General features: G+C 41.6%; 7 protein-coding genes across 12 annotated transcripts; 3 read left to right on the plus strand and 4 right to left on the minus strand.

The window, feature by feature from the left end:
• The first annotated feature begins 7,058 nt into the window (after positions 1-7,058).
• LOC121971121 (mediator of RNA polymerase II transcription subunit 11-like) lies at positions 7,059-10,007 on the plus strand. Its single transcript, XM_042522247.1, has 4 exons — positions 7,059-7,213; positions 7,358-7,474; positions 7,933-8,121; positions 9,709-10,007. Exons 1-3 carry the CDS (start codon positions 7,166-7,168, stop codon positions 8,101-8,103), a joined length of 336 nt encoding a protein of 111 aa, XP_042378181.1. The 5' UTR covers positions 7,059-7,165; the 3' UTR covers positions 8,104-8,121; positions 9,709-10,007.
• Positions 10,008-11,428: 1,421 nt separating this feature from the next.
• Positions 11,429-12,239, plus strand: LOC121971123 (30S ribosomal protein S21, chloroplastic-like). Its single transcript, XM_042522249.1, has 2 exons — positions 11,429-11,875; positions 11,994-12,239. Exons 1-2 carry the CDS (start codon positions 11,481-11,483, stop codon positions 12,103-12,105), a joined length of 507 nt encoding a protein of 168 aa, XP_042378183.1. The 5' UTR covers positions 11,429-11,480; the 3' UTR covers positions 12,106-12,239.
• Positions 12,240-12,382: 143 nt separating this feature from the next.
• Positions 12,383-13,911, minus strand: LOC121971122. Its single transcript, XM_042522248.1, has 5 exons — positions 13,534-13,911; positions 13,360-13,459; positions 13,053-13,152; positions 12,665-12,753; positions 12,383-12,591 (listed from the first exon to the last, which is right to left on the minus strand). Exons 1-5 carry the CDS (start codon positions 13,682-13,684, stop codon positions 12,402-12,404), a joined length of 630 nt encoding a protein of 209 aa, XP_042378182.1. The 5' UTR covers positions 13,685-13,911; the 3' UTR covers positions 12,383-12,401.
• Positions 13,912-23,444: 9,533 nt separating this feature from the next.
• LOC121971124 (transcription factor MYB44-like) lies at positions 23,445-24,766 on the minus strand. Its single transcript, XM_042522250.1, has one exon. The coding sequence runs from the start codon at positions 24,634-24,636 to the stop codon at positions 23,572-23,574; it is 1,065 nt and encodes a 354-aa protein (XP_042378184.1). The 5' UTR covers positions 24,637-24,766; the 3' UTR covers positions 23,445-23,571.
• A 2,279-nt stretch (positions 24,767-27,045) lies between these two features.
• Positions 27,046-29,334, plus strand: LOC121971126 (PRKR-interacting protein 1 homolog). Of its 4 annotated transcripts, none has more exons than XM_042522255.1 (3): positions 27,046-27,267; positions 27,352-27,658; positions 28,856-29,334. In XM_042522255.1, exons 2-3 carry the CDS (start codon positions 27,392-27,394, stop codon positions 29,141-29,143), a joined length of 555 nt encoding a protein of 184 aa, XP_042378189.1. In that variant the 5' UTR covers positions 27,046-27,267; positions 27,352-27,391; the 3' UTR covers positions 29,144-29,334. The 4 variants fall into 4 exon arrangements, with proteins under 4 accessions (XP_042378189.1, XP_042378187.1, XP_042378188.1 ...); XM_042522253.1 differs by having other exon boundaries at positions 27,047-27,293; XM_042522254.1 differs by having other exon boundaries at positions 27,047-27,293; positions 27,363-27,658.
• Positions 29,335-29,700: 366 nt separating this feature from the next.
• On the minus strand, positions 29,701-36,119 carry LOC121971128 (protein PHOSPHATE STARVATION RESPONSE 1-like). 3 transcript variants are annotated; one of them, XM_042522256.1, is made up of 9 exons: positions 35,889-36,119; positions 35,582-35,691; positions 34,573-34,660; positions 31,194-31,380; positions 30,704-30,789; positions 30,547-30,595; positions 30,388-30,442; positions 30,196-30,265; positions 29,701-29,990 (listed from the first exon to the last, which is right to left on the minus strand). In XM_042522256.1, exons 4-9 carry the CDS (start codon positions 31,372-31,374, stop codon positions 29,883-29,885), a joined length of 549 nt encoding a protein of 182 aa, XP_042378190.1. In that variant the 5' UTR covers positions 31,375-31,380; positions 34,573-34,660; positions 35,582-35,691; positions 35,889-36,119; the 3' UTR covers positions 29,701-29,882. The 3 variants fall into 3 exon arrangements, with proteins under 3 accessions (XP_042378190.1, XP_042378191.1, XP_042378192.1); XM_042522257.1 differs by lacking the exons at positions 34,573-34,660; positions 35,582-35,691; positions 35,889-36,119 and adding an exon at positions 32,008-32,119; XM_042522258.1 differs by lacking the exons at positions 31,194-31,380; positions 34,573-34,660; positions 35,582-35,691; positions 35,889-36,119 and adding an exon at positions 30,874-31,172.
• Positions 36,120-36,307: 188 nt separating this feature from the next.
• LOC121971125 (cyclase-like protein 3) lies at positions 36,308-40,755 on the minus strand. The gene is made up of 6 exons (XM_042522251.1): positions 40,279-40,755; positions 39,341-39,385; positions 38,473-38,545; positions 37,764-37,861; positions 36,992-37,062; positions 36,308-36,575 (listed from the first exon to the last, which is right to left on the minus strand). The coding sequence occupies exons 1-6, from the start codon at positions 40,682-40,684 to the stop codon at positions 36,450-36,452; spliced, it is 819 nt and encodes a 272-aa protein (XP_042378185.1). The 5' UTR covers positions 40,685-40,755; the 3' UTR covers positions 36,308-36,449.
• Positions 40,756-69,980: the final 29,225 nt, after the last annotated feature.

The raw sequence follows: 69,980 nt of genomic DNA on the forward strand, positions 1-69,980 counted from the left end.
CACCATGGGGTTCTCCAGTTCTATTTGTCAAGAAGAAAGACGGCACCATGAGGTTATGTATTGACTACAGGCAGCTGAATTCAGTGACCGTCAGAAATAAATATCCATTACCACGGATTGAGGATTTGTTTGATCAGCTCAGAGGTACTTCAGTGTATTCTAAGATTGATCTGCGATCCGGATATCATCAGTTGAGAGTCAGAGATTCTGATATCCAGAAGACAGCTTTCCGTACCAGATACGGTCATTATGAGTTTTTGGTAATGCCATTTGGGCTTACCAATGCTCCAGCGGTGTTTATGGACTTGATGAACCGCATATTTCTGGAGTATCTGGATCAGTTTGTTATCGTTTTCATTGATGACATTTTGCTCGCATTCCGAGGAGGAGCATGCACAGCATCTTCGTATAGTCTTGGAGATTCTTAGACGACATCAGCTGTACGCGAAGTTCAGCAAGTGTGCGTTCTGGTTATCCTCAGTTGGTTTTCTTGGACACGTGGTTTCTAGCAGAGGTATTTCAGTTGATCCTCAGAAGATCGAGGCTGTCACCGGTTGGGAGCAGCCGAAGTCAGTGCAGGAGATCCGCAGTTTTCTGGGATTGGCCGGATATTACCGACGTTTTGTCGAGGGCTTCTCGCGTATTGCTATGCCGCTGACACGCCTTACCAGGAAAGGCGTGAAGTTCATATGGTCAGAGGATTGCGAGACCAGCTTCCAGGAGCTGAAGCAGAGATTAGTGTCGGCTCCAGTTTTGGTTTTACCTTCTGGAGATGATGGATTTGTACTTTACACCGACGCGTCTCTACAGGGTTTGGGCGCTGTTCTGATGCAGCACGGCAGAGTAGTCTCTTATGCTTCTCGTCATCTGAAGAAGCATGAGAAGAACTATCCAGTTCATGACCTGGAGTTAGCTGCCATCATCTTTGCTTTGAAGCTTTGGCGTCATCATTTATACGGTATCACATTTGAGATTCTCACTGATCATAAGAGTCTCAAATATATTTTCACTCAGAAGGAGCTTAATCTTCGACAGAGGAGATGGATGGAGTTCCTGAAGGACTACGATTGTACCATTAGCTACCACCCGGGGAAAGCTAATGTGGTTGCAGATGCACTCAGCAGGAAGTCCAGAGGGACTTTGGCTTGCCACCGGATTTCAGTCACGGACTTGATTCAGGCTTTCTCAGAGTTAGATCTTGAGGAGCAGGGACCGACAGAGCAGGGTATTCTGGTTACCATGGTTGCTCAGTCGTCGATCAGGACGAGGATCCGAGAGGCACAGGCTAGTGATCAGCATTTGCAGTTTATTAGCAGTCAGATAGCTTCCGGGCAGCAGACCGAGTTTACACGAGACGAGGAGGGTATCATATACTTCCGAGACCGATTATGCGTACCTCAGTCTCATCCGGTCTTACAGGAGCTACTTCAGGAGGCACACCGTTCTCGATTTGCGATCCATCCAGGCGGGACCCGTATGTATCGAGACTTGAGACGTTCCTATTGGTGGAACGGTATGAAGAAAGACATCGCGGATTTCGTAGCTAGATGTCTTGTCTGTCAGCAGGTGAAGGCTGAACACCAGAGACCTGCAGGGTTACTTCAGCGGATTCCTATTCCTGAGTGGAAGTGGGATCACATTACCATGGACTTTGTGGTAGGGTTGCCGAGGACACGACGAGGTCATGACGCGATTTGGGTAATCGTTGATCGATTAACCAAATCAGCGCACTTCTTAGCGATTCGGAGGACTGATCCCCTGGATCGATTGGCAGATCTGTATTGCCGAGAGATTATCAGACTACATGGTGTTCCATTGAGTATTATTTCGGATAGAGATCCACGGTTCACGTCTCGTTTCTGGCAGAGTCTGCAGCAGGCCTTGGGCACACAGCTCCGTTTCAGTACAGCTTTCCATCCGCAGACAGATGGACAGTCAGAGCGGACCATTCAGACTTTAGAGGACCTGTTGAGGTCATGTGTTATGGATTTCGGAGGCAGTTGGGAGGACCATCTGCCGTTGGTAGAGTTTGCCTACAACAACAGCTTCCATTCGGCTATCCAGATGGCACCGTTTGAGGCGTTGTATGGTAGACCTTGTCGGACACCCGTCCTTTGGGATGAGGTTGGAGAGGCTCAGTTGTTGGGACCTCATAGAGTTCAGCAGGATGCAGAGTTGGTCCGTACTATCAGACGGAGGATGTCAGAGGCGCAGGATCGCCAGAAGAGTTATGCTGATCGGAGACGCAGACCACTAGAGTTCTCTGTTGGCGACCATGTATTTCTACGAGTTTCACCCACGAAAGGGGTGAAGAGATTTGGCCTCAGAGGTAAGTTAGCTCCGCGGTACATTGGTCCCTTCGAGATCTTGGAGAGGATCGGAGCAGTAGCTTACCGACTGGCACTACCACCGTCCCTGTCAGGCGTGCACGATGTATTTCATGTATCCATGCTGAGGAGATATGTGTCTGATATCCAGTTCCCTTTAACTGACGACAACTATGAGGAGGTTCCGGTACGGATTCTCGACCGGAAGGAGCGTCAGTTGCGGAACAAGACCATCCGGCTGGTTAAAGTCGGATGGCAGCATCATTCGGACGAGGAGGCTACTTGGGAGCTCGAGGACACTATCCGAGCTCGATATCCCCATCTTTTCACTTGAGGTATGTGAGTTTATTTACCGTTCAGCATTTATTATTATTATCTGTTACTAGTACTTGCTGATGGTAGATAACGAAATTTGGGGACCAAATTTTTATAAGTGGGGGAGAATGTAAAATACCGGAAATAGGCGAATATGATTAAGGGAATTTTTTGGAGTTTTTGGAAATTTTTCGGGAATTTTTCGGAGCTCGTACGGATAAGTTCAACGGGGATAAAATTTGGATTCTGGAAAAGCCTGTTTGGGCTTCCCTATTTAAATGAGGAAATGCATGATTTTCTTTTAAAATATTATTTTCTTTTTAGTTATTCCTTTTTTTTTTCTTCTCGCCGTTTCTTTCCCGTGCACCCGACGCCGAAACCACCGCGCGCCCGACTTCTTTCCTTGCCCTAACCGGCGCCGACGCCTCTCTTCTCCTATCCCTTCTTCTCTGCCGACGACGTCGCCGTGCCCTAGCACAAACCACCACCGTCCGGGCTGTGTACCTCATCCTCCCGAGACACTCCGGCCACAGGAGTAAGAGCCGGCCTCTCCACGCCGAGCTCTAAGTTTTTAGCGCCGACCACCGCCGGCTATCTCCTCACCTCTTCTCTGTCTCGGTGCCCTAGCCGCCGGCGACGCACCAAGCCACCCGATTATCTTCCTCTCTGCCCACTGACGCCGGCCGCTTATCCTCAGCAAAACAGCATCGCCACACCTTTGCCAGTGCCGAGCCGTCCAATTCTGTGCCTATTTTGGGTTCACAGTCGGCCCGATCACTGCCGACCTCGCGCATCACAGCAGAACAATCCCTCACTGGTCTCTTTTGATCCGCCCTCTTCCGTGCTTAGTTTGGATCCACCTGGTCGCCGGTGCCGATCACCAGCAGAGCCGGCACAAGGAATTGGGTAAGACATTTTGATTTTTTTTATAAGTTTGTTGAGGTTTGGATGCAAAGTGTGTACATTAAGTGAGGATTGACTCAATTACAGGATTGGGGCTGTTTAATCTGTGCAGCTTGAGTAGTGAATGATTAGTTGTTTGTTTCAGGTGATGGATCATGATTTGAGTTTTATGCTCAAGGGTTAATGTGTTGATTTTGATCCAGAGTGCAGATTTGGGAAATCAACAACTTCACCTTGTCAGTTTGCAACGACCGGCATCATACTCTTCGGCTGTGAGTCATTAGAAGTGGCTGTGAATTGAGGTAAGAAGTAGAGGGTTGTATTCGTGTTGTAGATTGAGTTGGAATTAAGAATAGATTGTTATGTGTTGATTAGGGTTCATTAATTGTGTTGGAAGGATTAGTTGGATCCAATTTAGAATGTCTTTAATTGGATTAGAATGTAGTTTGGCTAATTGTGGTATTATAGAAATAGCTAAACTAGACATTATGTTTGATATACAGGACCTTGACGCGAGACGAGTATCTCGATGTCGGATTTGGACTGATTGGACTTTTCCTATTGGAGGCGGGTACTTTTGACTCTTGTTGTCTTTGATATGCTTAGTAATGGAATTAACATGTTTCATTAATTATGTTTCTTATCTATATCGGTTAATCACTACCCAAATCTTACATGCTTGATTGATTGATTGGTTTTGCATCTCAGGTATATTTTTACCTGTTTATACATGCTTATAGGGGTAGTGATATGCCATGCTTGACCATGTTCAGGACCTAGGTTTTTATACCTTCTGTGTACCTTGATTTGATATGATTCTTTGACCTAGGGTGCACATTTCTATATATATGGATTAGGTCAGGATGTTTATATGGTTATTGCCATGCATCATTTGCATGATTGCATGCTGTGCGATAGTCCGCTCCATTATTGCTGAGCACATCGCCAGTTACATGGATCTGCACACACCACCACTCATGGGTTAGTGGTCGATTCAGGTTGAGTGTGTCGCAGCAGGGACTCTGTTAGGCACCGTTGGTCCGCTCATGGGTAGTGTGACACAACGAGTTATCCGACAGGGATTCCTCCCCGTCTTTGAGTACCGGGAGTTGAGAGCATTGCGCTCCCCCATCTATGATTTGGGGTAGGAGGATAGGTGTACTCCGACAGCATCCCGTCCACTCGGTCACTCATCAGGAGTAGTGACGACAGAGTGTACGGTTGTCACAGCCCTACCCACTCGGCCTCACTTTTGTATGAGATGATCGACTGGCGTCAGGGGTGACCAGGACGCATCATTGGCATCATATGCATGATGCATTTATTGCTTGTGTTTGTGGTTGCTGCATTTATATGCTGCATATTGTTTGGATGCCTATGTTTGACATGCATACAGGATTCCTATACCACTCAGACTTTATTTTAGTTTTGTTTTGGACTTACATATGGATATTGTATGGAATCTTTCCGTTGGATGAACTTTTCGTATGATTTGGATTTACTCTACTACATGCCTGCCTGAACGGCAGAAGAGGTAAGAAAAATCGGATTTGGGCTTTACGAGTGTAGTTGAGTAGGGTTGATTTCGAGTCAGAGTATTATTACTGCGTGGTTGTGTCAGCCAGAGGCTGAATATATATATAAACTGCGTGGTGATTGATTTTATTTATTGTTATGATTCCAGCCGCTTGTGGCTGAGTATTTAGTGCTTGTAGAAAATTTTGATTGTCCGCCGTACAGGGAAGATGCTGCCGAAATTTTCTCGGACAGGGACTCTTCTGGGGGCGTGACAATTAGCACGACCGTGTGAGCCATACGACCGTGTAAGCCATCCAGGGAGGAAGCATGGCACGAGCGTGTGAAGGCCACATGACCGTGTGACCCTGACCGAGAACAGACACCTCCAGGCCGTGTGAGATCCACACGGCCATGTCACGGGTTGTATGGTGGTCATGCCCTGCTCTATAAAAGAGGTTGTTCTCCCCTTTTCAAGGATCTTTTGGCTCATCTGTGGCTTGGGGCTCTTCCCCATTGCTTGGGGAAGGGTTCTCCCCTTTGGGGAGGCCCTAGATCTCCTTCATCTTCGCCAATCCTTCTACCTCCGGAGCAAGGTTTGCAAATAAGAAGACCGGCAGATCATAGATAAGCATTCCTCTCTTCTCTATTTCTTGATTTGGAGTGTGTAATGCTTAATTTCTTGTCTCTTATTTGTAAATCCTTTGCTATGGAGTATATCTCTAGATTTAGGATATAGGAGGTAGTTGTGATGTGTTGTGAATGTATGAACTATGTATTTGGACATTTTCCTATGTAATGAAGTGCTTATATCATCATCTATGTGTGTTGTGCCTTGTGTGCGTTTGATGAGATGTGTATGAGGTCAATCCATGTAGATGTAGGGTTTAGATCACGATGTAGAGGAAGAGTCCTTGAATGTAAGATCATGGGACCTTGTGACAGAAGGTATCCCTTATCTTCTACGACATTTCTTTGAAACAGGAATCAACTCTCTACTAGGAAAACTAATTAGAGTTTAGAGAATTCTCCCAAATTAATGTTATGAAGTGATCTGTGTAATCTAGGAACGTAGGACCGTAGATCCTTGTGACAAAAGGATGATCCCTATAATCGGACTTCCTAAATTACCTCTTCTACTTAATTGCATTAATATACCATTAGGAAGTGATTTGTGTAATCTAGGAACGTAGGACCGTGGGCCCTTGTGACAGAAGGATGTTCCCTATAATCGGACTTCCTAAATTACCTCTTCTACTTAATGGCGGCAGAACTTGGGTAAACTCTTCGGTGCGATCTTCGTGGGATAATACCGGACTTTAGTTAGAACTCCTACACAAGTATAAGCATGGAGTTAGGGAGATGAACAATGCATAGGGACATTAACTAATATTACAATGAAACCCAAATCTTAGTATCTATCATTCCCCCTTACTCACTTACACTCTTTACTCTTTCTCTCTTGTATCTTCTCTTTCTTTTAAGTGTTTGTTTACAACTTTAGATTGTCTAGATAATTCGCCGTGCGAAGTTAACTAGTGCTTAATCAACAACCCCTGTTGATACAATATCTTTTGTATTATTGACGACGTAATCATGCACTTGCGGTGACGTAACATCCCTCTCTAGGTTTCTAGGTTTACCACCCCCTCATGTATAGTTTGGGTCGGGACAAGTGGTTGGAGGCAGCGCGGAGGTCGCCCCCCACTCAGCCCCCGATAGCCTAAACACTTGCCCATCGTTAGCGCCTGATAGCCTTGGGACGATGATCTTAAGAAGAGATCATAATTAATTATGATCGGATCACAGCTACAATCCGATCTCAATTATAAGTGGTCAATCCCTGTCCCTAAATAATGATATTATAATGCTAAATTTATTAGACATTGTAACTAAAAATTGTGAGACGTTGTTGAGGGTAAATTTTGAAAACCTGGATCCTTGATAGTAAAATTCCGCTTGCTTATATTTGCCTATTATTGTATTCTTGTTACTTTTATTCGATAGGGTTGCGGTTGCCTTCGTCGTCGAGATCTCCATCTCCTGCAGTTCTGCTGCTCATCGGCGGTCGGCCAAACTATCGCTCTACTTCCGGCTCATCGGAGATGGATTCGCAACCAACTTCTCTGCAACGCCTCCACAACGTCGAGAAGGTTATTTTTTGAACCCTCCTTCCTCCTTCCATCCGTCTCTCCTCCATATTCGCATAATACTTTTCTTGCTGTTTTCACAGGGTACTTTTTTCTCTCCTCTGTTTTGATTCTATTTGTGCCCTTTTTCTTAATTTCCATTAACAGCGTTTAGTGCGCGTACTAGAGCTCGCCGGCGCCGTGATGGACGAGCTCGCTAGTTCGACCGGGCCCCGAGCAGAGTTCCTCGCCGGACACTGTCGAGAGTTCATGATGTCCATCAAGGTTTCTTATTTCCCCTTTGTTACTACCTTCTGTTGCCAGGAAATGGGTTTCGATTATCGTGGTAGGGTTTGGCAAACAACTTAAATTTATGAAGAGACTTCGATCTAGGGAACTGTTTAAGAATTCGGGAAATGTTTTATGATTTTAATTATTGGGAGTCTATTCCTGTGGTAATCTGTCGTCCTTGCTTTAATCGATGAGGTATACAATGTGCTTGTGCAAATGCCAAAGAAAGGCTATTTAGCTTAAGAAGCCGTGAACCTGGGCGAAATTTTCATGGCTGACGGTTGTAATCTATGCTCTTTTTAGTTGCTGGACTTGTGCAGAATTTTGGTCTTTAGGTCTTGGATGTTTGATGAAGGAGCTTTATGGCATTTGTTCTCTGTTGTAGAAATTGTTAAGTTCAACTTTTGTTCATTCTGCAAATACTTTAATAGACTGGATTACTCTTGTTACAGGAAATTCAGACAACACTGCGTGAAGAAATCAAGAGTGCTTGTGAATATCGTCCGTTTGAGAAATGTGACTATAGTGCCAGAATAGCTAACGAGATATGCGTCAAGAAACTGGAATACATCATTGACCAGTTGGATGGCTTGAAAGAAAGCATCGATAATTATGAAGATTGAACTGCACTCTTGATTGCGGTGAGCATGCTTACCACATTTACTGAAAATGACTAGTTTGATGGAAATTGCATGCAACTCTTGTCTGAAGACATTTTTCGTGATACTAGACGGCCAAAGCTTCCTTGTTTGTTAAAGTTTGTTTCTTACCTCTCTTGCTGTGTAGCCTAGATATGTAGACTTAGAAGTTCTTGAAGGTTGAAAGCATATTTGTTTTACCTTCTATGCTCAAAGTTAATGTAATTTGAAAATAATTTAATAATCTAAGAGGGCGTTGCATATTCTTCTACTTAGGCTGACCCTGATCCTCTAGAGTATGTTAAGCCTTAATTTTTGATTGTTTTCAGACAAACCTTTTTAATTCAAGAACTTGGCCAAGGATGTTATTCTAGATTACATCATGGTCCTTAGAAGAGGAAAACAAATTTACAAATCTCCACCATTTTAGCTATACAATGAGCACTTAGCAGTATTGTTTAATTTGTCCCATTAAAGCATTCTTAGCAGTCCATAATTTGGTTACCAAGGAAGAAGGCTTCTGAAGTATGGGGTCAGGAATCAGCAGCAATAAAGCCTAACCTTCTATTATCTTACAAAAATATGAGGCATTACTGTTGATTCTTGGAGGAAAAAGGAAGAAAAAAACACTGATAAGTTCAACAGATAAATCAAGTGAAGCCACATATTGGACAGTTCTCTTTGGTAAAATGATTATCATCGTTGAACTGGCCTCCTTTCCTAGAGCTTCTGTAGGCAAATCTGAGGCTGAAGTACATTCCTGCTTGGTGAACATCATGATTCTTGAGCTGAAACACAACTGAAAAGACTGAGCGTAATTATCCACCATGCAGACAAAGCAAGTTACCTGGTTGTTTCTAGCGCAGCTTTGCTATACTTAAAGTGGTATGAAGCCTCATTCCATATTAACTTCCAAACATCTTGACCTTTCAAGCTACTACAGATCCTGAGACACAAATATCTAGTCCTGGATTTGGATTTTGATAAAATTATTTTCTTGAAGCAAAACCTTACCACTTGTGTCTTACAAATACTGCTCGGGCTTTTATCGTATAAACTTCTACTGGTTAAGCATTCTCTATATTAAGTATCATCAATTGATAACTATCTAGTGAGATTCAACGACTAGAAAAATCAATAAGCCAGATGACTTTACAAAATACACATCACTGTCCAATAGACATATTTTGCTTTCTCAACTTCACCTGCTTAACTATGATCATTTTTATTGAATGCCTACCCCTTCCCATACTGTAATTGACTCTCTTTTTTTTCTTCCTCCTGTTTTTCATATCTACCCTTTTTTCTGCAACATATGTTATATTACGAGTGAACATTTACACACATCCCTTGCATAATTGTTCATATCGGATGATGCTGATTATTATAGTTCTTGAGAGGTATACAATGCACTAGAGGAGTTCATCTTCATAAGATAAAAAGAAAAAAAAAAGAGAGCCAACAGATGCATGGTTGATACTCGATAAATCTAATTAGTGTTTGGATTCAATGATTAGTAGAAGCTCTCTTTGCTCATTGATTTTATCAAAAGCAACCAGGCCTATTGCTAACATAAATTGCCTTGTTCAGGTGATGCAGGTGCTGCGGATATTTGCAGGATGAGACTAACCGGATTCTTTCATGTTGGGCGATCAACTGGATGATGATTTAGCATTGAAGACATGATCTGTGATACTAAATTTTGTGAATGTTTAACTTCCAAACTTCAGATATAGTCAACTGCCCCCATAAATTATTTTAGTTTGCCATGAAACCATGTTCCATAGCTGAGAGACGCTCTGGTTTTTGGGAGATCAAGCCATGACGTGCTACCATTGTCCGAGTATTGTTAAAACATATAATATTATCGTATGTTATGCATTGATAAATCTCCTTGAGTATATTATATTATAATGTTTGTACTTTGATAATTAGTTTTCTTAGTCCATTATATATTTCAATTTAGATTTTATAAAAAAGAAAAACCTCAAATTGAAATCATTGGGTATATATATATATATATATATATATATATATATATATATATATATATATATATATATATATAATATTTGATAATTCAGAAATTTTGATTTATAATCTGATTAATTTAAAATAACAGATTCAATTTTATGAAAATTTATATATATATATATATATATATATATATATATATTATTTGATAATTCAGAAATTTTGATTTATAATCTGATTAATTTAAAATAACAGATTCAATTTTATGAAAATTTTTTAATATTACGAGGATAAATTGAGAAGTGCATATGGATTTTAACGGATAGTTCAGAAGTTTTTTTTATGACAATAATTTTTGAGGGTGGGTTATAACATATGATGCATGTTAGATTGTCTTAATATTGTTGCTAGGGAGGTAAACGAGTTGAACCGAGTTGAACAGTATTAAACTTGAGTTTGATTCGTTTTAGAATTATTAAGCTCGCGAACAGTTCGAGCTCAGTTTGTTATTAGCTTGATTATTATAGTTAACGAGCTCGTTTTTGTACTCATATTAAGGCTTGTTGTAAGGCTCATTTTGTATACTTGTTAAGCGAACTCGAAAACTCATTTGAATAAATATTTAACAAACCTAACAACTATAATAATATAAACTCAACACATCATTGAATATCACAAACTACTGTATTAAACTTCCAAACTCAATACACCATTGAACATGTTCGCGAGCCCTTTAATCGAGCCGAGCTCGAGCCCAAATTTATAAGTTTATAAACAAACATATTCTTGAGCCCTTTAAACGAGCCGAGCTCGAGCCTGAGTTCACGAGCCTATAAATGAACATGTTCTCGAGCCCTTTAAACGAGCCGAGTTCGAGCCTGAGTTTGCGAGCCTATAAACAAGCATATTCGTGAGTTCACGAGCCGAATATCCTTTCAAGCTCGGTTCGAAAAAACTGCCAAGCTCGAGCTCGGCTCGATAAGCTAAACGAACGAACTCGAATGAATTTTTTAATGAATCGAATTCTGAATAACTTATGAACCGTTCAATTCATTTACATCCTTAATTATTATAATTTAACGATCGAAAGTATCTCCTTCCATAATAATATGGATTTTCAACATTGAAAGATTGTGTCCTCATTGAGTTTGGTCAAAATTATTTAAGATTTTATAGAGTTTTAACTATTGAAATTATTATCTTCTAATTCAATTTAAATACTAATTTAATAAATCCTATATATAAATTGTTGAAAATTATATTTAAAAAATTAAGTTAATGAATTAAGTATATAGCAAACTTGTGGACAAAAAGCTTCTGCAGCTACATGCTCCGCTCCTTTTTAAACGGATAAGCTTCTCCTTCATCCTCTTCTCTTCTCCCCCAAAATGGCCGCGACCGGCGTCAATCTCCTCCGCTTCCCCCTCTCCAAAACCCTTCCCGTTCCTTCTATTCGATTTCCACCTCCCTCTCGCCGCTCCTTTCCACTCTCCGCCCCCTCTTTCCGCCCCCTCGCGGCCGCCACCGAACTGTTCGACCGTGCCGAGCCGGCCGTCGTCGACCCCGGCCTCCGTCAGTCGGAGGTAATCGTCTTCAACTCGGGCTACCACGCACAGATCGTGGTGGACGAGGCGGAGTCGGAGGAAGCCCTGGTCAGGCGGTTCCGGAGGGAGGTGTCCAAGTCGGGTGTCATCCAGGAGTACAAGCGGAGGAGGTTCTTCGAGAACAAGCAGGAGGAGAAGAAGAGGAAGGTTCGGGAGGCCGGAAGAAGGAACCGCAGGAGGTGATTTGCTTCATCCCTAATCCTCTCTCTCTCTCTCTCTCTCTCTCTCTCTCTCTCTCTCTCTCTCGCTCTGTATATATATGTTTGTGTGTAAATAGCTATTCCATTTGGTTTTCAGACGATTTGGGCCAAGATTTTCATCACCATTCTCAGCGGAAGATGATTCTGCGCCTCAGAAGGTGAGAGACGACGACAACTGGGATTTGCCTGATGGTGTTATTCCTTACTGAAAGTTACTTGATCCGCCAGTAATATTCATCTCAACTTATTTCCCGGTACAATGTTCATGATCTAAATGATTCAATGCTCTCTTTGTATTCTGAAGAATGTTTTGAATTGATCATTGAGTGTTTTTACCTGTCAAGTTATTATCTGAAATTACCACACGGGCAATCCTGGCTAGCAGTACATTTCCATGACAGTCTCGTAAGAATTTCCTCGATAGCTAGAACAGCAAATACCAGGAAATAAGTGCAAATATCACTTTGAATTCCAATCTCTTCTGTATCGAAGAAACGTCATTATACTAATAACATATTGCCCAAGAAATCTTTTTGCGATGTCTCACAATTGCATTACGAGGGCTCCCCCACCCTCCATACCACTCTCGAATGCGATACACCAAGTTGAATTGCTTCTGTACTACAATACTACCTTGCTGTTCTTCTTCGTGAAAATGGTCATCATTCTCCTCGGCGTGTTGCCATGCTGATGACCTACCAAAAGGAAATAAAGCATTTTTACAAGGTGACTCGAGGTGAAATACGAAAACTGAGTAAAAAATCTTACATCCTATGCTCTGCGATATCTGTTACTCGACTTCCCGATTTCCTTTCGGGTTGATTTTGCTTAGATGAAGCATGTTTTGCAAAATGAAGCTGCATGGCAAGAGTGATTCATTGGGTTAAGCTACCTTAATCCATAGAGTCGATGATAGATATAGTAGGGCTTGGATCAACCATTTTTGAATAATGAGCAACTGTTGAAACATAGAACTCTGATAGAAGAATGTTTACTTAGGTAGATACAACTTCTCTAGTGTCTAAATGCATAAATGTTAGCAATGTTGAAGAAATTGGGCTGATCGATTCAACCGGTTAACTCGAAAATCAGAGGCCAATGCAGTCCCGTTGAAGAAGAATCTCGAATCGAGAGTAAAAGAGTAGGACAGACAAACCTGATCACCATCCTTGATTCCAAATCCGATCAGTTGTTCTCCATCGTTGATTAATTTATACACATTGTAGCATAAGCAGAATCGATTCCACACATGAGACCTGGCAAAACCATTCAAATCATCTCTCAAGGTGATGAGTATGAAGTTTCAAATCTCGGCAGAACGCTTGATATCTCGAAGAAAAGAGAGAAAGTTTACTGGAATTGTCAAATAAAATGAATAAGAAGGCAGTTCCAATCTCGGTGGAGTAATGACAGGAAGATTGGAAATTGTATTCATATCGTCGAAAATGAGCAATTAATCGTACCAGGAAATGCTGTAACCCCCTTCCACGGCGATCTTATCGAAGATGATCTCGATCTTCATTTTCAGCTCCATCACGGTCGCCGCCTTCGCAATTTCCAGATCTGGAAACATCACGGCCATGAAACCCGGTGGCGCCAAAAACCCTAAAAAATTGGAAGTCGAGAAAGGTACGTACCGAAAGAGGATCCGTCCAATTTGAGGACGGAGAGGCGGAGGCGCTGCTCGGGGAGGCGTCGGTAGGAGAAGCTGCTGCGCCGGCAGTGAATCGGCGTCGAGTGGTGCGATTCCGACGCCGGAAGCTTCTCCCGCTCGGCGCGCCTCGCCATCGCTCCGCATTCGCTCTCGATTCACACTGTCGAGTGAGAGAGAGAGAAGACGAGAAGAAGCAGAAGAAGAAGAGGAGATGGGTGCTTAAGATCGATGCACACGCAATGCTTGCCTTCCTCTTCCTCTTCCTCTTGGCATTCTCTTTCGCTTTTTGTTGTCCTTTCCGAGATTCTTGACGGAGGAAGAGGAAAGAGACGGAAAGCCATTGGCCCATTGCCATTCTCTGGCCTTGTTTCATATAACAAGAATAATTGTTTCATAAGGGAATGCCATTTTAATTTTTATCAAAAATATTTATTTTAAAGATTTTTTTTTAAATATTTCTTTTTAAAAACAAAAAACAAAAAACAAAAAGACAAGTAGTTGTAACACACCCAATGAGTGAACTTTACAATTGATCGGTCATGTTTAATAACTTGGCACATCATAAAAATATACCGACTAGATTCAAATTCTGACTAATCCGATCGATCCATTTCGACAATCCTTAACTCATCCATCTTCGTGATGCAAATTGATACGGGATATAACCGACAGACCCTGATGATGAGGACGACGTAGAAGTTAAAGTTAAGATGATATAACGATCAAAGTTAAGGAAAGATGGTATTTCCATCTGGCTTTGTTATTTGCTCAGCTCTAAGGTTCTTAGTGTCAATCGGATCGGATTACAAGCTTGTCGAACATAAGAAGTTTCGTGCTTTACTCTTGAACTGGGAAACTAGCATGTCTGGTCATTCAATAGCCAACCGAGTTTTAAGAGATGCTCGACCCACCTCACAATCAATCGATCATAGGTCCGATTGAGGTAAAGGGCAAACTCCCTACTCTGTATGAGTCTCTCTGTGTACACCCGGTCGGCCTTATTACTGGTTAACCCTACAAGTTCTCGCACGGGATGGAAGTATTGAACAATCTGTTGCTGAAGATATTAGTAAAAAAAATTACTGAATTGAAATTACACAAAATCAATTATAACTTATTTGTTAAGATGACCTGAGCGGATAAACTTACGCTGCCAGCGGGGCTGGTTCTGCCAAGCTTCCGGTGGTCCGAGTTGCGGAGTTGATGCGGTGCGTAGCAAAATCAAGAGTTGGCCATCGAGTCGTGAAGGAAATTCGCTGAGTAAGATACTGAGGCCTGCACTCAACGTAATTTCCTTGAAACAGATTCTCTCGACCTCTGGCTATGCTTCGAGATTCTCTCGGATCGTCTGTTTCCCAAGATACAATGACAAAACCACAAACACAACCAAACATTGGTTGTTCATGACAAAGTGAGAATGCACCCGAGTGCTATCACGAGTAGTTCAGCTGAATAAATACATGGCAAAGAGAATTTTTATAGGAAAACATGGCTGGATAGAGGTTCACTTTCTGCTTTTCCTCTTGCTCTCTCTTTTGCTTATTTTTCGCTACTCTCTATTCTTTACTCAATATCTAGCCTCTTTATATAGGAGCTCTCACCTTGCCTACAATGAATGACTAAATTATAGTCATTTAATGCTAGATTTAATGTCTTCATTAATGTCGAAACGTTACAGAATCATCATTAATGCTAAGACGTTACAAAGTCACCATTAATGCGTTTAATGTCGTCATTAATATCGAGATATTACAAAATTGCCATTAATTTTATATTAATATTTCCGTTACACTCTTAAGCAGGTAGTAAAAAGATATTCAGGTGACAAAACGTTGGTTCATTTTTTTAGGCAAATTTTGGCTCAATTGGTTTGACATTCGACGCACATAGGTAGTGCTCGCACACGAGTCAACTTGGTTCAGTACAAATCCGAGCCCCGGATTTGCACCCATTCCTACGCACCTAGGAGTGAAGAGTCTCTCCCATGCATATGTTACAATATCAATGCATGTGCCATAATTTAAATCAACAACAAAGCCAAGAGACTTCTAACGTGGGACTAAAAACTCATGCACAATAGAGCATCTTCGTCTCTACCTCTTTATTCAATTCATATTTCCAACAATTTCCCACATGAATGGAATACAGGGTATGTGATAACATTCAACAGTTGAGTTAAGTATAGGATAGGTAGGTTTTACCCTTTAAACCTTCCCTTGTAAAGATATGTTTAAACCTTCCCTGTTTCCTTTGTCCTCTTGCGATTCCTGTCTGTTCCGGGGCCGAGCGGTTCAGCCGCTCGGCGAGCATGTCACTTCTACCTCGGTCGTGTGCTCGGATGAGATTGCTCCTGCCTCTATTGCCGGGTGCCCCGACCAAACGGTCATCCCGCTCGGCCTTAAAACCTTTTTACCTTTTTGAGCATCGGAAACCCGACCCCTAGTCGGGTTGTCTTCATTCGGTTCAGGGGATTCACGGCCGGTCGGCTAGATTTCTCCCGGTCGATCGGCCAACTTCGTCCACTCGGTTATGTCTCAGGGTTGAATCTCCTGACCTTTGACCTCCACGTGCCATTGACTTTCCCCCGTCCTTATCATCGGATCATTAAGTAATGTTAATGTAGGATTTTTATGCTTTTTTAAATTTATAAAACAATTCAAACGAGAATCATGCAATTTTTCATGTAAAATAAATTGTTTTACCTTAATTGCTCCCCCTGGATCCTTGGATCTTCTTTCCGGGCATTGAGATTTATAGTGTCCATCTTTTTACACTTGAAACATTCGATGTGGTCCTTCATTTTCCGGACTCTAGGCATCGGTTCCTCCTTTGCCTCCGATTGTGTGAATCTGTTCTTTGGACATTGGCTTTTGTAGTATCCTTTTTCACTGTACTCAAAGCATGTTATGTGATCTTTAAATTTAGAATTGACAATTTTACCTTCTGAATTCTCGTTAGAATTCTTGCCCTTGGTCATTGTCATCTCGGATTCAGACTTGGACACTTGTTCTAACTCGAGTTCAGATCCATCAGTCTCCTCCTCAGCCACTAGTGCGATGAAGTTGATTTGATCTTGTTCTTCTAGGCCTAGCTCTAAGGATAGCTCTCCGGATTCAAACTCTGATTCGAGCTCAGTTTCACCTTGATCTTCTAGCCTTGACAAAGTCTCGTGAAGCTCGATCAATTTTGTCCATAACTCGAATGCGTTCTTGTAATATTCTAATTGACACAAAATTTTGTTAGGCAAAACACTAATTAATATATCTATTACTTGTGTGTTTGTTTCTGAGCTTTGAGAAGATTGTCTCATTGCGATCTAGTTGTCAAAATTGTTATTTCCAATGAAGCATTCCATCATTTGCTCCAGGAATTAAAGTAGACTTGATAGTACGGTGGAGGGTCGTAAATGCTTCATCCTTCTTGATATGACATCGACATTCTTGTAATCAAAGAATTAAAAGAAAAATATTTCCAAGACTTTCGTCTTGGGATTAGTAGTGCTGGAAAGAGAATTAAAAAAAATAAGGGAAAAGAAAAAATTTTAAAAGGTGCTCAAAAAACGATTAAGTACTTCCAGAGCTACAGGGCTCCGATACTAATTGTAGGATTGAATGAGTGTGATAGAGAGGGGGGGTGAATATCGCGCTCTTTTAAAAAACTTTTTTTTTTCGTATTTTAAAGATAATCAAAATATGCAGCGGAAAGTAAAATACTCAGTTTGGTTACTTGGTTCAAAGCCTAGGTCGACTCCTACTCCAAGGCCTGCAATCCTTGACCGCACCGATGGGCAATCCATTAAAACCCTTCTTTCCAAAATCCTCAGAAAGAAGCAGATCGTACAAATGCAAATAGAAGATAGTAACAGACTAATATCTTCTTTAAATCAAATACAATGCAAGCTTTAAATAATTATACCGACAATAGTAGAAGATGAAGCTCAATCGGCCGGATGAAGTTGCTTGCTTGAAGATGTGCAGAAGACTTGTAGCACGAGTAGCTTGTGCAGAGATGAACTTCAAATAAATCAGAATCCATCCCCAACCTCGGACCCCGAGCTCTTTTTTATAAGAATCGTCGATGTTCGATCGACCAATCCCCAGGTTCGGTCGACCGAACCTGCTCCCTTCCTTCTTTGTTGAGATTTGTTGAGATCTGATCTTCGAGCATTAACTGATCTTTAATGATTCTACCGATAAGCTTATTCGGTCGACCGAATGGTGAACTTTCCCTTCTCGCCGAGATTCGTACATAAAGCTCCATTAATGGTTTTATTGTTCGGTCGACCGATCATGCTGTGATACCATGTTTGTGAGCCTGATCTGTTTTGCCAATTTTGCCTGTTCGGTCGACTAATAAAATGCCTTTTTTGGTCGGCCGAACCTCCTGTTCAGTCGACTGAACCCTTAGTCAAATGAAGGTTTCTGAGTGCTGGACGCGTGGGCGCTGACAGAGCCTGATTCTGAGTTCTGAGTCAAAAGTTATGACCCTTTGAAGTTCAAGGAGTCATATGATTCTGCAACATAAAGTTAGTTCAATATAACAATAATATTCCTGCAAAACAAAATTAGCACAGTTATAATACATGAGTAGTAATATGTATGAGTATAACAGTTAAGACTGTCTTGATCTCAACTTGGAAACCTTCCCGATTTTTTCAGTTGGATCAGCGACCTTAGGTTGTTCTTTTCCAGAACACGATCTCACTGTCGCTCCTCCAGTTGCATAGCTCAACTTACCTGCCAAACATTGGTCCTCCAGACTTATTTGGACTTTCTTTGCTCAGTGTCTGATCACCTGATCCACTAAGACTTTTCCTACAATACTACATTAGCCAGCAGCAATAATAATAATACAGAATGCTATGGTAAAACTAAATTTAGAATCATCAAGATTCGCTGGTCGAGTCAACCGCTCGTGGTCGACCGGAAACCATTCGATCAACCTTGCTTGGAGTTCACTTCTTCAAGACTTCTTGTTACCTAAGGTTATCTCCCCCTAGGATTTTCTCCATCTGGCTTCACTCACCAAAACCTAAGGTTACCACCCCCTAGGATTTTCTCCATCTGGCTTCACTTACCAAAACTCAGTATTCGACTATCCAGAGATCAAGTCCTTCAGACTTATCCACCTGGCTTCCACGATCTACCGAGATTTCCCTTCCCTAACCTACAACTAGGACTCAGTATTTGGCTATCAGGGATCAGGTCCTCCAGACCTATCGAATCCACCTGGCTTCCACGATCTACCGAGATTTCCCTTGCCTAGCCCACAACTAGGACTTTCCATGCCTAACCGTAGTTAGGACTAATCACTTGGTTGACTTATCACCCTTGCCTAGCCATGACTAGGACTTCCCATGATCAAGCTCTATTAAACATACTTAAATATATTTATCGGATATTAAAATCTTGGAGGTCGATTACACCAATAACATGGTGTACTGCTCCTTAAAACACAAAAGTAAGGTTTTCCATATTTTTTGAAAAAGAAACAGAAAAAAAAGACACTCCTAGGTAAATTCTGAAATAAGAGTATCACATGGATAACTTTTAGATAGATTGTCTATTTCTTTCTATGCCAATTATCTTTATCATTTATAGAAATATTTTACTGCATTATCTTTTAACTGGTATATTTTAAGACTGTCCATTAAGAAAAAATTGCTTACCTAAGTTCTCTAGGAATTAACATTTTGCTAAGGATAGTTCCTAAAAAAGAGGGAAAAAATGCTTCTATAATTAACAAAAAATTAATTAATGTCTCTGAATGGGGCTGGTTAACTGTTAGCCCGCTAACTTTGGGCAACGGGGGGTTGTCCAAGCCAAGTTTTGTAGGAAGAAGACTTGGCATTCCAACGGGCGTGGCATGATCGCTAACCATGCCAAGAAGCGAACCAGCAGTGCTTGGGGCACTGCCCAAGCACAAGTCTGCAGGAGGCAGACTTGACATTCCAACGGGCGTGGCATGGGCGCAAGTCATGCCAAGCAGTGAAGCATTTGGGCAGCACGGGGCTGTCCAAGCCCAAGTCTTACAGGAGGCAGACTTGGCAAACCAGCAGACATGGCATGGGTGCAAGCCATGCCAAGCAGCGGAGCGGCAGTACGCAGGGCACTGTCCATGCCCAAGTCTACAGGAGGAAGATTTGGCACACATCCGAACCGGGCATACGCATAAGGCATGCTGAGCAACAGTAAGGATTCTGAACGCGAGGTGTTATCCAAAGTCTAAGTCTTGCAGGAGGCAGACTTGGAAAATGTTCAAGGCGTGACATGCGCACAAGACATGCTAAGCGAAGCGGCAACGCGGGGCTGTCCAAGCCCAAGTTTACACGAGGAAGACTTGACAAATGTCCGAGCCGGGCATGCGTGCAAGGCATGCTTAGATGCGGCAAAGGATTTTGGCAGTGCGCGGGGCACTGTCCAAGCCCAAGTTTGTAGGAGGCGGACTTTGCAAAGAAACGGGCATGACATGTGCGTAGACATGCCAAGCAGCCAGTGAATTGGCAGTGCGGGGCTGCCTAAGCCCAAGTCATGCAGAAGGCAAAGACTTGGCAATCCAATGAGCATGGCATGTGCGCAAGGCATGCCAAGCATTGGAGCGGTGCGCTACTTAAGCCCAAGTCATGCAGGAGGCAGACTTGGCAATCTCCCGAGCATGGCCTATACGCAAGACATGCCGAATAGTGGAGACTTGTGACAGTACGCAAGGTGTTATCCAAAGCACCAGACATGCAAGAGCAGACTTGGTGATCATGCGAGCAAGGCATGTGTGCTGAGCATTCCAAGCAGCAAAGAAGCGGACAGATGGACTTGTCTGTGGTGCGGATAGATGGACTTGTCCGTGTTGCCAAAGGAGTGGACACATGGACTTGTCTGTGGCAACAAAGGTGCAGACAGATGGACTTGCCTGTGGCGCCAAGGGATCGGATCGGACAGATGGACTTGTCTGTGGTGCCAAAGAAACAGAGTCATGGGCCGAGAACTTGGTGTGCATACAGACTTTGGCTCGGGGCCAAAGAAGTAGAGCCATGAAGCAAACAGATGGACTTGTCCGTGGTGCCAAAGATAAGACAGACGAACTTGTTCATGGTGCCAACGAAGCTAGATCATGGTGAAGCACAAGCGGTGCATGCTGACACTTGGCATGGGTCAATGCAGCATGATGATAAGACAAAGCACAAGGTGTGCAGGCTGCCACTTGGCATGGAGCCAATGCAACTTAGACATGTGGACAAAACGATTTTGTAGAAGTTGAGTCAGTTTTGTACGTGTGGCATTGGTGGTTGGGACAACTACCATGTAACTTCCTTGTAACTGCTTACCTATGTATGATAAATAGGCAAGGTGGATTATTGGCAAGAGGGTGCCAAGAGTGGTGCCAAGGAGAGCCAAGGGGAGAGGCATTGAGGCAAATCTTGGGCGAGATTCTATGCAAGTGCCAAGGGGGTTTTGTCTAGGCGAATCGTGAAGAATTGTGAGTAAGATCGTGAAGGATTTGTATAGACGAATCATGAGAGATTTGTAAGCAATTCTGTATTGTTCCACTTATATTCCTTTGTAATAGGGATAATAAAGGTTGAGAATTTTCTCATACTCGTTGGTGTTACTTGCTTGCTTGAGGCTTTTGTTGTGCCTTTGCATTGGGCGTTCTTCGTACCTCAGTGGTGCATTCATTGGTAGGCTGAGTTAAGTGCGGAATTTGATTACCGCACAAGAAATTTTCTAAGGTGAAAATTTACCCCTTGACATTAACCTAGATTGACAAAAACAGTGAACACAGATTTTTTTTTTAAAAAAACTCCTATTATAAATAGAGAATTTATTAACTGTTTGAATATCTGGCTATTCTGGATTGACAAAAATAGCAAGCATAGAAATTAAAAAGAGGAGATGGAGTCAGAGAAGTGTCTTGAAACATTTGATTCTCCTCAAAGGATGTGAAGATACACAGATAGTCGCATGTTTAGAAGAATCGAACATAATCCTTTCACCCATAAGTGTCTATATCAATTGAGGCAAAAAAAAAAAATGTTGACTTTGGATGTCCAAAAGCATATGATACCAAACTAACTGCGAGGAGAAAATTTTTTTAAATGGAGTAAGAAAGGGGTATTTACTGATGACTGGAAGAAAAGGTGCCTTCTCAACTCTCAAGAGCTGGCTGATGCCTCTTCCAGAAGCCATTTGAGTAATTCAAACAACAGTCCTGAAACATTCCGACCAAGTAATCACACTTTAAAGGGTTTCAGATGAGAAATATATGAGACAAGTAACACCTGACAGGTTTCCAAACAAGTGAATTCTGACATAGTTGTCACTAGTTATTTTGTTGTAGTTGTCAGGGTACGTTAACAATCATCTCATAGTTTGTTGAGCATAGCATTTCAGTGATTGAGCTAGAATAGTTAAGTGCCAGATCTTTTGTACTTCTGATGTTCTGATGAAGGTTGCTAGCAAGGAGTTAATTTCATAAATTTAGTTTCATACTTCGCTTCAAATTTGTAGCTCGCTTTGCATCTCATTGGAAATCTCGTGCCTTAGTACTAGAATTACTTCTTCTCAAGTTAACCACGGATGAATTTTTTCATGCACAGAATTTTTTGCATTTTATAAACAAATAAACTAATAAGGTAATTAGAAAAGACTAGACTTTAAAAATTAAGAATCTATCAATATTGCGACTAGTGATGGATGCCAATATTTCTATCTGGTGGTGATTGAAATTGAGGTGATGACCACGTTAGACAGTGATCGACAGCTGTGGTGAAGAGGATGCACATACTTGGTTACCAACTAGTATTAACCAAGGTCATGTCTAAGGGAAAAGGGAATGGTCAGTTTGATGAAATCGGCCTCGCTGGCGCCATATGCTATATTGTTTAAATATTTTGTTTTAAGAACAAGAGATCCATCTTACAATTAGGCATCCAAGAGGGCAATTTTTCCAAATGCTATAACTAACTCGACAGAAAATAACGGAAGATTAATCTCCATTGGAATGATAATCCTGGATCCCCATCACTCCACTCTCGCCTGCAGCCACAAGTCTGCAGCAGCGTCTACGATCACCAAATTACCAAAATCCAACTCCTTCCAAAAAAGAGAATACAGAACGATTCTAAAGAAAAAGAAAAGAATGATCTTCCTCTAATTACAACCAAACACTGACCCTAAGATCCTACGAAAAAATATATATATAAAACCCGCCAAGAAAGGCCATGAATTAGACGAAGATCTAGCTACAGGATAGATCCGACAGGAACAACATCCATCACATGAATGAATCATTGCACCGGCAAAGAGAAGAAGAGGAGGAGGCAGGCCTGTAGGAACTGCTCGGGGAAGAAGCCTGGGATTTGGGAGGCGGAGGAGAAATGAGAAGGTGACGAGAGCAGCCTGAGCGCGTGCCCTATCTTCATTCGCGTTTAACGATCGCGATCTCAGTTCATGCTTCTTTAACCCGCTCATCCTCTGGTGAACCGAACCGATTGGAGATTCATAAATAAAACCGTCGCCCTTTCAAAATGGGCCCACATAAATAAAAATATCTTCACACCAGTTTATCTCAACGGACAGTCAGATTGACTCGGGAGTCACGATGCATTTATTCGGTTCATAAAAAATTTTTATCGACCGCAGATAAATGTATCGCATGGTTACACGTCTACAATAACCACGTCGTATTAAAAGAAAAATATCGACAAATACGTAACTTAACGTCACATATTGTAAATAAGGATCATTGTCCCGTAATTATTCAAAAAATATAATAACACACGTTTTATATTTAAAATATAATATTAACATATCCTGTTTAGGCATTTCCCAGGGGGATACATCGTGGAGAAAGTTATATAAATTTCTTGGTAAATTAGCCATATTGCGAAAACTTCTATTTAGCAACCCATTCATTCTCTCTGGTTTATTTCTTCTAACATTGCGAAATAAAGGAGGAAAATTTACAAAGGAGAACTTTTTCTCTTTTTCTTTTTATTTTCCCCCACTATATTTCTCTTTTGACTTTACTGCATCCTTGATGCTCCGATCCGCCTAAACAGAGCACTGCAAACGCTCTCCGCTTGCAACGGCGACTGCCCGCCGATAGCGCCGCTCCGTTCCAAGTCCGACATGTAACTCCTCACCTCGTGCCGGATCATCTCCTGCATCGCCGCAAGGAACTCCTGCCCGAACGGAAACGACAACGCCCGCCGTCGCCGTTCCGCCTCCCAGATCTTTCCATCGTCCATGGACCTCGTAGCCGGAGTCGCTGACCGCGCCTCAGCTGGCATCTCCGTGGAAAGAAGAGTCAGACTGTTTTGCTTTTTATTGTTGTTGCCGCCGTCCGAGGTCCGGCTGTGGTGGGAAGCGTCTTTTATGTCTGAACCGGGGAGGGAAAGAGTGAGAGAGGTCGCCGGATCTTCCATGCTCTTAAGAGGAGGAGATGGGGAGGTAGCCGTGGCGGTGGTGCACGGCTCGGCCTGTTGGCAGTTGGCGGCGGCGGCGGAAGGAAGAAATACGCCGCCTGTTCTCGGAAGAGGCCGGTAGATCAGGGGAACAGTGGAGATCGGAGAAGTTATCGGCACGTTTTGGCTGGAATCACTCAGATCGGACCCTGATGGACTTCCGGCATTCAGGCTACGCTCTGCTCCACCGGACGAGACGCCCGACCCGTCGCTGCATGTCCGTTTGAGCGGCCTCTCCACCATATTGTCGTCGGCATCCGCGGTAGCGGAGGACGAGTACCGTCGCTTGAGGGTGGAGTTCCAGTGGTTCTTGACGGCATTGTCGGTTCTGCCGGAGAGGATTCGGGCGATGGTGGCCCACTTGTTGCCGAAGCGGCCGTGGGCGCGGATGATGGTCTCGTCCTCCTCCGGCGTGAAAGGGCGGTGCTCCACCTGCGGCGACAGCTGGTTGCACCATCTGAGCCGGCACGACTTCCCCGACCGCCCGGGTATCGACTTACTGATCAATGACCAGTTCCTCGGCCCGTGGCGGTGCACAAGCTTCTGCAGCGCCTCGTCCTCCTCCGGACTCCACGGCCCCTTGATCCGATCCATATCCTTGCTCCTGTACACCGCCTCCGCCATCGAGCTCAACACCGCCGGCCGAAGCAAAACCTAACGATCGATCGATCGTTCGTCTGAAAGGTACGACTTCGAGTGCCTCGCCTTGTTTATTCTAATCCACTCTAACGCGGCGTGGCTTGGCTTGGCTTAGTGCGTTCATCGATGGTATCTATATAGAGGATGAAACAAACGGGGCAATAGCCGGTGAGGTGACCGATCGCAGGGCGTCGAGCGCACCCGCCTTTCCCACGTAAGCTGCTACTAGAATACAGCTGGCACGTGGACACGCGTCGGTTGTCCATGCAACCGTCACCCTCGCTGCCGCGCCTTTTTGACCATAAATTAATTAATACCAGTAACGGCCTCCCCAGCTATCGTACGGATCCCGATCCGTTTGCTTCTTTAAACCAAGTCCGGTGCACCGCGGTATTCTCACCGCCCCTGACCTGCAGAACGGAGACCCGATCCCTGCCGTCCGTCGTCACCTCCGTACTCATTCACGTACTCGACTCGCGTACGATACCGAACACACGAGTGCCAATCTGGGGACAGCTGTTGGGGCAGTGGCCGACGAACTTAAACATCCGATTTTTTTTCTAAAAACTAAAAAATTATTTTTTTCCTCGAAGAGACAAACCAGGCTGGAGAGCATATTGCTGCAAAATAATTATATATCCTGGAAAATATATTTCATAGGTCTTGTGTCATATAATTGAGAAAGCGACAAAACCAGCTAAGGATTATCACAGCCGTCCCATCAAGACAGGCTGTTAACCGACCCAGTCGCTCTGCTGGACCGGGTGTCTGATTGAACCGCCGATTCCTCCGTCCGTTTTAAAATGGCTGTGGCCGGTGGGGAAGCAGATATTTAGGAAGAGGCGAGATTTCGGAATCGTACTTTTCGGTTACATGTTGACAGCTGTCCGCGGAGAGAACAGAGAGGGCAGTTACTCGGCACGTGCTCCCGCGTCGCTGTTGTCTCCCGACACACGTGGGAAGACTTTCGCCACCACGTTAAAAGTGTTAAAATTTTATTTATTCATTTTATTACCTGGATCGAAAATTATATTAAAATAAATAAATAAATAAATGTAGATTAATTTGCAGTGCTAATCGGAGAAGGGTGCAAAAGTCATTTCGCGCTGGACAGCACGTGTGAGGAAAGCGGCGAGAAGCTACGGTTTGGATTCCTTCGCCGTTCGATTCGGTTGTGGTTCACGCACCGGCAGGCAGTTTGGTGACGTGTGCGGAGAGGATATGGATCAAGCAGGAACTAGTAGTAGTGCCAGCCCATGCGGGGGGCCCGCATGTCCCCAAAGCAGTGAGAATCGGCGACGTGGCCCTCTGGCTTGCGATGCGTTTCTCACCGATTGGAGCTTTCAGCGATGTGGGGCCCAGCGTCACGTGGGAAAAGTGAGTTGAATAGGTGCGATTGATTTCCCACGCGTTAAGTGACGTCGTCACGCTGCGTACCTGCGCGTACTGAATCTGTCCAGGGGGAGGTGTATCTAATGGCCGACTCGGATCTGGGGATCTCCTCCAATTCCCATTTCATGGCCATAACTTCAACTGCTGCCATCTTGCGCCAACCATTGGGCACCATATAATTGGTTTCATGATCCAATCACTAACACCCCGTCGTCTTTCGTCAACAGGTTCTTACAGATGTCGCAATTTTGTGGGTTCCATCTCCATCATGAGTGTTATGGGCCAATTGATATGATATTAATGATATAAATAGCATTTTGAATTATTTTCTAGATGAATTCAGATAATAAAATAATATGGGGAATAAATTAAAGAGTGCAGTCGTGCAAGTAGACATGGACGGACAATAACAGGATATTTAACTTTTAGATCGTCCGTAGTAAGTAATAGAAAATTTTTATAGATCAGACTAGTGCTTCAAGTTCGATATTATCTGATTTAATATTTTATTAAAGAGAAAAAAAATGAAGTATAAAAGTAAACAAGCAAAAAAGGAAAGTAAATCAAAATAGTGAGTCTTCACTATCGCTGCGAGGTCACAACTCACAGGTGCTTCGGTGACGACCTCACAATGAAATCGAACCTCACTAGTGATCTCACAGCGAGGTTCGATCTTGCCCAGAGAACTCTGTATTGATTTCAAAGATTCATTTCTAAAACAGAATTAAAATATATTTTAAAATTTAATAAATTAGAAATAAATTTATTATGAATTACTAATTCGGTATATTTAAATAAAATATAATATAAAAGAATATTTAAGATGGAATTTAAAACGAGCTAACAAGAATTTTAAAAATATATATAAATAAAATTAAATACGATTTGGAAATTAAAATTAAAAAGAAATTTATTTTATTTTATTTTAATAAATTATAATCCTATTCTGTGTGTTAAATCTTGTATTCGTCCGTGAATTTCCGTCGCCGACCAATTTTCTTCAGCGAATCTTGCTCGCCGTCGCCGAGGACATCACTGCATTTCCTTCTTATTCCTAGACCAAGCGAAATTCGCCGGCCCGCTCCGCCCGAAACGAATTGGACCGGGCCGGTTTGATCCGCGCATCTACGCCGGCTTTATCTCTACAAAACCCTAGTCCGATTCTGGCCGGTGTCGTCCGATCGACGACCCTATCTATCTCCTTGTTCCCGGCGACGCTCGCCGGTTGCATTTTAGGCTGTTACTTCTAGGTTCTCGCTGAGTTGTTTCCTATCATTCTTTCCGGAAGCTAATTGATCGGTGTTATAGCTTTACTACAGGGGAGGATACGCCTTCCTCATCCATCGCGATGTCCGGGGCGTCGGGGGACGGAGGCGGCAGGCATTTAGGCGATCTCCAGTTGGTTGCTGTTTCTTCCAAGACTGGCGCCGTCGCGGAAGCGGCGCCGGCAGGACGGGATGGTGCTATTGTGGAGTACGCCAAGAGCGGGCCTGTTCTGAGGGAGGACGAAGAGGACCTTGAGGTCAAGCTTAGACGGATCATGGAGAACGTTCCTGTTCGTGTTAGCAACACCTCGGGGAGTTCTGCTGGATCTGGCTCCGGCGATTTCCATCAGGTATATCTCTCCTCTCTCCTTCCTCTTTTCTTGTTTGTTACTCAGTTTGGTTGGAACTACTTCATGTTGGAAAGCATTCGAATTGCGTGTTAGCAAATAATGCTAAGAATTTGAATTCCAATCTCAAATTTGTTTCTACATCATAAAATTGAGAATTGCTGCTTTGAGCAAGGGTGTTTATTAGCTTAGATGAGGAAATTATTATTAACTTGCACTGGAGGATTTTGAGTCATTGGTTGAAATTGACAAGGTTATTTAGTCTTGTGTTATTTTTTTCATATGGATGTTTAGTGATGTATCAAACCAAACCTAATCCTAATCCTAACCATGATTTGATGTTTGGAAATGGTTGCCTGTTTGATGGTGCAAATAGTATTGCTGCTGAGAATGAATGGTTCTGAGTTATGAGCTGAATTTGAATCTTGCTGCGGATATCCAAGTTTTAAATGAGCAAGATTATGAAACCCTAGTTTAGTCCTCTATGGAGATAGTGGGCCAATTCATGAATTGTACATGAGTTGATAAGTGAACCACTATTAATTTAGATTTATGCTTGGCAAGCCACTGGTTGGATTTGAGATCGTTAACGGTTTTGTATGCTATGTACATATGACCATGTGTATCGGTTAAATCATTATGTTTTATAGAGGACACTTCTGGTGAAATTTCATCCAAATTAGTACATTGCAGCAAATGTTCCAACTAATTCTAACTAAAGATTTGATGCTCTGCAATTCAATGTCTATATTCACAACACTCGAACAAACTATGACCTTGTTTTACTTGGCTTGCTGATATAATCTTGAAGCTTTTGTCAAACTTGACAGAGCAACTAGGCCAAACATTTTATTATTTTCAGTTTTACATATAGCAATTGCTTGTATGCTATTTACTGCGACCATGCCTCTATAATCTTCAAACACAGACTACCAACTTATGTTACTTGTCTACCTCAATGCTCTATCAGAATTCTGTCATTGTCATCAAGCTGTGTGAGTTCCAATTATTGCGTGCTACTACGAAATAATTAGTACTATTTAGATCTCTTTTGTCTGTCTGCAAGTAGAACAGGATGATATGGAGACATTCAACTGTGTTTTAGGCATTCAACTGTGTTTTGCCTATCTAAATATTCTCACTTTAGTTTGGTATATCATTCCTGGTGTTTGTCCATTTCTGAAAATGGTTTATTAACAGTACCGGCAAATGAGGAGGAAAGAGCAAGATCGACTTGCAAGGATGAATGTTGATTACCAGAAAAGAAAAGAGATAGCAGAGTTCAATATGAGGAGGGAAGAAAGGCTGAAAGCTGCTGAGGAAAGGACGTCAAAGAAACGTTTGAAACGCCAAAAGAAGAAACAAAGGAAGAGGGAGAAGAAGAGTCAAGCTGGCCATGGAGGAGAGGAAGAAACTAGAAAGAAAGAATCCTCGGATGATAAAGACTTCGACGACAATGATGATGATGATGAAGAATTGAAGAAGTAACACACTGGCATCATTGTATCTTAAAACTGATAACCAAGATGTTTGTTGAACTGAAATAATTCAGTTGACATGTTAGATTCTCTCTATTTATTGTTGATGAAATGTCGACATGATGTTAATGTAGAGATGCTGTAGCTGTTGGTTTTCTGGGGTTCACCTAAATAGCGAAATTTGTTATTTTAAGAAGATAACCAAAGGGATGCTGACTGTTTCAATAGATATCAAGGGGGTAACGATCCAAAGTTGTGATTTCTTAATGGAAAATCATTGTTTCCCTTATAACTCAATTGCATGGCATCCCAAATTGTTAGCTCTTACAAGTGTTTTTTTCTTGCTATTTGGAACAATTTGTTGCTATGGTTCTCGTTTGCTCTACGTATGTTTATTAAATTTATAATTCATCTACATTTTCTAAATCTAAGGTTCAGCTTGCCAATCTATCTCGCGTGAGATCGGCAAAGCACAAGAAAGCTTATTCTGCAATTGATAGCGTGAACAGATTATCGATCTTCATAACATATGATCGACAGACACTCACATTGCAGCTAATCTTAAACTGATTGCAAGGGATTCACTACACACTTGAATTACGACTACTCATCAGCAACAGGAATACTCAAGCAGTCTTCCATTTATGTATATATAGAACTCTCAAGATAAGATTAGTTTTAAGTCATACACACCCAGTAATAAGGAGACAAGGTAAACTAGACAGATCACTCGGAAGTAAATTGAATACTTAAGCATTCAGAAACTCTCTAATCGCCTTATCATACGGATCCTCGACTAAAGATTCCATATATGTGTCTTGTGGGGTTCCGTTAAGCTGCAGCATGAAGTCCTCAACCTGCTTCCAGAGGAAGAACGTAAATATTGCAGTTATGGATGTTAAAAGCAGTTAAGACTAGGATGTGAATAGCAGATCCCTAGCTATTTTACTGATAAATATACCTTCAGAAATATTATAAGAGCAAGACTAATACGCTGTATACACATACATATATATAGAATTCCACTCTGTTGTTTCGAAGCCATGCAATGAAACGTTTTACCTCTATTTCTTCCAGGATTTGTCTGCCTACTTCTGTTAGACTTGTTTTGCAGGCGTGAACTTCATGTTCCCTGTAAATATCAGTACATCCCGTCACGCTTAGAAGTTCTTTTCACCTCTAAATATGCTTAGTAGTAAGCGCATGAAGAACTGTAGGACATTTTAAGCTTATCCGACACAAGGCTCATCATACCTGATGTCTGGAGATGGCACCAAAAAGGTTGACAAAGTTTCATCACTTTCACTTCCTTCAGTGTCACCATCGGCAGTGTTCAATAGCAGATATGAGATTAAGATATTAATGATAGTCATTCAAAACTTGTAGAAAATAGAAAGTCCAAGGTAATTGTACCATGTTTGTGTTGTTCCCTCTTCTCATATTTGCTTTGGTTCCTGTATTTCTGATAGTATAATATTAGAGAAAAATCAGTACTTAGTTAACAAAATTCCATGAAGTTTATCATCCAAGTAATTTTCTTGTGTTAGGTAACATAAACACACGTAAGTACCTGAAGGTGGCTCTTCACCTGTTGAAGGGTGAGGCCAAAAACTCCCATTGTTTCCATTGCTTGAACGATGGCTGTAGGCTTGGCCTCTGCAATTTTATCAATTTGCTCTTAAAAAAACATTCCAAAGATGTGCATAGCACACAAAATACAAATTTTCTGCATCGAAAAACCTGAATGTGGTTGCTGCCAGGCCAAGTGTTATTGGATATCAACGAGATGCAAACTATAAATGGCACTCATCAAGTGACTCCAGTATAATATAGTAAATGTAATGCTAGACTACTGCTTACTAGTAACTTATGAACGCCAAAAAAAAAAAATTGGAATTCAAGAAATGTCTATGTTTGATATCTGAGTAGTTTATTGCCATTTGAAATCATTTCAATAGGACTCACAATCTAAAGGACTTTTAGGATTATACTTGCGATGCATGATAGAAAAGCTTGTAAAACTTGTAATTTACTATGAATTTCAAGAAAAGAACACGGACCAGTAGCTCCTCCAAGCCGCTCAACGGCCACGACAAATATCCAATGAAGACTAGGAGTCCACTTAATGCGGAAGTTTGGATTTTGTTTGGATGTGCCTAATGGGTGTGTGGCGGCAACTGGGCATAAGTTCTCTCTGCTGGGCATCATAAATCCATTGTTTTGAAATTGATTGTAAGACATCTCCTTCTAGCAAACCATTGAGATTAAATTAGGTGAGAAATTAATCATAAATGTGAAATTGTAGGAAAGCATGGAACTCTTTAAGCTGTAAATTTTACAAAATAAAGAGAATAGAAACTACAAACAATATTGGTATTTTAACCTCTGTTATTAATGCCCAACACAATCTTTAGTATCCAAGTATTATTGGAAAAAAAACAGTGTTCTTGTTTGTTATGTAATACAATAATAAAATACAATATCTTATCGGATGAATCATGCTAATCTTACTCTGAAATTTGAATTATGAATACACCTCAATTCTAACTAACTCAACTGTACAAGCGCTAGTGATAATCTAGACGAATAGAACAATACTATGATTGTCGGATTTGAGAGTGAAACTAGGAAGCAACATGTTTACTGCAAGTCAGGATAATCCAGACAAGCAGTCTAAAGAAAGAAAGAAAGAAACACTGTTGGATTTGAGGATGAGAATATAAATCAATATGTTTAACAGCTTGAGCATGCTTTTTAAAATATTCTAAGAGAAGAGATCATGGAATGTATCAATTTTCCATTTATAATCATGGATATGAAAGGAATATTAGAAGACGTTCTTAAATGAAGATATTAAAAATGTTCTCAACTTACAATAATCTAAATAGACATACTTGATTCTCCTAGAGATCACAGTACATGAATGCATAACCTTGCTCTTTAAATAGAAGTTCATTGTCAACATTAGTGTTCATTTAATTTGAAAAGCTATAATCTTTTAATGGAGAGGAATGGATAAGACGGGCATTAGATTCATCTATGGAAAATCTTAAAAGTTAAATGAATATTTAGCAAGATGAAAGATTCCTACTGCAAAGTTCTTTTACATCACATTGATATAAAAATCTATGTAATCCACAAAACATAACCATATCTTCTCAAAGATATGGTGGTTAAGATGCTTACTTAGTAATTTGCCAAGTGTATAGTAAAATGGAGGGGTTTATCCCTACTACAAATGTACAAATTACAGAGGCAAGATATAGAAGAAAGAAACTATTGTCTCTATGAACACGCCATGTCAGATTTTGAAGAGTGAAGTATCAAGGGACTCTCCAGTTTTTTGATTTGGCAATGAACCATAGGAAGACAACATCTACAAATTGTGGCTCCTCTCATACCAGAGCACATATAGGACCCCATACCCACCCCATGACAAGTCTCCTATGCCGGTCAAAAGAGCAAAGGAAGAACAACCGTTAACTTCCATTTCCAGGTTACATAAGGAGTCGGTTTATAAACCTGAATCTTCCTGTCATTTAAGAGGCAAAAGCATGTCATTGCTTCACACGTGTTCCATCATAGGAAATGATGAGCGATACGATTGACGTATTGAGAACCAAGGTAGTAGATAACTAGCACATTATGTCATGATTTGGAGTGAGGAAAACAAATATAAGTTGGTAGAGTTTTGAGATCAGCTACGGTAGCGAGGTGGATAAGAGAGATGTGCTAGTGGATGGGCGATCCAATGTTAATGTAAGAAATAATTGACATGCTTCCTTAGAAAAGAAGGACAAAAAAAGCATTGAAGACTTAGGCAGGTAGAGTGGTGTACAACTTGTGGTGCCAGAATTTAATATCAATACTATTTCTATGACATTAAAGGATGTCACAGAAGCCTACAACTGACCGCGTAGAAGATAAGAGCCAATCAGAGAGGTGGTACAATCAATCGAGTCCCTAGAAACAAGTGACACAAGAGTTGCCCAATGAAACTTTTGATAATGGTGGAAATATATTGTCAATATTATGGTAGTAGACGACATAATAGTGTACGCTAGTGAACACCAATCATCCTAATCTTTGGTATGGTATGAGAGATCGACTAGGCAATTTTGTATACCAAGATGGAAAAGGTAACCAATCAAAGTATAGGGAGGTGCGTCATGTCTTGTATTTTCATAACTCACTCAAGAGCAAGAAGAGACTAAAATAGCATGCCATTGTGGCATTTCTATGTGCCCTAAAATTGTCGTGATGGAAAAATATTTGTCCAAAACATTGATACATGATCACTATGAGCTAGCTTTCTTGATAAATAATAATTAGGACCTAGATTTGTTAAATTTCATGAATCATGTTTTTACCTTTTAATCATTAAGGTGAAACTTCCTACACGAGAGATTTAATTTTATAAGTTGGATACAAGAGGAGGATATGGAGTTGAAATAACTCAATGAAAATACCTTTTCAAGGATTATATGGCACAACTAAACCAATAAATTCAAATCACCGTCAACAGATTGTGTAGATTGTAAGAGGTGGATTCATTAGCTAGATGAGTTTATTATGATTATTAATTGCATGAATCAAGATATTCTACATAATATAAATACTCCACCAAAAAGTTTGATTTTAATTCCAAATAAACAATATGTAGGATTAGTACAAGTTCTTGATATTCAAGCTAGAAAGCCTACTTTATTTTAAAGGTATTTTATATCATACTCATGATTTTCAAAGAAGTTGCATTGTGTAGAAAGATGTTATTCCGTAGAAGATAAAGGGCAATACGGTGCTCTTGTCAATACAGGTCCCAAGAAGGGCCCATTATACGCAGCCTTATCCCGCTTTGTAACTGGCTATTTCCCATATTCGAATTCATGACATCTAGGTCACACAGCAACAACTTTACTATTACGCCAAGACTCCCCTTCATGACTTACTCTATATAGAACATTTTTTATTTTCATTTTCTTTTAGTAATCTTTAGCATGATATTTACCATATAGAATCATCTTATCAAGTAAATATTTCACAAATGATTTGTGGGATTGACTCTACTGATCAGATTTGCCACAGAATAGTTCTTCAAGTAATTAAGTCTGGTACCACGCTTGGAATGACCCAATATAATTTGGGTCGAGTTTGCTTTGGGTAAGAATATGAAGCAATCAGATCCATGCACACTCCTAAAGATAACAACCTTAGGGTCATTACTTGATTCTTCAAAATACAACGAAAAGATCCTATTGCCACTGACAGTGGACTGAATATAATTATGCTAATGAAGTAATATGGAAAATTTAACAAGCAAACACAATTGCGCTTGTTACATTTTTTTAAAACCAGGAACAATCTTTACTTATGTACAACAACGTAATTAATATAAGAAGAAATAAAAATAATGGAGTTGTACTAGTATATTTGGTCAACCTTTTTCTTCCTAATCACTTCCCGGTTAATTGATTCCCGATGCAGACCAGCAACAACCCTTGGATGAATGAGGTAACGTCGAAGTTAACTGATAAAAAAACTCAGCTCAGTTTAATTATAGAATCTAAAAAAAAATGTTTAAACTGACCTGTAGAAAAATGTTATAGAAGTCCTGATGAACATATGAATTACCACAAGTTATTTCAATATATAAATAACATAACAAACAAGGAATACATGTAACTGCTGATGACAAAGATAATTGGCTTCTTCTAGCATTGTACGAATATGAAACAATTTGATCTCATCCACTTTTACCAAAAGAAACATGTTCGATAAACTAAAATAGCTGACATTAAGAAGTTTAATTGTCTTCAATAAAATAATTAATTTTCTTCCAAAATAATTCCTTCCATCCATGAGAGAGACAATGAGTGTGAACACCACTATCCAAAATGGCTACCTTTCAGCAGTAGTTTCCAAAGATAAAGGAACCTGGTTACCATGGAAACCAATAACAAACCAACTTTACTGGCATTACAACAGTTTGCTTCTAATATATCGATAACTAACTACGCAAACAATCATTAAGTTGCTCATGATCACGCATAGAGTTGGAAATTTAGAAGTACTCCAGTTAATTTCAGTCCACAATATGGCTAAGACCTTTACTTGAGCACTTGGCTGCCACCGTTAATATTGGAGATGCATCAATGACCCACCCCACCTAGTATGTCTAAGAAGTTTCAGAACTTGGATGATATGAAAAAACTAAAAAACAGTGACCTCATCTGTCATAGCATGAGTAAGTGATAGTCAATGGAAAAGAAATACCAAGAATTCAGCTGTCAATAGAAGCACCCCCATTACAATATAGAGAAAAAAAAAATGATACTGTAACACCATTGAAACCAACTCAAGGATTCAGTAACTGAATTCAAGTTAACAAAACTTCAAAGACCACCAAGTGCATTTCAAGTGCATCAATCATTGTTAAACGAACTGTTACCTCTTTCTCCTTTCCCGCAACCAAAAATGCTTCAGCCCAGAGAAATAAAGAAACTTCCCCAATATTTCCCTCCTCCTCCTCCTCCTCAAACTGAAATAAGTGACTTACACCTGAACCAAACGAAAAGCAGGAAAGCGTAAGTCTCGGACTTCACACAGCAATGCCGGCGAGCAAGGGCATTCGAAATAGTTTCTGAGCGGTGGTTCCTGGAAATCCGAAAGATCAATCGACCATTGAAAAACAAAAGCAGAGGAAGTCGAATCGCCGAAGAAAGAGAAATAGAGGGAGGGAGGGAACGAAGAGAAACCTAGGGTTGATGGTAGCCGACCGTTCTTCTTCCGAGCAAGAGCAAGAACAAGAGGGCGAGAAGAGAAAGAGAAAAAGAGTTGTAACGCTCGCCGCTCGTTTGGGGTTCTGGCATTGCGCCTCCAGTTTTTTCTGCTTCCACCCAGAAAAGCGTGTACACTTGCTGCTTGGCCGTTACCAATGCCATGGCCGTTACCCGTCTCACGTGTTGCTGCCCCCGTCAGATTGTCGTGCCGTACCCCCGCCGGGACCGGACCCGGTCGAGCCGTGCCCACGGTCGTGCCCAGGCCGGGTACAGCACTGGTTCGTTCTTCGTACCATCTCTCAGTCTCGCCTCACCTTCAGCTAACTCAGAGCCCGTGACTGAATTAAATTATTTTTAATTTAAATTATTGTGTTTGGCCCTTTTGAGGAAGCATGGAATCTAAGTTAGTTACATAGCAGTATTTGATTGTTGACAAAACAAAGGGCGTGATCCAGTTACACTACACATCGCCTATAAGGTTTTATCATAGCCACATGCCTTGGCAACACACTACGAGCACTTGGACCTCTAGCTAGTTTACTTGATTAGAATGCATCGGATAGGTGATCCCTCGGCGCCTCGGAGACGAAGAGGTAAGCAATGCAAATTGTATATGCCGGCTTCGACATCATCTAGTTTCAAGGCTTCCACGAGAATGATCTCCTGAGAAAAATAAATCAAACAAGTAAATGAGAAGATGAAGAGCAAGTTAGATGTCATTTGCACTGTCTTATTTTAGACATGTTTGCGCATACTGCATATCTCTTGTAGGAACATACAAGGCTCAGGTGAACACAACTCCTCCATCATCAAGGCTCAAGTAGATGAGGGACTAAATAGACTCGACAATCCTCTCATATCGTAATCGGCTAATCGCATATGGTCTATAACAGCCACATGTTCATTTGACAAGGCCTAGAGTAATTGTACAAAAATACTTGCTCTGGTACCATGATAAGGTTCTGAAGGGATACAATTCAATCGAAAATATCTAATCTAGAGAGCAGACATGTCAAAGCATCGTTGGCATATTTACTTGAGAACAACTAAATAGAGTCGAGATACAAAGATTCGCTTACCCGACTTTCTAAGAAAACCAGATGGGAAGGGATCAAATCATCCCAAGCAGCAACTGACAGATAATCCACACCTAGAACAGGTGCCAACAAGTTTCCAGTCAGTAATACAATCTCAGAAATGGAAATTACTATATTATTCAAACTTAAAGGCAGTTAGGATAACCAGCAGGATGAAATATTGTTTTACCTGCACTAGTAAGAAGTTTAAATATTGTAGCAGTATACCAAAGTATAGCATTGCCATGCTACTCTAAAACAATCGTCATGCTAATCATAACTTTTTTCTCTGGTTTTTTAAATAATTAGAATTCTTACGAGCTAAAATTTTAGTTCAATTATGCAGGCTACTTAACTTGGTGCTACTGTAACCAAAGAGTTTTATGATGCTTCAGCCAAACAGCCAAAATAAGATGAGCTTCAAGTAAATGCTATTTCTTTGATAAAAGTTTAAGGTAAAGTAACAAAACGTCACATTTTACAAGTGAAAAAACTAAACATCTATTTCTATAATTTCATTGGCCTTGGATTGCATTTCTGAAAACTCATGAAGCACAGAATAGTATGAGAATTTTTTCAACAACATTCAAGACTATCGTAGAGAGGGGCTCCACCTATAGAACTTAAACCTACCAAAAATCTCATTCGAAGGAGAGAGAACAGAGGGACAGATACCCAACAGTTGAATGGGCTATAAGGAGTTGCATCAGAGCTAAGCGTCAAGACCGTTTACAACTTTTTTTTTATAGCACGAGGAAAATGATTTGCAACTAACCAACAAGTTTGACGTCAGTGTTGTCGACAAGCCACTGGGCACCATCTTTCATAAATCCAACATAGCTAAAATCAAACTCCTTTTTCCACATAAGCCGCCTGCAGAATTAGTATCACTTGTAAAACCAGCTGACAACTATGTCCTCAAATGTGATTTTGTGGTTTCAACCATCAAATAACTAACTCATATATGCAATAAAATTTATTGTGAAAATTATAATTCTTCTAGTGGTGTATTCTGTATTAAACATATTTTCTAGCCTTGATATATTATTAATATGAGATGGGATTAATACAGAACCATCTTTAATATTCTAGAGGGCAGAGCATCAAGCTACAAAACCAGAATATGTATATTGGGGTCGTCCAATAAAGAACATTAATGACAAAATGTAAACAGAGATAAGTGGGTTGTCAGCCTAGATGATACTATCAATAATGACAATATGTCATCTACATATCTGCCTTTAACTTCCAAACCCACTCCATCCATATAATCTTCATTAACAATTAAAATACATTGAAAAATAAATCATTAATTAAAATATCTTTCATTTAAGTTCTTAGTTCTAATCAGTCTGAGTTATTAGCTAATAGCTTGGCATTAGCTTGTTTAATAGCATTGTCTTATAGATAACTGTAAATTTCCTTGATAAATATGAAAAAGCAATAAACAAGAATAATTAACTTTTAAATGACGTAAAAAATACCGGTCAGTGTTTAGTGTCCTGAAAAGCACACGACGAACTCCTTTTGGAATATGAAGAGATTTCATTACTTCGGCTGCATCAAGCAAAAAATGTTTGTGATATCTACTATATATGGTACTTATAGTGAACCTATAAAACACATCAAGTCTCTTGCTTTCAACTAATTTATTTCTGAAATTCAAGTAGATGATCCAACCTCCTTTTTTCAGCCCTTAAAGAATACGCTTTTTGAGCAAAGCATTAAAGTATCAAACCAATAACTGCAATAAACTATAAATGGGGCATCCTGACTTTAGCCATTATCAGAATTGTCTGGATTTAATGCAGGATATGAGTCCATATAAACTGAATGAATGCATAACATATCCACAAAATGGATGGCAACAATACATTTTAAGGTGTATATGGAATTATAGATATTCAATAGGTTGGGTTTTGGTTTTCAAGTTTTTTATAAGCTAAAGTTTCTGTGATGCAAACTCAGATGTAATCAACAGTCATCCTTGCTTTCACTCAGATTGCAAGCATGTTCTAGAAATTAATTGAAGCATCCAACTTCATTGACATACTCTTGATGAGAAAGATAGTTTGGCATTCTGATGCAGTTACAGATATTTCAGCAAAGAAAAATATCATGGGGGTGGCATTGTTGAGATTAAATTATCAAACTTGACCATGTAACAGAGTGGAGAAAACATAATTTACCAATCGAATATACAACAAAAGTACAATTTTCTACCCATTTCTAATCAGAGTGATTCAATTAACCAGGTTGATGGTGAAACTACAATAGTAAATGCCCTGAGTGGCTGAAAATGCAGAAAGAAGAAAAGTGTGGAAGAAAATTCTAAGAAGTTTAGAAGAACACCAGTTATGTTCTCATCTCTTGGAACATCCACTAGCAATGCTGGACCTGTTAAAAATTCACAGGAACTATTAATTAAATTCAATGATGTCACAACAAGGCATAATTGTAATTACACTTCTTTATTTTGTAAGGAGTAAAAAACAAAGAACAATTAGTTAACCATCAATAACAATAATCAAGTTCGAATGCATACAATGAGATCCAATTCCAATAATCAGAAAACATAATACAAGCAAATACTAGCCCTGCATATACAAAATAAACATGTCGCTAAATCACCAAATTATTCTTCAAGTACGACCTCAAATTTTTTCTCATCGAGATTTGTAGGGATTCCTTACCCCATCTTCATCTATCTCATACAAACATAAATAATCTTAGATCTATAGTGGTATCTGACAGAATAGCAGGGTTAATGCCAATCATGAATTTGCCTGAGAGAAAGGTCAAATCAAGCAGATTTTACTACAATTAGATGCCGGAAAAAGAGAAATATTAACAATGGTAATCAAGTATGTTTGCACAAAGCATAATTGGTTGGTATGATTGACACATGCTGAAACTAGCGCAGGCTGAAACTCTAATTCCTTTTCTCAATCCCAAAAGTAGTATCTTTCCCAAAAGTAGTATATTTCTTTATCCTTAATTGATTAACAAATTCTAAAAGATATGTTAGAAATTTGATCCTGGTTTTTGCTCCAATAGTAAAAACTTAAGATGTATACAAGGGAAAATTTGTAGAAAGGGCACCGAAATGGGGAAAAGGCAAGAGACTTAAATCCTGAGGGATATAAATATACAAAATCAAATTGAAACAAGATAGAAGCGACCGTGATGGGATCATTGTCAATTGACTCCACGCAAACAAACAGAACAAAGCGGCAATAAGCCTACTGAAAACGATGAATATCCACATGAAAAGTTATCGAGCACCTCACCGTTGAGGACATGAAGATCGAGCGTGTCAACATCGAAACCAGCCTCGAAGTAGTGCTGGAACACGTGACCGGGAGCGTCAACGTGGGTTCCTGAATGGGCTGGAAGCTTCATCACCGAGTTGTTGGCTTTGGATCCATTCTTCATGGACGCGGCGAGCCAGAGGAAGCTGCCGAGCCCCTCGTCCGACTCCCACGACGGCATGTCCTCTCGATAGAAGTGAGTTATGTCCAAAATCCTCCCCGAATCGTACTCCTCCATCCGATTCACCACCATATCCACCACCGCGCCGCACTGCTCCGCCTCCGGGTAGCCCGGGTGGGCTGAGGCGGCGGCCGCAGAGGAGACGACGCCCAAGAGGAAGTGGAGAAGAAGTACATGAACCGGCTTCGCGGCAGTTGTAATCATGGCGTCCGAGGCGAAATCAGTAACCGAGCGTGTCGACGAAAAGAAGAAGAGCAAGGTGTCACAATTTTAGTAACGAAATGCTGCGTCGTGAATAAGCGGACTAAAGTGTAATTGGGCTCGACTATGCTTCCTCGGCCCATTATCTTCCACTTTTCATGGAAAGGTACCGTTGAGGACGTCGAGATCGAGGGTGTCGACGTCGAAGCTGGCCTCGTAATAGCGCCGGAACACGTGGCCGGGGGCGTCGACGTGGGTGCCGGAGTGCGCCGGGAGCCGCAGCTCCGAGAAGTAGGCGACGTCGCCGTCATCCATCAACCGGGTGAGCCGGAGGAACCGGCCGAGCCCCTCCTGCCGCTCCCACCCGGGCATCTCCTCCCGGTACGCGTGGCTGATGTCTACGATCCGCCCCCGCCGTACTCCTCCCGCCGCACGACTGCAAGCTCTCCCTGGCCACACTCCGCATCCTGCGGGTAGCCCGGGTGGGCGGTGGTAGCGCCGCCAGGGGATAGCAAGACAACGAGGTAAATTAGGAAGAGGAAGAAGAGAGAAACAGCAGCGGCAGCCAACTTTTTATAGCGATGAGGTTTGACAATTCGCACAAACTACTCACTTTCAACCGTGTTAATGGTAAAAAAGTGAGTATTTATTTACCTTCTCGATGTACACTAGCGACGCCGGCTGATCGGCGACGCCGTCTTGCAGTTTTATTATTTATGTAATTTTGTCGGTCATAATTTTTTTTTGGATCTCTTCTTCTACAGTTCAATCGGGTACGTGGATTTCTCACACGGAACAGTAGAAGCAGCATCTAGTGGAGGGGAGCGGAGCAGTCCTGTCCGTCCTTCCACTCAACAATAATTGTGGGGGAAGGGCGGCTTTCGATGTTTGTACAAGACAAAAAAGATATCTGGTGGCCTCCATGATGCAAAGGTTGGAATCGTCAACCCAGCGACCCCCTCACCCCGGCCCCACAAGTATGAGAGGGAGTAAATCATGGTGAATACGGGCCCAGTTATGACATGACGGTCTTAGGTGTTTAGCACGGATAGATATTAATGTTATCGCAATTGCTGCCGCAGACCTTTGACCTCCCGACTCATGATGCAAGAATACCATGTCATAACCGGCTGATCCCGCCCGTGGGGACGATATCTGGTGGCCTCAAGAGGGAGAGGGAGAGGGAGAGGGAGAGATGTGAAGGTGGACGAGTTAGTGGAACCAGAACACAGCTGAAAATATCAGGCCCCCGATTTTCCTCTCACTTTTGACCTGTTGTATTTTGTTTACTTAGACGGTTTCTTTCCCTATCACCCAAAATAAACACAGCGTAGTCGAAGGAAAACAGGAAACATTTCTAATATGGCATTTTACTAAATCGCCTGAACAAATTTGAGCATTGTCCAAATTACGTACATAACTTTCATGTTATCCAAATTACATACAGTGTTTTCGAAATATCCTTTCCACTTCTGAATCCGAAGCACACAAATTCCTATACTTTTAAAAATTTTCTTAATGTATTTATACTTTTGGATTAAATTTGATAGCATAAATTAAAAATGATATAAATTAAACTGTGAACACATTTGAATTCTTATTCTATCCATTCAAAAATCCATTATTTTTTACTTGATGATATAGTGCATGATGACAGAATATGATAAAGAACAGTTAAAAGTCAAGAGAATATATCAGTTAAAAATCACGGAGACGTAGCAGTCAGAAGTCAAGGGAAACGTAACAATCAACATATATGGAACGATGTCAGCAATCTGATTCTCGATCTGGTTCCAATAGACCGGGACTCTAGATCTGAGACACCTGGATGAACAGCCGGATGACACCTAACCAGGATTTGACGGGTTAAGCTCTCACGGCCTGGCGGTACTTAAGCCCGATGCTCTCAGTAAGCTAAAGCTCTCGGCCAGCTAACTCCCGGCTAGCGCTTGGACTATCTCTCCACGGTCTCGGCCTCCCAAGGTCTAGGCCAGGCGTTATACTCGACTGATCATCCAAGACTGTTCTATTCCATCCCGATTAGGGCAGAAAGCGCTATAGGACAACAAGGTCAGGGAATCGTAACCGCCTATCAGAGAATAACTGTCAAGTGTCAAGGAATATTCCAACGGTCTGCCATCACTTGCGAATGGAACTTTCCTTCATGCTATAGATGTCACGTGTCCTCCATCACCCGACAAGTCCTGACACTCAACATTCTTTGACATCAGTCAGGTTCCAAAAGGTACGCACTGTCATATAAAAAGGAAGGACCTCACCCTTTCGCAGCTACGCTTTCTCGTACATTCGCACTTGTCTTCTACTTTCTTTCTTTTTCGTACACTGTTCTTCTGGGAAAAAAGTACCTGACTTGAGCATCGGAGGACCTGCTCCGGGGGCCTTTTTCCTAGTTTTTGACCTCTAACGCCCGTGTGTTTATTTGAGTGTACGTAGAACTCAGGTACCGCTGGCTCAATCATCGTCGTCCGTCAGCACCACGTGGGAGTCCATTTGCTGAAGCATATCCGAGAAAGGTGCCTCAGTCGTCCCTCCGTCAGCATCCGCAACAGCTCACAAGAACTTCATCTAACTCAAATTTCGGATAGGATCACTTGATATTATCAAATTAAAATTTAAAGGTATAGATATATTAGTTAAAATTAAGGGTATAGATATATGAAGAAGATTTTAAAAGTATATTAATTTTTATTCAAAATAATTTAAAGTTCTCTAAATTTATTAGTTAGTTTTGAATAAAACTAACTAATTATGAAAAGATGATGTAAAGGTCAATCCCTAAATTGGCTGGGGATAAGATAGATTTTTTAGATGAAACTCATTAATGGACATATACAATTTAAAATTTTAAAAGTTTAATATTTTTTTAATAAAAAAAAAAATGATAATTCTAGTTAATTCATTAACTATCTCTGGGAATGACCGGTCCAGTCGCATGGAAGTTTTCCATCGGTCACCAGGGAAAATCGGGAATCGCATGGAAGTTTTCCATCGGTCACCAGGGAAAATCGGGAAGCGCATGCGGTGACCAGTCCAGAAGCTCAACATCCTTTGATTACGCCCCCTATTTGGGGGAGAAAATTTCTACAAATACGCTGTAGCTGGGGTTCGAACCACGGATGCTTGGGAGACAACCAGGATATCCTACCGCGGTACCATGACCCCGGGATATTTTTTTTCAATAAAAAAAAATGATAATCTCAGTTAGCCTCATTGACTATCTCTGGGGGTAGTCCGGTCCCACGGAAGTTTCCCACCGGCCACCAAGATAAATCGAGAAGCGCACGCGGCAGCCAACTCAGACACCCAGCATCCTTTGATTGCGCTCCCCATTTGGGGAAAAATTCCTGCAAATACATCGTAGCTGGAGATCGAACCACGGGTATCTGAATGACAACTTGGATGTCCTACCGCGGCACCATGCCCCGGGGACGATTTTTTTTTCAATCAAAGCTCATTAGTGAAGTTGATTAATGAGTATTATTATTTTAACTTGTAATAAGTTTTTCATAAATTTCATCAAATTCTTATATATTTAAAAATTTATTATTTTCAATTTACTCGAATTCATATATAAATACATTAAAAAATTTAAAAAATGTTTTGAAATAATTGAAAGTTGGCCGATGGATAAATTTACAGTGAAAGATAAATAAATAATGAATCAGATCAGTTTGGGATATAGAAAATTTTCATTGATTGATTGTTAGAATAAATTGAAAAATACTGATGACAGATAATTTAAAAGTCCAATATCTCATAATTATGCATCCTATTTAAAAAAAATAATTAAAAATTAAATCGGCAAATATTTGAATGATAATTTGATATTCTTCTCCACCGTAATTGTGGACTAAATTTATAACGAAAGAGTATTTTATAAAAGTTGTGTACATGATTTTGAATAATACCAAAACTTATCTACCGGTTTAGTAACGAAGAAAAGAAAAGAAAAACCCGGATTTTGAGTTCAAACCGTCGACGGTCCTTGCATTGGATTGTGTCGCAAATGAACAGCAGATCGAGAAGCAATAAAAAAGGAAAGAAAATAAAGAACGCAGCATTCGAGGGGACCCTCCTTTTCTCCCGCTCTCTTTCAGTCTTTCTCTTCTGCAATTCAATTATGATCCAACAAAAGAAGCTTTTTTACTTTAAACACCAGCAACTCGGCCCAACTCCACTAGGGGTGAGCATTCGGTTAATTCGGTCCATAAATTAACCGAATTAATCGAAAACCGATTTAGTGTTTGCTGACCGAATCAAATCAAAGTTTTACTAAAACTGAATTAACTGAATTAGTTATTTCAATTAACACCGAATTAACTAAATTTGTTTAAAATAACAATAAAAAGAATTTATACAAAATTAATATCAAATTAACCGAATTAACCGAATGCTCACCCCTAAACTCCACTGGAATCGACGCCGCAAAAGGAGGAGATTTATGCCTCGGAACAAGTAATGACAACCATATCATTCACCTCTGCATCAGAGAAATTTTCTTGGTTTTATTAAACTAAGCGATTGGTTCAGAAGTCCACACAGGGCATCTTAATGTCAAAGCGCCATTAAAGTGAAGAGATCAAAGCATGCATGCATGCACACTTACTGATCGCCGACAGGCAAACTAAAGTTCTTATTCTTCTTCTTCTTTATTGCTTTACCTCCGTCCGCAGACAAGTCGTCGATCGGAGACATTGTTGCAGTTGTTGAAACTTCTCTCTGTTTTCTCTTTGATAAATGATCCGATTATAAGATGAGATATGTTTAATAGGAGATCAAAGTGATCAACGTCATGGGTCAGCGGTCGATCGAACGAACTACCTTCCTGATCAGTAGGAAGAATAATCGATCCGACACTTCGACAACTCGATCAAACATCGAGCTTCCGATGCTTATAAGACTCAAGCAGGGAAAGACGGGGGCCGAGCATCCATCCTGCTCGGCCAAGCAGGGGATACAGCCTCTACCCAACAGGTGAAAGAGCCTCAGCTTGACAAGGCGGAGTCGGACATCAAATCACCGGCCGAGCGGGCGTCTAGATCGGTTCGGCCTTGGTGTCGCTTGGAAGGCGCTAGCCGAGCGGTTCCTCTACTCGGCCCGATGGGAGGTGCTAGCCGAGCGGTTCCTCCGCTCAGCCCGGTAAGGGACAAAGGAAGCAGTTGGCGATATCTTCTTAGGGACCAGTGCCGCCGACATGAGGCATGGTTGGCGGCATGGTCAGATAGAGAATCGTACGGTAGAAACTTCCACTGTCACGTCAGGGATATGCTCGTACTATTAAGGTATGACGGCAGACACGTTTTTCTGATACGCCCATTCTATGTATGCTTTGAGGAGCGTACACACCTCGGGGAGCGTGCACGCGTCTTTGGAGAGCCCTATATAAGGCCCCCCAGATTTCGATTGAGATATGCTCACTTATTTACTGTAGCTATAGTTCGCGTTTCCTATTTGCTTTACTTCTTTCCACCAGAGATCTTACTTGAGCGTCGGAGGGTCATCGCCGGGGAACCCTCCCCCGGCTCGGCGTTGTACTTGCAGGTCCACGTCAGCGGGAGATCTACGTCTTCAGAGTCTTCAACCAGTCAACAGGAGCTGACTCATCCTCCGAGCGGATCAACCGCCAATTCTCCGAGGCAATTCTGCAGGATCCTCTGCCAAAGCACTATGCGCCCTTGGCGATCGGTGAATACAATGGGTCGACTGATCCGGATGACCACCTCGGTAAGTTCGATAACGTCACAACTCTTCATCAATACACAGATGGAGTTAAGTGTCGAGTCTTCCTCACTACGTTATCCGGCTTGGCACAACGCTGGTTTCGAAGATTGTCGGACGGGTCGATTCAAAGCTTCAAGGACTTCCGAATGGCCTTCCTCCACCACTTCGCGAGCAGCAGGTGTTATCATAAGACTAGTGTCAGTCTGTTCTCTATGAAGCAAGGGCCGAGAGAGACTCTACGGGCCTACATTCAACACTTTAACCAGGCGGCCATGGATAACCCCACGATCTCGTTTGAAACTATGATGCATGCCTTCACCCAAGGGCTCATCGACGAGGACTTCTTCTGCTCGCTCATCAGGAAGCCGCCCTGCGATTACGACCATATGCTGAAGAAGGCCAGCAAGTATATCAACGTGGAGGAAGCTCAAGCAGCCTGAAGGAAAGAAACACCATCAGAACCATCAGGAAGCTCAGTCGCCGATCAACCACTAGCCTCCGAGAGGGCCCCGAGCCGATGTGGCACGACCGCATCAGGAAGCAAGGTCACACGCCGTCCAACACGTGGCTGTCGAACAACCCAGGCCCAAGGAAACGGTATGGACTCATATGTTCTGTACTTTCCATCAATCGGCAACCCGGCCACAATACCCACGATTGTCGCGGAGTCCCTGTAATCGCTTAGTCGACTCCCAGGAGTTATCGTCACCGATCGCCTTCCCTCGAACTACGATATAGGCGCCCGAGTGCCGGACGGCGAGAGGATACCAGGTGGTTACTCGAGCGGCAGCATCATCATCAAGAAAAGAGTGACGACAGCGCCCAAGCCTCACATAAGCAAGTCAGACACTCCGCCCGGGAGGAGGAGAATTGAAGCAACACCTCTCGGGGTGAGATCAATATCATAGTTGGTGGACCAACCAGCGGAGACTCCAACCGAACCCGAAAGTCATATGCTCGGCGATTGGAGATCCATGCTGTAGGATGCAGCCAAGAGAAGGCGAGCGGGCCCGAAATCAACTTTGACCCCAGGGATCTCAATGGGATTGAAGTGTCGCACAACGACACCCTCATCATCCGTGCAGTAATTGCCAACTACACTATTCATCGCATATTTATTGACACAAGGAGCTCGGTCAACATCATCTTTAAGAAGGCCTTCGACTAGCTCCAGATCGACCGGGTCGAGTTATTACCGATGACGACCCCTCTGTATGGGTTCACCGACAATGAGGTCCAGCCAATTGATCAGACAAAGTTGGTCATCTCACTCGGAGAGGAGCCGCTCCGGAGGACCAGGACTACCACCTTCACTGTCGTGGACGCCCCATCAACCTATAACGTCATTCTAGGCCAGCCGACCCTCAACGAATTTCGGGCGGTAGTCTCTACCTATTGCTAGAAGATCAAATTCCCCGTGGAGGATTGGGTCAGGGAAGTCAAAGGAGATCAACTGGCTGCTCGACATTGCTACGTCGAGATGGCGAAGGCGGAGGCTAAGTCTGCTCGAAAAGTTCACCGATTCGAGGTAAACGCCATAACCGAGAAACCTCCTACTTTAGTTTATGAGGAGAAAGAAGAGGTGCAGATACACCCCCGCCGGTCGGAGGCAACGACCTTCGTAACATCCGACTTGCAAGCTGAGCAGAAGACCAAACTGATTAGATGCCTTCAGCAAAATCATAATGTCTTCGCCTAGTTCACACATGAACTACCCGACATTTTCCCGAGCGTAGCGCAGCATGAGCTTCACGTCCGACCGGACGCCAAGCCGATGAAGCAAAGGAAAAGGGATTTCAACGCCAAGCAGAATCAGATCATCCGAGCTGAGATAGAGAAGCTATTGGAAGCCGGCCACATCCGAGAGGTCCAGTTCCCGAGCTGGCTCGCAAATGTGGTGTTGGTCTCGAAGCTTGGCAACAAGTGGAGGGTTTGCATCGACTTTCGAGACCTCAACAAGGCCTTCCCGAAGAACTTCTACCGATTGTCGAGGATCGACCAGATGGTGGACTCCACAGCTGGGTGTGAGCTGATATGCATGTTGGACGCATATCAGGGGTATCATCAAGTGTCGCTCGCCCGGGAAGATCAAGAGAATGTGAGCTTCATCACGGCGGACGACACCTACTGTTACAATGTGATGTCGTTCATACTAAAGAATGTTAGGGCTACCTACCAGAGGCTCATGAATAAGGTGTTCCGAAAACAGATCGGACGAAACATGGAGGTATATGTCGACGATATACTCATCAAGTCCCTCCGAGCTACCGATCTCTGTGCAGATATAGAGGAAACTTATCAGATGCTCCGCGCATATGGAATCAAGCTAAAACCGAGCAAGTGTCTGTTCGACGCAAATGGTGGAAAATTCCTCGGCTATATTGTCACCGAGCGGGGCATCGAGGCGAACCCTAGTAAGGTGAGGGTGCTGCAAGATATGCTGCCGCCATGGAATTTGAAGGAAGCTCAGCGCCTCACTGGTCGGATAACTGCCTTATCTCGGTTCATCTCTAAGTCTGGCGATCGGAGCCTTACTTTCTTCAAGATACTGCGTCGAGCTATCAAGTTCCAATGGGACGAAGAATGTGACCGGGCGTTTAAAGAACTAAAAGCATATTTGCATTCCTTGCCTGTGTTGGCTAAGCCAACACAGGCAAGGAATTTGAAGGAAGCTCAGCGCCTCACTGGTCGGATAACTGCCTTATCTCGGTTCATCTCCAAGTCTGGCGATCGGAGCCTTCCTTTCTTCAAGATACTGCGCCAAGCTATCAAGTTTCAATGGGACGAAGAATGTGACCGGGCGTTTAAAGAACTAAAAGCATATTTGCATTCCTTGCCTGTGTTGGCTAAACCAACTGCCGGCAAGCCACTTCACATTTATTTGTCCTCGACCGAGCACGCTGTCTGCTCGGCGTTGGTACGACAGAACGACGAGGAACAACCAGTGTATTTTCTGAGCCATATTTTAAAAGATACTGAATTCTGCTACACTGGTCTCGAGAAACTTACCTTTGCTTTGGTTCTCGCCGTTCGGAGGCTCCACTCGTATTTCCTCGCGCATACAATCGTAGTGATGACCAACAACCCTTTGGGGAGAGTTCTCCTCAATCCAGAGGCATCCGAGCGGTTGATCAAGTGGACAACAGAGCTTAGTAATTTGACATACAATATCAGCCCCGAACGACCATCAAGGTAGAATCCTTGGCGGACTTTGTCACTGAAGTACAGAATCTCGAGCCAGAAGCCACTTGGAGAATACATGTGGACGGATCGTCCACTCGGCAAGGAAGCGGAGTAGATGTACTATTGATCTCCCCCCGAGAAGAACGGATGCATCTGTCCGTTCGGCTAGAATATCGGGCAACCAACAACGAGGCCGAATACGAGGCACTCATAGCAGGCTTGCAAGTCGCTCGGCATGTCGGAGCAATCAAGGTCTTGATTGACTCGGATTCCCAGTTAGCCGCTCAGCAACTCACTGGGGCATTCGAGATAAGCAACACTCAACTCAAGCTCTATGCTGAGGCCTTTGTAAAGCTAAAGGCTAACTTCCGGGAGATGGTCATTCAGAAGATACCTCGAGCGGAAAACCAAGTTGCGGATGAGCTGGCTAAGCTGGCCAGCTCCATATCGTTGATTGTTATATCACAACCGATCGAGCAAGTATCTCTGGTGACGCACATCGACCGGATGGAAGGACTCACCTTCCCGAACGATTGGAGGACAGCGTTGATAGAGTTACTGCGATCGAGAACTGCGTCGTCCGATCGGGAGGAAGCCTAGCTATTGAGAAGGAGAGCAAGAAGATTCACGCTGATTGGGGATCAACTGTACAAGAAAGCTTTCTCCCGACCCTTGCTCAAGTGCGTCGGGCCAGAGGACATCGACTACATTCTACGGGAGGTGCATCAAGAAACTTGCGGAGGACACCCAGACGGTCGGTCATTGGCCAGAAAGATACTGCTGGCTGGATATTTTGAAAGATACTGCTGGCCGGATATTTTTAGCCAACCCTCCAAGCAAATGTCGCTCGGACAGTGTCCACCTGCCTGTCTTGCCAGAAGTATCACAACCTCTTCCACCGACCCACGGAGGAGATGAAGGCGTCCACAGTATCCTGCCCATTCGACCAGTGGGACATGGACATAGTGGGGTCCTTCCCCATGACGACCGGCCAACGAAAGTTCCTGCTCGTCGCAGTAGACTACTTCTCCAAATAGGTCGAGGCCGAGCCACTCGCGAGAATAACCGAGCAGATGGTTAAGAAATTCATCTGGAAACATATCATATGTCGGTTCAGAATCCCGTGTTGGCTCATCTCCGACAACGAAAGACAATTCGTAGGACAACATCTCAAAGAATGGTGTGAGGGGTATGGGATTCAGCAGACCTTCACCTCCGTAGTATATCCCCAAAGCAACGGACAAGCTGAAGTCGCCAATCGGGAGATTCTGCGAATTCTTCGAGTTCAGCTCGACCACATCGGAGGCAGCTGGGCAGACGAGCTTCCTGGGGTGCTATGGACAATCTGCACGACTCCGAAGGAGGGGACGAGAGTGACCCCCTTCCACTTGGTTTATGGAGGTGAAGCAGTCGCCCGTGTTGAAGTCGGAGTTGAATCCGATCGGGTGCAGCAGTATAACGAGGACAACGTCAAGCGGAGATTTCTGGAGCTGGACTTGGTGGACGAGACGCGCGCTAGAGCAGCCACCCCGCTGGCGGCCTACCGACAGAGGATGCGCCAGAGCTATAACAGACGGGTAATACCTAGATCTTTTCAGGTCAGTGACTCCGTATGGAAGAAAGTAAAGTCAGTCGACGACGTCACCAAGCTGGAGGCTCCTTGGGCCGGACCCTTCAAGGTCATGGAAAAGCTCCAGTCGGGTGCTTATTACCTAGAGGACGAGGATGGCGGAGGCTAGAGCGTCCGTGGAGCGCAAACCACCTCCAGCCGTATCGAGCTGAATGAAAGATGCGCTGATGTAATTAAGGCCATGTAATCGCCATTTTTTCTGTGTCCTTCGATTGCAGGATTAAAATTGAAAGCAAGGGTTCGCAAAGTTATTGCCGAGCGGGCAACCCGCCTTGAAGACTGTCGAGCGGCGACGTTAAACCTCAAAGTTGAAGTGGCGATTATAAAAACTCCGCCCTGAAGACCGTCAAGCAGCGACTATAAAAACTCCGCCCTGAAGACCGTCGAGCGGCGACGTTAAACCCCAGAGTCGAAGTGGTAACTATAAAAACTCCGCCCTGAAGACCGTCGAGCAGCGACATTAAACCCCAGAGTCAAAGCGGTGACTGTAAATATTCGCCCGGAAGACCGTCGAGCGGTGACGTTAAACCAGAGTCAAAGCGACGACTATAAAAACTCCGCCTTGAAGATTGTCGAGCTGCGACGTTAAACCCCAAAGTCGAAGCGACGACTATAAATGTTGGTTGCTACTCGGAAAACCTAATGGTTCCACTGTACAAAAATTTTGTACAAAGGTCTGGACCTTTTCCTAGCTACCATGTGTTCTTTTAAATTAAACTCGAATCGCCTGCGGAACTTAACACGTTTGATCAGAAGTTTAATTTATTTGTTCTTTTAGGTTTAGACTTGGATCTCCTGCGAAACTTAACACGTTCGATTCAAATCACCTAGGTTATTAATTCCATTAAATATTAATTTTCAAAATTGGCTTCCAGGACTGCATGGCGAGGCACATGACCTTCTTGAATATGGGAACAACCATCACCGCCTAGACAAAGCCTTTTAAGGAAAGCTAATATTTAATTTCCTTAAATAACTTTAGGTCAACCAAAAAGAACAATCAAATCACAAGGAAAAGAAAAATAAAAGAACACAACATCGAAAACTAATTCGAAATACTAGAATCGCATGCCTCTTGTATTTGGTATTTTTACATGGAGATAAAACTAACATGATGCGGAAAACAATATTAGTTATACCTTACTTAGTAGATAATGACCTCTTGATCTTCTACCGTATTCCTCTTCTAATCTCGGACGTTGTGTGGGCAACGATCTTCCGAGACGAGGACCACCTAGCACCTTCTTCTCCTTCCTTCCAGTTTCGGCCAAGCACAAAGCTTCCAAAGGATGAAGATCTTTTTCCACCAACCAAGCTCCAAGGGATGCAAGCTTTCTCTCCTTCTTCTCCAAGCTAAAATCCGGCTACCACTTGATCTCCAAGGAGGATGAGAGGTTCGGCCACAAAGATGGAGAGAAGAGAAAGGGAAGAGGCCAGCCACACCAAGGAAGAAAAGAGGGAGAAAATAATAGAGGTTGTTCACCTTGAAGACACCCAAAACCCCCTCTTTTATAATCCTTTAGCCTTGGCAAATAAGGAAAATTTAATAAAAACTTCCTTAACTCTATTGCCATTGAAAAGGAAAATTTTAATTAATTAAAATTAAAATCCTTTTCTTAGTGTTTATGGCCGGCCACACCAAGGAAGCAAACAAGGCAATTTTCAATCAACCAATTAAAATTCCTTATTTGTCTTCGGAAATTTAAAAAAATAAAATTTCCTTTTAAAATCCCTTCATGGTTGATAAAAAGAAATTTCTATAATTTTAATTTTTCAACATGTGAATAATTTACAAAGAAGAAAAATAAAATATCCTTTCAATCTACAAATAAGGAAAGAGATTTAATTTATTTCTTTAATCTTTTGTAGAAACTTATAAAAGAGATATTTTAATTTTTAATCTCTCCAATAAATTATATCTTCCACATAAGAAAATTTTAAAATTAAAATTCTTTTCTAATTTAATAGAGCCGGCCACCTAAGCTTGGGTTCAAGCTAGGGCCGGCCACCCATGGACCAAGGTTTGGCCGGCCCTAGCTTGGTTCACAAGCTAGCTTGGCCGACCCCTACACCATGGGTATAAAGGTGGGTATAGTACTCTATAACTAAGAGGCTACGATAGAGACCGAGAGGAGGAATTAGTTTTGGTCTCCCGATAAAATTAAGCATCCCGTGTTCGCCCCGAACACACAACTTAATTTTATCAGTAATAATTCATTCCACTAGAGAACTATTATTGAACTCAATCCCAAATTACATTTGGGCTCCTTCTTATTATGAGTGTGTTAGTCTCTGTGTTTAAGATGTCGAATGTCCACTAATTAAAGTTATCGACAACTCATTTAATTAATATCTTAGTCCAAGAGTAGTACCACTCAACCTTATCGTCATGTCGGACTAAGTCCACCTGTAGGGTTTAACATGACAATCCTTATGAGCTTCTCTTGGGGACATTATCAACCTAGATCACTAGGACACAGTTTCCTTTTATAATCAACAACACACACTATAAGTGATATCATTTCCCAACTTATCGGGCTTATTGATTTATCGAACTAAATCTCACCCATTGATAAATTAAAGAAATAAATATCAAATATATGTGTTTGTTATTATATTAGGATTAAGAGCACACACTTCCATAATAACTGAGGTCTTTGTTCATTTATAAAGTTAGTATAAAAGAAACGACCTCTAATGGTCCTACTCAATACACTCTAAGTGTACTAGTGTAATTATATAGTTAAGATAAACTAATTCCTAATTACACTACGACCTTCCAATGGTTTATTCCTTTCCATTTTGGCCGTGAACTACTGTTTATAATTTATAAGGTACTGATAACATTATCTTCTGTATGTGACACCACATACTATATTATCTACAATATAAATTAATTGAACAACTACAAACAAATGTAGATAATTTGACCAAATGTGATTCTTTATTCAAAATAAATGTTTACAAAATCTTAGGCTTTCAGTATACACTCTAACAATAAAAACTCCGCCTTGAAAACCGTCGAACGGTGACATTAAACCCCAGAGTCAAAACGGCGACTATAAATATCCGCCCGAAAGATCGTCAAGTGACGACTTTAAACCCCAGAGTTGAAGTGGTGACTATAAAAACTCCGCCTTGAAGACCGTTGAGCGGCGACGTTAAACCCCAGAGTCGAAACGACGACTATAAACCCCTGGGGTGTGGGCCTAGCGAGTATTTCAATAATAAAAGTACGGTTGTAACAGCCGATCGGAACTATACAACCAAATACTTTGCAAACAGATGACATACGAAGAAGGTATAAAAGGACTTCATTAACAAACACTGCCGAATGGTAGGAGTACAGTCAAGGCTTACAAAAAACACTCTTTACCGACCTCTCGCTCACTCAATATACTCGAAGGCCTCGTCAAGGATGGATTCAAGGAGCTGGACTCGGTTGACATCCTTGTCGGACAAAGCTTCAGAAATATGGCCGTTCTTCCTGAGCTGGAGAAGAGTAGCATCGATTGCCAGCTCAAACGAGTGGACAATCCGGTTGGTCGCCTTCTCCAGAAATTGGTCTGAGCGCAAGTATTATTGCTTCAAGGTAGCAAAGCGACCCGGGTCGGCCTCCTGATAGGTTTTCAGGGCGACACGTGAAGCCTTTAATTCCTCTTCAAGGTGCTTCACTTGGCCCTAAAGTTCAGCCTCAGCCGAGCAGCTCTCCCGCTCAACCACCAGGAAGTCCTCTGCCTTCTTCAGCTTCTCAGCCAGCTGCCGAGCGTCCTGGTCTTTTTGCTCCAGGTTGGCAATGGCTCGTTGCTTCCTTTTAGAAGCCAGCTCGAGTTTATGATCATATGTCTTCAATTATACCTCGATCTGGCCCGTCCTACTGGTCTGTTCGGCCAACTTCTGCCGTTCTTCGGCGAGAAGTCGTTGGGTCTTCTCCAGCTCAACTTTCAGCCGAGCGGACGATGCTCCCTGGGAGGAGGAGCCTTCTCTAGAAATTTTGAGCATCTTCAGCTCGTCCTCCACTTGTGCCAGTCGTTGACACATAGCAATATTCTCCACCCAGAACTGCAAACAAACATTAGCGTCGATCGGAGGTAAATCATAATGAAGTTGAGAATACTAACCCCGGTGGGCATTTCCAGATGGCTGTCAGCAAGCGCGCCAGGAGGCTTCAGCGCTGCTCTAGCCCTTGCCTCCTCCCAGATGCGGGCGAGTCAACCGCGAATGTAGACTTGGTGCTGGGGAGAGCTGGGTTGGTCGCCCGGCGCCAGAAGGCCCTCTAACGGTAGATGGAGTGTAGTTGTGATGGAATGACGCCCGCTTGGATCCGATTGAGCGGAGGTCGACGGGCCGGAAGCTTAAGCAGGAGGTACCGGCAGGATGGCGGACCGTGTCACCTTCCGTTTAGCTGGCGGCAAGGAAGTGAGCGGCTGAACGGTGAGCGGCTCCGATAGCTCTGCCAAGGATGGAGTCTGCTCGGAGGTGTTGGAGTGTATACTAAAAGCCTAGCTTTTGTAAACATTTATTTGTTAAAATAAAAGAATCACATTGGTCAATATCTGCATTTATTTATTAAATGTAATTGCTTAATTAATTTATATAGTAGACAACATGGAGTGTGGTGTCACACTCAGAAGATCATGTTGTCGGTTCTCTATAAATTATAAACAGTTGTTCGCGACTAAGATAGAAAGGAACAAACTATCAGTATAGTCGTAGTGTAATTAAGTATTAGTTTATCTTGATTAATAAATTACACTAATACACTTTAAGTGTATTGAGTAGGATCATTTAGGTATGTTCTTTTTGTACTGACTTAGTAAAAGAACTAAACCTTAGTTATTATGGAAGTGTGTACTCTTAATCCTAATATAATAACAAGCACATATATTTAATATTTATTTCTTTGATTTATCAAAGGGTGAGGTTTAGCTCAATAAATCAATATGCCCGATAAGTTGGGAAATGATATTACTTATAGTGTGTGTTGTTGATTATAGAAGGAATCTGTGTCCTAGTTATCTAGGTTGAGAATGTCTCCAAGAGGAGCTCATAAGGATTACCATGTTAAACCCTGCAGGTGGACCTAGTCCGACATGACAATAAAGTTGAGTGGTACTACTCTTGGAGCTAAATATTAATTAAGTGAGTTGTCAGTAACTTACTTAATTAGTGGACATTCATAATCTTAAACACAGGGAGACTAACACACTCATGATAAGAAGGAGCCCATAATGTAATTTGGGATTGGTGCAGTAGTGTGATAAAGAGTTATTATCGATGAACTTGAGTTGTGTGTTCGGGGCGAACACGGGATACTCAAGCTCATCGGAAGGCCAAAACCAATTTCTCCTCTAGGTCCCTGTCGTAGCCTCATTATAGCATCAAGTCCATCCAAATGCAAGGCTCTTCTTGGTGTCCAAGAAGGGGGTCGGACCATTGCTTGGTGACCAAGCAATGGCCGGCCACATCCTCTTGAAAGGGGCCGACCCTATAGCTTTGTGACCAAGCTTGTAGGGGCCGACCATAATAATTCAAAAAGGGAGGGTTGTTTTGAATTTTTAAAATCTTCTCTTTGAAGAAAACTATAAGTTTTAAAAAGAGATTTTATTTTTTAAAACTTTCCTTATTTGAATTAGGCCACATGTTTAAATAGAGAGTTTAAAGGATTTTAAAACTTTCCTTTTTTAACCATCCTCATGGTTTACGAAAAAAAGGAAAAGAAGTTTTAAAATTTAAATTTTCTATCACCATGTTAAAAAAGGAAATTTTATAAGAGAGTTTTTAAATTTTAAAACATGGTTTTAATTTTTAGAAACTTTCCTTTTTTAACTCATACTTTAGGAAAGAGAGCTTGTAAATTTTATAAGAGGATTTCTTCTTGTAAAATTTTTTAAAAAAATTATTTTTTCTTTCCTTTTAATTGTGGCCGGCCACCTTGCTTGGTGCCCAAGCAAGGGCCGACCAATAGGATTAAACCAATCCCAATCCTAAACCAAATAGGATTGATCTCAACCATTGATTGGTGATTGATTCAATCAAGAGGAAAGAAAAGGAAAAATAAAAAGGGAAAAGGAAAAACTCTTGGATGATTTTATTTTTTGTAAAAGGTTTTTCCTTATTTGCCTTGGACAAGTAATATAAAAGAAGGGGTGAGGGGGCTTCATGAGATACAACTCTTATTCTTTTGCTTGGGTGATCTCTTGGTGGCCGACCCTCTCCCTTCTTCCTCTTCCTTTGCTCTCTTCTCCTTGGTGGTGGTGGTGGCCGGATTTTAGAAGAAGAATGAGGAAGCTTTTGGGTGGTGTTCATCTTGGAGGATCGTCGCCCACACGACGTCCAAGGCGAGGCGAGGAATACGGCAGAAGATCTTGAGGTCGTTAGCTTACAAAGAGAAGGTATAACTAGTAGTTTTCTTCCGCATCATACTAGTTATTTTTCTTTGTGTGAATTCTAAATACAAGAGGCAATTAGATCTAGTTTATCGAATTTATTTTTCGATTTTGTGTTTTCTTCTTTTTCGAATTTGTGATTCGATTGTTCCTTTTGGTTAACCTAGAGTTATTTAAGGAAATAAATATTAGTTTTCCTTAAAAGGCTTTGACTAGGCGGTGGTGGTTGCTCCCATATCCAAGAAGGCCATGTGCCTCGCCGTGCAGTCCTGGAAGCCAATTTTAGAAATTAATATTTATGGAATTAATAACCTAGGTAGATTTGAATCAATAGTGTTAAGTTCCGCTTGCGATTCAAATCTAAACCATTAAGAACAGATAAGTTAAATTTGGAATTAATGATGTTAAGTTCCGTCTGCGATTCCTTATTTAACTTCTAAAGAACACAATAGGTTATTTAAGGAAAGGTTCGACACTTGTACAAAAATTTTTGTACAGTGGAAACGGTACTTTTTCCTAGGATTAACCAACAGGAGGAAGTAGCCTCCACCGTTGTGGGAGCGACTGGAGACTGGATGCCTCCCCCGGTAAGGGCTTGGATGGGTGAGGTGGCAGAACGGGAAGGCACATCCGTTCGACGTTTCTTATGGGAGAGCGGCACCTCATCGCCCGAGGACCCCGAACCCTCAGCAGGAATGACGGGTGGCGCTCCGCGGACCGATCTTGGGTCGATCACCCCTCCTACACTGGGTGCCCGCTCATCGGTCTCGTCGCCCGTAGTTGTTGTTTCCCCAGCTGTGCCCTCCTGTGAACCAACCGGAGGCAGGCCGAGTCGCTCCATCTCCTTGGCAGTCGCTCCTTCGATTTCGACCTGCTTAGCCTTCATTATACCAGCCGCCCGGGCATGCATCATGACGTCGGCTGCAAAAGAAGAACATAATCAGTTAGACTCAAAGGAAGACGGTTAAGAAATTTCATACCTAGGCTGCTCGGGAGCTTCACTCGGTTCGGACTCAGCCCAAACATGTATATCACGCACTCTGGCAACAACTTGTGGATGTCGAACTTCAGCCCGACCAACATATTAGCAGCATGGAGGTAATTCGGTTGAGTCTTATATCTCTTCAGCTTGGGCGGGGGTGGCAGGGCGGTCTGCCATTGAGTTCGGAAGTGGGGCAGCTCAGGAAATCTCAAATAGAAGAAGTACTCCTTCCAGTGTTTGTTCGAGGAGGGCATCTTGTCGAAAAAGACCAGACTAATACGGGATTGGAACAGGTAGGTGCCCAGCTCAAACTGTTTGGATTAGTAAAAGTAATGAAAAATCTGAGGTTTAAGGGAGATGTTGTGCACTTTGAATAGCACGACCACACCACATAACAAGTGGAAAGAGTTGGGAACAAGCTGGGCGAGCGGGACTCGGAAATAATTGCAAACCTCGGTGATGAACGGATGGATGGGAAACCGAAGACTGGCCACGAACTGGTCTCAGAAGAAACAAATAGTGTCGGTCGACGGGTTGTGTGGCAGATCGGACGGGCCGACCAGGACAATCTCGTGGTCATGCGGGATGTCGAAAGCGTTAATAAGGTACGCCGCGTCACCCGCATCAAACCTGGTCTCCATGGTGGTATACCAGAGACCAGGGGCAGGGTCAACTGGCTGGGAACAACTGGCCATGATCGAAAAACCAAGGAGCAGAAGGATTCGCTAAAGAAATCGCCGGAAAAACATAGAGCAGGATCGACAGGAGGTTCACCGGACAGAATGGCGGAACACCGGAAAATGCTAAAGGGCGAGAAAGGAAGACGAAGGAACAGAAGTCGAAGCTTACAGGAAAGTTGAGCGCTGGAGTAAAAAGTTTGGGGTCGCCGGAGCACTGAACGCGAACAATCGCCGGAGCACATGAACACGAAGGTAGCAACGATGGAACAGAAGTCGGCGTGGGGCTTTATAAAGATCGGGCTCGACTGAGCGGGGTTGTCCGATCTAGGTCACGAGAATTGACGTACGCATCCAACCGTCAAATTTGAACCGTCGTACGTCACATCACCTCTGACACGTCGATCACATGGTGACGGCGGAGGTGCCACGTGGCATTCACCTACAGGGGCACATTTAATGGGCTCCATTACCGGGCATGGCCGCGTGCTCGGTTTAATGACGGTGATTTGCATGAATTCCGAGGAGGTTCGGATGACGTCAGCTTTGACCGGCCGCGGACCAGGATCCGGAGCGGTGGATTTTGCATAAGTACCGGCATACGTTCCGCCGATCGACGGCAGGGAGCCAATCGAACCCTCTTCAACAGCACGACTGAGCGGCTGGCGGAGCGTTGGACTAATTTTGTCTAGTCAGTCGGACTTTCAGCCTCCTTCGACTAGACTTGAAGGGAAGGCATGTGATCCAATGGTAAGGTGGGGCCCGCCCGGCAAGAGGCCAAAGTGGTCAACGTCCTGGGCCGGCGGCCGATCGGGCGAACTACCTTCCTGATCAGCAGGAAGAATAACCGGCCCGATGTTGGTTGGTCCTAGGAAGATTGTACCGGTTTCACTGTACAAAAATTTTGTACAAGTGTCGAACATTTCCTAACAACCTATTGTGTTCTTTAGAAATTAAATTCGGAATCGCAAACAGAACTTAACATTATTGATTCCAAATTTAACTTATCTGTTCTTAATGGATTAGACTTGGATCGCAAACGATGCTTAACATTATTGATCCAAATCCACCTATGTTATAAATTCAATTAAATATTAATTTCAGAAATTGGCATCCAAGTTAAACATGGCGAGGCACTAGGCCTTCTTGGATATGGGAGCAACCACCACTTCCTAGACAAAGCCTTTCAATGAAATCTAATATTTAATTTCCTTATATAACCCTAGGTTTAACCAAAAAGAACAATCGAATCACAAATTCGAAAAACAAAAAAAACACAAACTCGAATCACAAATTCGAAACCTAGAATTATATGCCTCTTGTGTTTAGAATTCATACAAAGAAAAACTAGTATGATGTGGAAAACAATTACTAGTTATACCTTTCTTTGTAAGCAACAACCTCTTGATCTTCTATCGTATTCCTCTTCTAATCTCAGACATTGCGTGGGCAACGATCTACCGAGATGAGAACCACCCAAGCCCTTCTTCTTCCTTCTTGCAAGTTTCGGCCAAGCACTTCTCTTTGGGATGAAGATTTTCGGCCACCACCACCAAGCTCCAAGGGATGCTAGAAACAAAACCTCCTTTCTCTCCTTCTTCTCCTGGCTAGAACCGATCACCAACAAAAACTCCAAGAGAGGGATGAAACCGACCACTAAAGAAGAAGAGAAGAGGAGAGGAGCAAGGTCTAGGGCCGGCCACCACCAAGGAAGAGAGGGAGGAAAATAGAATAGAGTTGTGTCTCATGAAGGCACCCCTACCCCCTCTTTTATATTCCTTAGTCTTGGCAAATAAGGAAAAATTAAATAAAACCTTCATTATTTTCTTTGCCATGAAAAGGAAAATTTTAATTGATTAAAACCAATTTCCTTTTCCTAAATATCATGGTCGGCCACCTCATTGCTCCAAGCAAGGAAAGTTTTAACACAAAATTAAAACTTCCTAATTTGTTTCCGGAAATTTTAAAATAAAAATTTCTCTAATAATTTTTCCCTTCATGGTTAGTTATAAAAGGAATTTTATAAATTAAAATCTTTCTATTAAAACATGTGGATGATTTCCAAAAAGGAAAGTTATCTTTAAAAATTAAAATCTTCCTCTCAATCTACAAATAAGGAAAGATATCAAATCTTTTCTTAATCTTTTGTAGAAACTATAATAGGAAAAATTTAATTTTAAAACTCTCTTTTCAAATCATGAACATGGTTTCATAAAAGGAAAGTTTTATTAAAATCTTCCTTTCAATCTACAAATAAGGAAATATATCAAATCTTTTCTTAATCTTTTGTAGAAACTATAAAAGGAAAGATTTAATTTTAAAACTCCCTTTTAAAATCATGAGGATGGTTTCATAAAAGGAAAGTTTTATCAAAAATTAAAATCTTCCTTTTAACTACAAATAAGGAAAGATATCAAACCTTTCACTTAATCTTTTGTAGAAATCTATAAAAGGAAATATTTAAATTTTAAACTCTCTTTTAAAACCATGGTATGGACATAAGAAAGATTTAAAAAAAAATAAAATCCTTTTTAATTTAATGTGGTCAGCCACACCATGCTTGGATTCAAGCTAGGGTCAGCCACACAACTTGGCTCATCCTATTTGCTTGGCCGGCCCAAGCTTGCTTGGCCGACCACCTTAGGATGGGTATAAAGGTGGGTATAGGTGGGTATATACTTTATAAATAAGACGTTATGATAGGGACCGAGAGGAGGAATTGGTTTTGGTCTCCCGATGAAATTAAGCTTCCCGTGTTCACCCCCAACACCCAACTTAATTTCATCAATAATAATTCATACCACTAAAGAATTATTATTGAACTAACGCACCAATTCCAAATTACATTTTGGGCTCCTTCTATACCACTCAACCTTATTGTCGTGTCGGACTAAGTCCACCTGCAGGGTTTAAGATGACAATCCTTATGAGCTCCTCTTGGGGACATTCTCAACCCAAATTTACTAGGACACAGTTTCCTTCTATAATCAACAACATACACTATAAGTAATATCATTTCCCAACTTATAGGGCCTATTGATTTATCGAGTTAAATCTCACCATTTGATAAGTCAAAGAATTAAATACTAAATATATGTGCTTGTTATTATATTAGGATTAAGAGCACACACTTCCATAATAACTAAGGTTTTGTTCTTTTATTAAGTCAGTATAAAAAGAACTTACCTTAAATGGTCCTGCTCAATACACTCAGAGTGTACTAGTATAATTTATTAGTCAAGATAAACTAATACCTAATTACACTACGACTATTCCATTGGTTTGTTCCTTTCCATCTTAGTCGTGAGCTACTGTTTATAATTTATAAAGAACTGATAACATTATCTTCTGTGTGTGACACCACACACCATATTATCTACAATATAAATTAATTGAACAACAACACTTAGCATATAAATGTAGACATTTGACCAATGTGATTCTTATTTCGAAAATAAATGTTTATACAAAAAGCTAAGCTTTTAGTATACACTCTAACACCCGACACTTCGACAGCTCGGTCAAACATCGAGCTTCTGACACTCATAAGAAAGACAGGGGTCGAGCATCCATCCCGCTCGGCCGAGCAGGAGATACAACCTCTACTCGGCATGTGAAAGAGCCTCAACCTGACAAGGCGGAGTCGGACATCAAATCACCGGCCGAGCGGACATCCAGATAGGTTCAGCCTTGGTGTCGCCTGGAAGGCGCTAGCCGAGCGGTTCCTCCACTCGGCCCGGTAGGAGTGTTGGTTGCTACTCGGAAAACCTAGAGGTTCCACTGTACAAAAATTTTGTACAAAGGTCTGAACCTTTTCCTAGCTACCATGTGTTCTTTTAAATTAAATTTTGGATCGTCTGCGGAACTTAACACGTTTGATCCAAAACTTAATCTATTCGTTCTTTTAAGTTTTGACTTGGGTCTCCTGCGGAACTTAACACGTTCGACCCAAATCACCTTAAGTTATTAATTTTATTAAATATTAATTTCCATAATTGGTTCCCAGTACTGACGTGGCGAGGCACATGACCTTCTTGGATATGGGAGCAACCACCACCGACTAGACAAAACCTTTTATGGAAAGCTAATATTTAATTTCCTAAAATAACTTTAGGTTAACCGAAAAGAACAATCAAATCACAAGGAAAAGAAAAACAAAAGAACACTATATCGAAAACAAATTCGAAACTCTAGAATCGTATGCCTCTTGTATTTGGTATTATTTCCAAAAATAACTAGTATGATGCGGAAAGAAAAATTACTAGTTATACCTTTTAGAAAGACCTCTTGATCTTCTACCGTATTCCTCTTCTAACCTCGGACGTTGTGTGGGCAACGATCTTCCGAGATGAGAACCACCAAGCACCTTCTTCTTCCTTGCAAGTTTCGGCCATCAAAACTTCTCCTAGGATGAAGAGGTTCGGCCACCACCACCATGCTCCAAGGGATGCTAGAAAAGAGGCTTCTTTTCTCTCCTTCTTCTCCTTCTTAGATCCGGCCACCAAAGCTATCTCCACCATGAGAAGGTTTCGGCCACACAAAGGAGAGGAGAGAAAACAAAGGGCCGCCCACACCCAAGGAAGAAAAGAGGGAGAAAATAGAATAGAGTCGTTAGCCTTGAAGCCTCCTCTACCCCCTCTTTTATAATCCTTGGTCTTGGCAAATAAGGAAAATTTAATAAAAACTTCCTTAATTCTTTTGCCAATGAAAAAGAAAATTTATTTAATTAAAACAATTTTTCCTTTTCAAATTTCAATGGCCGGCCACAACAATAAACTTCCAAGCAAATAAAATTTTAAACACCAATTAAAACTTCCTTATTTGCTTCCGGAAATTTATAAAATTTCTCCAATAATTTTTATCCCTTCATGATTGGTTTATAAAAAGGAAATTTAATAAATTAAAATCTTTCTTTTAACATGTGGATAAAAAGAAAGTTATCTCTAAAAATTAAAATCTCTTTTAATCTACAAATAAGGAAAGATATCAAATCTTTTCTTAATATTTTGTAGAAACTTATAAAAGAGAATATTTAATTTTAAAGTCTCTTTTAAATCATGAACATGGTTAAAAAGGAAAGTTTTCTTAAAATTTAAAATCCTCCTTTAAACAACAAATAAGGAAAGATTTCAAATTTTAAACTCTTTTTTAAACATGTAGATGATTTACAAATAAGGAAAGTTTTTTACCAAAAATTAAAACCATCCTTTTAAACTACAAATAAGGAAAGAGATTAATCTCTTCTCTTAATCTTTTGTAGAAAGTTATAAAAGGAAATTTTTAATTTTTAAACTCTCTTTTAAAATCATGATATCCACATAAGAAATAATTTTAATAAAAATCCTTTTTATTCTAGTGGTCGGCCACCCAAGCTTGGGACCCAAGCTTTGGCCTACCACCAACTGGCTCATCCACTTGGTCTTGGCCCTAGCTTGGGTTCCAAGCTAGCTTCGACCCATTGGATGGATAAGAAGGTGGGTATGCGTGGGTATAAATCTCTATTTACTAGAGGCTACGATAGGGACCAGAGGAGAAATTGGTTTTGTCTCCCGATTAAGCATCCCGTGTTCGCCCTTAACACACAACTTAATTTCATCAATAATAATTCATTCCACTAAAGAACTATTATTGAACTACCGCACCAATCCCAAATTACATTTTGGGCTCCTTCTTATTATGAGTGTGTTAGTCTCCCTGTGTTTAAGATAACAAATGTCCACTAATTAAGTAAGTTACTGACAACTCACTTAATTAATATCTAGCTCCAAGAGTAGTACTACTCAACTTCATCGTCATGTCGGACTAAGTCCACCTGCAGGGTTTAACATGACAATCCTTATGAGCTCCTCTTGGGGGCATTCTCAACCTAGATTACTAGGACACAGTTTCCTTCTATAATCAACAGCACACACTATAAGTGATATCATTTCCCAACTTATCGGGCTTATTGATTCATCGAACTAAATCTCACCCATTGATAAATTAAAGAAATAAATATCAAATATATGTGCTTGTTATTATATTAGGATTAAGAGCACACACTTCCATAATAACTAAGGTCTTTGTCCCTTTATAAAGTCAGCATAAAAGAAACGACCTCTAATGGTCCTACTCAATACACTCTTAGTGTACTAGTGTAATTATATAGTTAAGATAAACTAACACCTAATTACACTACGACCTTCCAATGGTTTGTTCCTTTCCATCATGGTCGTGAGCTACTGTTTATAATTTATAAGGTACTGATAACATGATCTTCTGTGTGTGACACCACACACCATGTTATCTACAATATAAATTAATTGAACAACTACATTTATCACAAATGTAGATATTTGACCAATGTGATTCTTATTTCTAGATAAATGTTTATACCAAAAGCTAGGTTTTTAGTATACACTCTAACAATCTCCCACTTATACTAAAAGACTAAGCTGCCATATCTGCTGCCATACATCTGATTCCCATGCCTTTCAAATGCCTTAAAAGCTTTTGGTTATCATCTGATGCAATCTAGGCGGCAACAACTTCTCCCCGTTATACAATTTCTCGTATTGGGTAGTACTTGCACTCTATTGTGTTTACTTGCCTTATAGACTCATGGTTTCTTCGAGTTTGTTACTGCACCATTATTATTACAATAAATTATAATAATCTTTGGACAAACTAGAAATCATATCTAAGTCTATCTTGAGGTAATTAAGTCATTCAGCTTTTATGGCTACCTCAGAGGCTTGCCATATACTCAGCTTTTATGGTGGAGTCCAGAAAAACACCTATGCTTATCACTCTTCCATAGTTATAACTTTTCCTCCTAAAGTAAACACAAAACCCCGAGGTCGACTTATTATTGTCCCTATCCGATTGGAAGTCAAAATCCGTGTAACCCAGGACCAAATTATCGCCTTGTAAGCTAGCATATAATCTCTAGCCTCTAAGGTACTTTAATATATGCTTTATCGCAGTCCAATGTCCTTGTCTAGGGTTACTTTGATATCTGCTAACTATGCCCTTGGCAAAACAGATTTCTGATCTCGTGCATAGCATACATTAGGTTGTCTAACTGCCGAAGCATAAAGAACTGCCTACATGTCCTCAATCTCCTTTGATGTCATCGGAGACATCTCTTTAGATAAAGACATTCCATGCTTAAAAGGTAAGAAACCTTTCGAGGAGTTTTGCATGCTTAAAACGAGCAAGGATTTTCCAATGTATCAAGCTTGGGATAAGTAAAATATATTTTTTCTTTCGATCCCTTATTATTTTGATCTCAAAAATATATACATTCTCCCAAGTCCTTTATATCGAATTATTTGGACAATCATACCCTTACTTTTGACAACATTTTGATATTGTTTCCAACTACCAAAAATGTTATCTACGTATTATTGGTGCGGGAAGCATCCGACGATCAAACCCGAGTTTTGATAATGGCAAAGGATTCAAAGTTAAGGGGTTTTGTGATCTGACAGCTTTGTTGAGTGTTTCAGGAAAGTCCTAACTGCGGTTAGGCAGGTGAAAACCCTAGGGGGTGGTAACCCTAGGTCCTAGGGGGTGGTAACCCTAGGTGGAGAAAAGTCCTAGCTGCGGTTAGGCAAAGGGAAAACCCTAGGGGGCGGTAACCCTAGGTCATAGGGGGTGGTAACCCTATGTGGAAAGTCTTGGCAGGTCGGTGGCTTCAGGCAAAAGTCCTAGGGGTGGTAACCCTAGTGGAAAGTCCGGTGTCGCGAACCAGGTGAAAGACTGGACTAGCCGGGAAGCGGATGTCCAGCAGAAGTCCGAAGCGTCGAGTGTTGAGCAAAGTCCAGTTGATCCGGAGGATCGACCGCAATGTAAATCTCCGAGTGGAATAGGTGAGGACGTGTTCCCCGTGAGAGGAATGAGGGCCGAGTCGACCTAGGGTTTCGAGGGAAACCCAAGTCGACCCTACGATTCGAATGTCAAAACTTTCATTATTATCATTCATTATGTTTCGTGCTAACTTTGTTTGCGGGTATGTGTTTGGGACTAACACATTTTGGAGAACAAAGGAGCAAGTTACAACTCGGATGAGCAGTCCGAGGCGCCTCCATGGAGCTTGAGGCGCCTGTCAATCAGGAAAAGCTAGCGCAGAAGGTTGGAGGCGCCTTAGATGAAGTTCAAGGCGCCTTGGTCGAAGGTTGAAGGCGCGTAGGCTGAAGGCGCCTTGAACTGGATGAAGTTCGACCAAGTCTGTGCTGATCTCCGCGGGTGACTCGGCCTGTTTAAAAGGGCTTCAAGGCGCCTTGAACACCCTTTATAAGGGGTCTCGAGCAGCAGCACCAGGATAACGAACTCCAAGCAATCCTTACGCTACAAGCTACTCTAGAAACACCCAGAAGTGTTGTTACAAGTCCCCGACAATCCGGAGCTTCAGATTCTACTACTTTATTGTTGTCGGTATAATTTGTTTTAGTTCTTTCAATTGTAATATCTTATTGTACATTTTACGAGCTTATAGTTTTTGCCCACGAAAAGCGATCAAGGATCGCGGGCCTTCGAGTAGGAGTCGCCTTAGGCTCCGAACGAAGTAAAACTTCTTGTGTCCCTCTGTGATTGCATTCGTTATTTCCGCTGCGTATATTTACTTTGATAGTTTTACGATTCCGATACGATCAAAATAGCCACGAGCGCTATTCACCCCCCCCTCTAGCGCGACTCGATCCAACACGTATAGTACAAGAAATATCACCATGTTTCCATCACACCTTTTGTATACACAAGACTTATCCGTTTACTCAATAAATCCATAGGTCTGGATTACTTTGATAAACCGGATGTTCCAAGACCTTGAAGCTTTGCCTCGGTCCATAGACTGATTGAGCTTGCACACAAGATGCTCTTAGCCCTTTGCAATGAACCCTTCTGGTTGCTTTATATGGATGCATTCATCAAGACTTCCATTAAGGAATACTGTCTTGACATCCACTTGCCAAATAGATAAAAGAATCCGAATAGACTTAAGCATGACTACCAGTGAAAAAGTTTCCTTTTTCATCAATCCTTGCTTTGAAAGTTACTACCTTCCTTTCTATCCCTCTTTTCCTATTATAGACCTTTTTACACCCAAAGGCTTTTACACCATTTGGTGGTTCTACAAGCTTCCAGATTTTATTAGAATACATATATTCTAATTCTGTTATTCATTACTCTTTGCCAAGATGTTGTATCTTTATCTTGGAGTGTTTCGTCATATGTCCGGATATCAGGTTCATGTTCTCCAGGGATCGAGTCCAAAAACTCTCCCAAAACATGAATCTTTTTAGGTTGCCTAACAACCCTCCCACTACGACAAGGCACTTTCTGCAATTGTGTATCGTTTGTGATACGTGTTGCAGTTTCCTTGTGGTATCTCATCTTGTACAGTTGGTACTAGATTAGACATGCCTTTTATTACTTCCTTAAGAACAAATTTTCTTATGGGCACATGGTTTATTACATAGTCCTTTTCTAAAAATCGGTCATTGATGCTAACAATGACCTTCTGATTTTTAAGACTACAAACATACTTTAATTTCACTAGGATAACCCACAAACAAGTGAATTTCTGTCCAACTTATCATTGTCTCTCTTCTGCATATGTGCTGGACTACCGGAATCCGAATATGCTTCGAAATAGGCTTACGCCTATTCAACAATTCTATATGAGTAGAGAGTTCTGACTTTAGAAGGTACTATATTCACTCCTGTTTCCAGAGTATATCCTTAAAATGATTTTGATAATATTCTTAATAACTCATCAATCTACTTATTTCCATAAGAGTCCTATACCTTCCTTTTCCTACACCATTCTGTTTGGGGTGTACCAGGTGCAGTTAGTTCGGATTGAATCCCTACTTCTGATAAATGACTCCTAAATTCTCCCAAGAGGTACTTGCCACTACGATCTTACCGCAGTGTCTTGATACTTTTACTTTGTCGTTTCTCCACATCAGCCTCGTACTCTTTGAACTAATCAAAGCACTTAGACTTGCGGCACATCAAGTAAATATATCCGTATCTCAAATAGTTGTCTATAAAATAGATGAAATATTTGAAACAACCTCTTGCCTAGATCCTCATAGGATCACACAAATCAGAATGAACCAATTCCAATATATCTTTGACTTCATACCCCTTAGACTTAAAAACTTCTTGGTTATTTTTCCTTCCAAGTAAGACTCGTAGGTTGGAAAGATTTCCACTACTAATGAATCCAAAAGTTCATCAGCTACCAATGAATCCTACTCAAGTTAATATAACCTAGCCTTAGAAGCCAAAGATATAATTGGTTCATTTTCGAAGGTTACTTTCTCTTAAAGTTAGAAGATGTGTTACTAATTTCCATTTGTTGCATCGTGAGAGTTATTTGATTTATAAATTGCCAACCAACGTACCAGAACAGATAACTTCCCTCTTTTTCTTAATAACAACTTTGTTATTTAAAAGAGGCAAAATATCAAGTTCTTTGAATAGTTTAGAAACTGAAAACTAGTTCTTTCTAAACTTGGTGCGTAAAGACAATTACTCAAAAATCCATGTTTTATTCTTATCAAAAGATAAACATCTCCCACTGCAACAGCTACCATTTTTACAGTAGTGCCCATGTAGACGGTGTTTTAATTTTCATTTAGTTGCCGGGTTTCCTGGAACCTTGTAATGAATTGCGGACATGATTAATGACATTTGTATCTACACT

The sequence above is a fragment of the Zingiber officinale genome, chromosome 4A, assembly GCF_018446385.1.
Source record: "Zingiber officinale cultivar Zhangliang chromosome 4A, Zo_v1.1, whole genome shotgun sequence".
NCBI classification, from domain to species: domain Eukaryota; kingdom Viridiplantae; phylum Streptophyta; class Magnoliopsida; order Zingiberales; family Zingiberaceae; genus Zingiber; species Zingiber officinale.

Excerpts from the sequence above, each read along its gene's own strand:
- LOC121971121 (XM_042522247.1), top strand. The coding sequence starts at position 7,166 with ATGGATTCGCAACCAACTTCTCTGCAACGCCTCCACAACGTCGAGAAG. Across the intron at positions 7,214-7,357 it reads GCCTCCACAACGTCGAGAAG|CGTTTAGTGCGCGTACTAGA; the intron begins GTTATTTTTTGA and ends TTCCATTAACAG. Across the intron at positions 7,475-7,932 it reads AGTTCATGATGTCCATCAAG|GAAATTCAGACAACACTGCG; the intron begins GTTTCTTATTTC and ends CTCTTGTTACAG.
- LOC121971123 (XM_042522249.1), top strand. The coding sequence starts at position 11,481 with ATGGCCGCGACCGGCGTCAATCTCCTCCGCTTCCCCCTCTCCAAAACC. Across the intron at positions 11,876-11,993 it reads GGAAGAAGGAACCGCAGGAG|ACGATTTGGGCCAAGATTTT; the intron begins GTGATTTGCTTC and ends TTTGGTTTTCAG.
- LOC121971122 (XM_042522248.1), bottom strand. The coding sequence starts at position 13,684 with ATGGCGAGGCGCGCCGAGCGGGAGAAGCTTCCGGCGTCGGAATCGCAC. Across the intron at positions 13,460-13,533 it reads ATTGGACGGATCCTCTTTCG|ATCTGGAAATTGCGAAGGCG; the intron begins GTACGTACCTTT and ends TGATGTTTCCAG. Across the intron at positions 12,592-12,664 it reads GATATCGCAGAGCATAGGAT|GTCATCAGCATGGCAACACG; the intron begins GTAAGATTTTTT and ends TCCTTTTGGTAG.
- LOC121971124 (XM_042522250.1), bottom strand. The coding sequence starts at position 24,636 with ATGGCGGAGGCGGTGTACAGGAGCAAGGATATGGATCGGATCAAGGGG.
- LOC121971126 (XM_042522255.1), top strand. The coding sequence starts at position 27,392 with ATGTCCGGGGCGTCGGGGGACGGAGGCGGCAGGCATTTAGGCGATCTC. Across the intron at positions 27,659-28,855 it reads GCTCCGGCGATTTCCATCAG|TACCGGCAAATGAGGAGGAA; the intron begins GTATATCTCTCC and ends GTTTATTAACAG.
- LOC121971128 (XM_042522256.1), bottom strand. The coding sequence starts at position 31,374 with ATGTCTTACAATCAATTTCAAAACAATGGATTTATGATGCCCAGCAGA. Across the intron at positions 30,790-31,193 it reads GCGGCTTGGAGGAGCTACTG|AGGCCAAGCCTACAGCCATC; the intron begins GTCCGTGTTCTT and ends ATAAAATTGCAG. Across the intron at positions 30,596-30,703 it reads AGGTGAAGAGCCACCTTCAG|AAATACAGGAACCAAAGCAA; the intron begins GTACTTACGTGT and ends TTATACTATCAG.
- LOC121971125 (XM_042522251.1), bottom strand. The coding sequence starts at position 40,684 with ATGATTACAACTGCCGCGAAGCCGGTTCATGTACTTCTTCTCCACTTC. Across the intron at positions 37,862-38,472 it reads AGGACACTAAACACTGACCG|GCGGCTTATGTGGAAAAAGG; the intron begins GTATTTTTTACG and ends CTAATTCTGCAG. Across the intron at positions 36,576-36,991 it reads TGGTTTTCTTAGAAAGTCGG|GAGATCATTCTCGTGGAAGC; the intron begins GTAAGCGAATCT and ends TATTTTTCTCAG.